Source organism: Phyllostomus discolor, chromosome 4 (genome assembly GCF_004126475.2).
Source record: "Phyllostomus discolor isolate MPI-MPIP mPhyDis1 chromosome 4, mPhyDis1.pri.v3, whole genome shotgun sequence".
NCBI classification, from domain to species: Eukaryota; Metazoa; Chordata; class Mammalia; order Chiroptera; family Phyllostomidae; genus Phyllostomus; species Phyllostomus discolor.
In genome coordinates this window covers 114,304,082-114,374,614 of record NC_040906.2, presented here as the reverse complement: position 1 = coordinate 114,374,614, position 70,533 = coordinate 114,304,082, and the positions used below count along the sequence as shown (strand labels likewise).

General features: G+C 45.5%; 2 protein-coding genes, 1 long non-coding RNA gene and 1 pseudogene across 6 annotated transcripts; all 4 read left to right on the top strand.

Annotated features, from left to right (window-relative positions):
- The first annotated feature begins 8,403 nt into the window (after window positions 1-8,403).
- On the top strand, window positions 8,404-9,468 carry LOC114494752 (annotated as a pseudogene).
- A 6,694-nt stretch (window positions 9,469-16,162) lies between these two features.
- TREML2 (triggering receptor expressed on myeloid cells like 2) lies at window positions 16,163-25,742 on the top strand. Its single transcript, XM_036024087.1, has 6 exons — window positions 16,163-16,604; window positions 18,462-18,783; window positions 22,029-22,440; window positions 23,433-23,539; window positions 23,838-24,021; window positions 24,730-25,742. Exons 1-6 carry the CDS (start codon window positions 16,404-16,406, stop codon window positions 24,929-24,931), a joined length of 1,428 nt encoding a protein of 475 aa, XP_035879980.1. The 5' UTR covers window positions 16,163-16,403; the 3' UTR covers window positions 24,932-25,742.
- A 3,790-nt stretch (window positions 25,743-29,532) lies between these two features.
- LOC118500195 lies at window positions 29,533-34,770 on the top strand. Its single transcript, XR_004902746.1, has 4 exons — window positions 29,533-29,941; window positions 31,233-31,348; window positions 33,978-34,033; window positions 34,346-34,770. It is a non-coding gene; the product is annotated as an uncharacterized LOC118500195 (long non-coding RNA).
- An 18,764-nt stretch (window positions 34,771-53,534) lies between these two features.
- On the top strand, window positions 53,535-65,478 carry LOC114494963 (triggering receptor expressed on myeloid cells 2). Of its 4 annotated transcripts, XM_036024084.1 has the most exons (9): window positions 53,535-53,719; window positions 55,245-55,595; window positions 56,973-57,045; window positions 57,751-57,944; window positions 61,204-61,524; window positions 63,388-63,490; window positions 63,891-63,976; window positions 64,509-64,561; window positions 64,917-65,478. In XM_036024084.1, the coding sequence occupies exons 1-9, from the start codon at window positions 53,680-53,682 to the stop codon at window positions 65,226-65,228; spliced, it is 1,533 nt and encodes a 510-aa protein (XP_035879977.1). In that variant the 5' UTR covers window positions 53,535-53,679; the 3' UTR covers window positions 65,229-65,478. The 4 variants fall into 4 exon arrangements, with proteins under 4 accessions (XP_035879977.1, XP_035879979.1, XP_035879978.1 ...); XM_028510190.2 differs by lacking the exons at window positions 53,535-53,719; window positions 55,245-55,595; window positions 56,973-57,045; window positions 57,751-57,944 and adding an exon at window positions 60,895-61,004; XM_036024086.1 differs by lacking the exons at window positions 61,204-61,524; window positions 63,388-63,490; window positions 63,891-63,976; window positions 64,509-64,561; window positions 64,917-65,478 and adding an exon at window positions 58,037-58,376 and having other exon boundaries at window positions 53,549-53,719.
- The last annotated feature ends 5,055 nt before the right edge of the window (window positions 65,479-70,533 follow it).

Here is a 70,533-nt window from a genome sequence, read left to right as displayed (position 1 = left end):
ATATCATTTTTGTTCATTTTAACTGGACTGTTTATCTCTCTGGAATATTTTAGAATTTTTTATTTGAAATTTTTATTATAATGTGTCTTTTTTTTAAGATTTTATTTATTTATTTTTAGAGAGGTAAGGGGGGGAGGGGGGGAGAGAGAGAGAGAGAGAGAGAGAGAGAGAGAGAGAGACATCAATGTGCGGTTGCTGGGGGTTATGGCCTGCAACCCAGGAATGTACCCTGGCTGGGAATCGAACCTGGGACACTATGGTTCCCAGTCCGTGCTCAATCCACTGAGCTACACCAGCCAGGATAATGTGTCTTAATGTAGGGTATTTACTTATCCATTCTATTTGAAACTCTGAATGGATTCAATCTTATATATTTCTTTAAAAAAAATTTTTTTTTATTTTAATCATTGTTCAAGTACAGTTTTCTCCCCCCTACTCCCATTCCAATCTTATATATTTCTTTAAATTCTCCATATTGTCCCTTATCTCTCTGACAATATTACATTTATTTTAAATTATAGTTCTCTGATTACCTTTTATCGGACCATAAGACACAGCTCGGTTTTAGAGGAGGAAAATAGGAAAAAAATTTTGAAGCAAAAAGTGTGGTAAAGTATTTAATAACATAAATAACATAATATTTCATCAACATAAATGTAAACAGAACTCAACAGTGTCACTAACAGCGTCATTCCTCCCAATCTGGGGGGGCAGTGTGTCTTATAGTCCGAAAAATATGGTAGTTCTTTCTAAAAGATTGTTACATTTCTTTCTCTGAAATGGCTTTGTTTAACTTGTCATTTTGTTTCATAGCACATGGTAATTTTTCTTGTGCTATCTTTTATTCCATTTTTTAAAAGAAAATATTTTACTTATTTACTTTTAGAGAGGGGAAGTGTGGGAGGAAGAGAGGGAAACATCAGTGTGTGACTGCCTCTCAAGCACCCCCTACTGGGGACCTGGCCCATAACCCAGGTATGTTCCCTGACTGGAAATCAAACTGGTGACCGTTTGGTTCGCAGGCCAGCACTCAGTCCACTGAATCACATCAGTCAGGGATATTCCCTTTGTCTCTGAAGGTTAGTGAATCACTATAAATTCTGCTGAAGGCAGCAGCCTCAGAGGTGAAGAGGTGATGGGTTTTTAGAAACAGTCCAAATGTGTAAGATACATTTTGTTTATCACAAAGAGCCATCTTCTTCAGTGGGTTTATTTAACAAATGGAACAGGTTTAACTATTTGGAAAAAAATTATATTTTATCCTCTCTTCACACAGTAATCTAAAATAAATTTTTAAATGAATTAAAGGGATGAATGTTAAACAAGAAAATATAAAAGAACTAAAAGAAAGAATTGTATGAAATAAATATGAGGTTATTCAGACTTTAAATTTCTTTTTGTGTTAGTTTTGTTAAGTTGTATGTTTCAATTAATTTGTCCATTTTGTCTAAGTTGTCGAATTAATAGGCATTAAGAGCGTCATAATATTACATTCTTTTAATATCTGAAAAGATCTGTAGAAATGTCCCTTTATAATTTCTGTTTTCTTTTTCTTCATCAGTCTAGCTAATGTTTAACAAATGTATTAATTTTTTCTTTTTTATCTTTAATATATTTTATTGATTATGCTAATACAGTTGTCCCATTCCCCCCCTTTATTCCCCTCTGCTCTGCACACCCCCTTCCACCTGCATTCCCCGCTTTTAGTTCATGTCCATGGGTCATACCTATAAGTTCCTTGGATTCTATATTTCCTATACTATTCTTAACCTCCTCTTGTCTACTTTCTACCTACAATTTATGCTACTTATTCCCTGTACCTTTTCCCCTCCATCCCTCTCCTACTCCCCCACTGATAACTCTCCATGTGATCTCCATTTCTGTGATTCTGTTCCTGTTCTAGTTGTTTGCTTAGTTTGTTTTTGTTACTATTTTTTTTGGTTGGGGTTGGTTAGGTTTGGTTGTTGATAGTTGTGAGTTTGTTGTCATTTTACTGTTTATAGTTTTGATATTCTTTTCCTTAGATAAGTCCTTTTAACCTTTCATATAGTAAGGGCTTGGTGGTGATGAACTCCTTTAACTTGACCTTATCTGGGAAGCATTTTATCTGCCCTTCCATTCTAAATGATAGCTTTGTTGGATAGAATAATCTTGGATGTAGGTCCTTGCTTTTCATGACTTGGAATACTTCTTTCTAGTCCCTTCTTGCCTGCAAGGTTTCTTTGGACAAATCAACTGATAGTCTTATGGGCACTCTTTTGTAACTGTCTCCTTATCTCTTGCTGCTTCTAGGATTCTCTCTTTCATTCTAATCTTGGCTAATGTAATTATGATGTGCCTTGGTGTGTTCCTCCTTGGGTCCAACTTCTTTGGGAATCTCTGAGCTTCCTGGACTTCCTGGAAGTCTATTTCCTTTGCCAGATTGGGAAAGTTCTCCATTATTTTTTCAAATAAGTTTTTGATTTCTTGCTCTTCCTCTTCTCCTTCTGGCACCCCTCTGATTCGGATGTTGGAATGTTTAAAGTTGTTTTGGAGGTTCCTAAGCCTCTCCTCATTTTTTTGAATTCTTATTTCTTCATTCAGTCCTGATTGCATATTTTTCTTCCTTCTGCTCCAAACCATTGATTTGCATCCTGGTTGCCTTCCCTTCACTGTTGGTTTTCTTTATTTCACTTTGCATAATCTTCACTTTTTCCTCTGTTTTGTGACGTACTCAACTAGTTCTGTGAGCTTCCTGATTACCAGTGTTTTGAACTGTGCATCTGATAGGTTGGCTATCTCTTCATCACTTAGTTGTATTTTTTTCTGGAGCTTTAATCTGTTCTTTCATTTGGGCCATTTTCTTTTTCTTTCTTTCTTCTTTCTTTCTTTCTTTCTTTCTTTCTTTCTTTCTTTCTTTCTTTCTTTCTTTCTTTCTTTCTTTCTTTCTTTCTTCTTTTCTTTCTTTCTTCTTTCTTTCTTTCTTTCTTTCTTTCTTTCTTTGTCTCAGCATGCCTGCGAAGTAGTAAGGGGCAGAGCCCTAGGTGTTTTGCCAGGCGGGGCAATCCAGGTCTCTGTGTTGTGATGCTATCAGTGGTGGAGGGGTCTGGGAGGTAACAGTGCTGCTTGCTCCACTCTCTGCAGGTTTTCAGTCACTTTCCCCACTATCCACAAGCAAATTGGGCCCTTTGGTGCTGATTCCCGCGTGGGTGGGCTTGTTACATTCTAGGACCCTGTGGGTCTCTCCAACAAACTCTCCTGTGAGGTGGGAGTTTCTCCTGACACCACAACCCTCACAGGTCTTTTCAGTCAGAGGTTTTGAGGCTTTACTTTCCTGCGCTGGGACCCTGGGTTGTGCAGTCTGTCTTGCTCCCCAGTTGTTTCTCCTGATTTATCTGCACACAAATGTGGGAACCCCTGGTCCACAATACACTGCCTTGCTGGGTCTGCCATCTGCTTCCTTGCCTTGAGTTCTCTCCGCCCAGTTGCCCATCTCCATCCCTCCTACTGGTCTGAATGAATGTTTCTTCTTTAACTCCTTGGTTGTTGGACTTCCACACAGTTCAATTTTCTGTCAGTTTTGGTTGTTTTTTGTTTTTAAATTTGTTGTTGTCCTTCTTTTGGTTGTGCGAGGAGGCACCTACGTCTCCATCTTGGTCACAAACAAATTAATTTTTTGAGTACCTTTAGCTTCATGAGTTTTCTGTATTACTTGTCTTCTATTTCATTGGTTTCCACTCATTTTTATTTCCTTTTTTACATACTTTCCTTTAAATTTTGTTCTTCTTTTCAAGCTTCTTAATGGGAAAGCTTAGAGTACTGATTTTAAACCTTTCTATTCCCTACCCAGCTTTAATGAGATATAATTAACATATAACATTGAGGGGTTCAAGGTGTACAACATGCTGATCTCACTTATATATTGCAATATGACTACTACCAAGGCATTAGCTAACACCTCCATCCCATCACACACAGCCATTTCTTTTTGTGATGAGAACATTTAAGATCTATGTTCTTACCAACTTTCATATGTAACACGGTATTATTAGCTTTAGTAATCATGCTGTATATTAGATACCTAGAACTTCTTAATCTTATAACTGAAAGTTTGTACCTTTTGACCAGTATCTGCCCCTGGTAACCATCATTCTGTTACTTGAGTTGGCATTTTTTTAGCCCTCACCCAAGGATATATTTATTGATTTTAGAGAGAGAGGAAGGGAGAGAGAGAGAGATGGATGTGGGAGAGAAATATCAATCAGTTGCCTCTGGTACTTGCCCAGAGAGGGGCTGAACTCACAACCTAGGTTGTGCCTGAACCAGTAATCCAACCCACAACCTTTTGGTGTATGGGAAGATGCTCCAACTATGGAGAAACCTGGCCAAGTTGTGAGTTTCACTTTTTAAAATTTTATATATAAGTGATATCATATAGTATTTGTCTTTCTCTTTCTGACTTATTTCACTTTGCATACTACCCTAAAGGAGACCTTTCTACTTTTCTAATATAAGTATTTTAACCTTATATTTCTGTAGGAGGACAGCTTTATCTAGACCCTGAAACTTTTCATATGATGTTTTTTAAGTTCAAAATATATTTTAATTTCTCCCATGATTTCTTCTTTGATCCATGGGCTTATTGGAAATAAATGCCTTGATTAGTTCCCAGCGATTTAAATATTTAGATATTATATTACTTTTGATTTGTAATTTAATTCCATTGTGGTCATAGAACACACTCTAATTCCTGCAATATTTTTCAATTTATTGAGTTGTATAGTGTGATCCAGCTTATATTATAAAATATGTCCTTGAAAAGAATGTGTATTTTGCAGTTATTAAGTGCATAAATGTCAATTAAGTCAACCTGACTGATAGTTTTATTTAAATATTTTATATCTTTACTGAGTTTTATTTTGGTCTATGTGTTTTGCCCATTATCAATAAAGGAGAGTTAAGCAATTCCAACTATGCTTATGGATTTTTTATCCTAGCAGGAAGAGGTTGTAAACCAAGAATTATGTAGTTAGCAAAATTATTCCTCTAAAATGAAGGCAAAATTAGAAGAGAGATGAGGGAACTCTGTGTAGCAGACTTGCCCTGTAAAAAACACTAAAGGGAATCTGTTTGGTTGAAATGAAAGGACACCAAACAGCAGCTCGAATCCACATGAAGAAATAAAGAACACTAGAAAGGTCACACATAAGTAAATATACAAGGCAGTCTAATGTGTTATTTTGTTTATAACTCTTCCCCTGATTACAAGGCAACTGCATACAGTGATAACTACAAAACTGTGTTGATGGGCTTATAGTGTTTAAAGATCTAGTTTGCATGGCAGTAATAGCAAAAAAAATGAGTGGGAAAGGGAATGAAGCTATAGTGGAACAAAAATTCTTAAGATGCAAAATGAAATCCCCAGGACAACCATTAAAAATTATTTTTAATAATGAGAAAAAACAATAAGGGCATTAAAATGGCACATAATAAATATCTACTTAACACAAGAGAAAGCAGTAATGGAAGAACACAAGAACAAAAGCTACATAAGACAGAAAAGAAATAGCAAAATGGAAGACACAGACCCTAATTTATCAGTACTTACATTAAATGTATTAAACACGCCAATCAAAAAACAGAGACTGGAAGAATAGGAAAAAGAACATGAACCGACTATACAATATTTACAAGAAACATGTTTCAGAAGCAAAGACATGAACAGGTTGAACGTAAAGGATGGGAGAAATATATAGTGCAAACAGTAATCAAAGGACAGCTGGTGTGGCTGTATCAAATATTGCAAATAAATTGCAATATAAAAGTTGTTATTAAAAACAAAGAAAAATACTTCATAATGATAAAAGGGTCAATCCATCAGGAATATATATACAAATATATATTATATTTGTATAAATTATATAAATTACAAACATATAGACACCTAACAACAGCATCCCAAGTTACACAAAGCAAAAATTAACAGAGATGAAAGGGGAAATAGACTAACAATATTAATTAGAGACATCATACCTCACTTTTAATAACTGATAGAATGCCTAGGCAGAAGATCAACAATGAAATGGAACACTTGAACAACATTATAAGCTACCTAGACCTAACCATCACCTATGAAATACTCCCCTGCCAAAATGGCAGAATGCAAACTCCTTTCAAGTGCATGTGGCACTGGACAGCTCATATACTAGGCCATGAAACAAGCCTCAATAAATTTAAAAAGGTTTGAAATCACACAAAATATGTTCTCTAACCACAGCAGAATTAAATTAGAAATCAACAACAATATTACAATTTGGAAATTTATAAATATGTGGAAATTAAACAACACATACTTAAATAACCAATGGGCCAAAGAAGAACTTATTTTGAGATGGATTCAAACAAAAATACATCATACTAAAATTGTAGAGTGCAGCTAAATCAGTATTTAGAAAGAAGTTTCAAGCTGAAAAGCCTATATTCTAAAAAGAAGAAAGATCTCAAATCAATTACTTAACTTTCCATTTTCAGCAACTAAAAAAGGAAGTGGAAACTAAACTCAAATGAAGCAGAAGGAAGGAAATAATACAGCTTAGATAGAGAGTAAAGGAAGTTGAAAATAATAATAGAAAAACAATAGAGAACATTAATGAAATCAAAAGTTTATTCTTTAGAAAGCTCAACTAAATTAACAAGGTATAGCTAGACTAGTCAAGAAAAAAATAGAAAAATCAAATTACTACAATCGAGAATGAAGGAGAGGTGGGCACTACTATAGACCTTAGAGAAATATAAAGGATTATAAGGGAATACCATGAAAAACCACATGCTAAGAAATTATCTAATTTAGATGAAATGGACAACTTCACAGAAAGACACAAACTACTGAAAGTGACCCAAGAAAGAGAAAATCTGAATAGACCTATACCAATAAAGAGATTGAGTCAGTAATAAAAAACTTCCTGTAAAGAAAATCTCAGGCCTTGATATCTTCACTGGTGAATTCTATCAAATATTAAAGAACAATTAATATAAAACATTTAAAAATTCCTCCAAAATAATAGAGGGGAACATATTCCAACTCATTGTATGAGTCCACTGTACCCTGATAACAAACCAGACAAAGACATCACAACAATAAGAACATTACAGACCAATAACTGCTATGAACATACATGCAGAAATCATCAACAAAACACTAGTAAACTAAAACCAGCAAAAATACAAAAAGGGTTATACACCATGTTAATGGGATTTATCCTAGGTATCCAGGGTTGATTTAACAAATGAAAATCAATCAATGTAACACACCATACATATAGAATAAAGGAGAAAAACCACAGGATCATCTCAAGACATACAAAAACAGAATTTGAAAAAAATCCAACATCTTATCAAGATAAACAAAAACACTTAACAAACAAGAAATAGAAAGGAACTTTTTTAACCTAATAAAGGACATCTATGAAAATTCTACAACTAACATGTTTAATGATGAAAGATGGAGAGCTTTACCCTTGAGATCAGAAACAAGACAAGGATGTAAAGTCTTGCCCCTTCTATCCAACACTGTATTGCAGGTTCTAGCTAGGGCAATTAGGCAAGACAAAGAAATAAAAATTATTTAGATTACAAAAGAAGTAAAACTATCTATTAGCAGATGATATGGTCTTCTATACAGAAGATCCTGAAGAATACCCAAAAACTATTTTTAAAAAATATTAAAATGAATAAATTCATCAAGATGGAAAAATATAGGTCAATATACACAAATCAAATTGTTTTTCTATACACTAGCACTGAACAATCTGAAAATAAAATGAAGAAAATAATTTTACTTACATTAGTATGAGAAGGAATAAAATACTTAGGAATAAAATTGACAATAGAATGTGCAAGACTTGTACACTGAAAACTATAAAAGATTATTGAAAGAAATTAAAAATCTAAATAAATGGATATCTCATTTATGGATTAAAACACTTAATATTGTTAACATGATAATACTTTTCAAATTGACCTACTTATTCCACACAATCCCTATCAAAATCCTAAGTTGTTCTTTTCAGCAATTGACAAATTGATCCTAAAATTCATGTGGAAATGCAAGGGACCTGGAACAGCCAAAACAATCTTGAAAAAGCACAATAAAGTTGGAGAACTCACGCTTCCTGATTTCAGGGAATATTACAAAAGTATAGTAATCAAAACAGTGTGGTACTGGCTTACATGCAGATCAAAGGACTAGAATTGAGAGTCTAGATTTTTGACAATGGTGTCAAAACAATTCAATGGGGAAAGAATTGTCATTTCAACAAATGATTTGAACAAATTGAAACAGCTAAGTATTCACATGCAAAAGAAAGAAGTTGGGCCTTTCTGCCTCTGATAAGCATCATTGAAGTCCCCTCTCCTGCAGTTGTCATGTTGAAGTCAGAGCCTCCCAAAGAGCTGAACAGCTACGGAATCTCTTTATTGGAGGTCCGAGCTTTGAAACAACAGATGAGGGTCTGAAGAGCAATTTTGAGCAACAGGAAATGCTCACAGACTGTGTGGTGATGAGAGATCCAAACACCAAGTGCTCCAGAGGCTTGGGTTTGTCACACATGCCACTGTGGAGGAGGTGGATGCAGGCAGGGATGCCTTGAAGGCAAGGCCACACGAGGTGGATGGAAGAGTTGTGGAACCAAAGAGGGCTGTCTCTAGAGAAGATTCTCAAGACTGGGTGCCCAGTTCACTGTGAAAAAGATTTTTGTTGGTGGCATTAAAGAAGACACTGAAGAACATCATCTAAGAGATTATTCTGAACTCTATGGGAAAATTGAAGGGATTGAAATCATAACTGACCGAGGCAATGGCAAAAAGAGAGGCTTCGTTTTTGACATTTGATGACCATGATTCCGTAGACAAGAGTGTCACTCAGATATACCCTACTGTGAATGGCCACAACTGTGGAGTAAGGGAAGCCCTATCTAAACAAGAGATGGCTAGTGCTTCATCCAGCCAAAGAGGTCGACGTGGTTCTGGAAACTTCGGAGGTGGTTGTGGAGGTGGTTTTGGTGGGAATGACAACTTTGGTCATGGAGGGAACTTCAGCGGTCGAGGTGGCTTTGGTGGCAGCTGTGGTGGTGGATATGGTGGCAGTGGGGATGATTATAATGGATTTGGTAATGATGGAAACAATTTTGGAGGTGGCAGAAGCTACAATGATTTTGGCAATTACAACAATCAGTCTTCAAATTTTGGACCCATGAAAGGAGGAAACTTTGGAGGCAGAAGCTCTGGCCCCTATGGTGGTGGAGGCCAATACTTTGTCAAACTATGAAACCAAGGTGACTATGGCAGTTCCAGCAGCAGCAGCAGTTGCTGCTGCTTATGGCAGTGGCAGAAGGTTTTAATTATTGCTAGGAAACAAAGCTTAGCAGGAGAGAAGAGCCAGAGAAGTGACAGGGAAGCTACAGGTTACAACAGATTTGTGAACTCAGCCAAGCACAGTAGTGGCAGGGCCTAGTTGCTACAAAGAAGACATGTTTTAGACAATACTCATGTGAATACTCATGGGCAAAAGACTTGAGGACTATATTTGTGACTAATTGTATAACAGGTTATGGTATTTTTCAGACTATAAGATGCACTCCCCCCACCACCAAATCTGGGAAGAATAATGGTTGTTAATGCTGTTGTTGAGTTCTGTTTACATTTACACTGGTGAAATATTATGTTATTTATGTTATTAAATATTTTACCACATTTTTTGCTTCAAAAAGCTTTTTTCCTATTCTCCTCCTCTAAAACCTAGGTATGTCTTATGGTCTGAAAATATGGTATTTTAGTTTCTGTTCTGTGGAAAGTGTAAAGCATTCCAACGAAAGATTTTTAATGTATATCTTTATTTGCACCCCTGCTGTTGATTGCTGAATGTAATAGTCTGATCATGATGCTGAATAAATGTGTCTTTAAAAAAATAAAGAAGTTGGATTCATATCTCATCATACATAAAAAATCAACTCAAAATTGATCACAGACTTAAATAAAAGAGCTAAAACTACGAAATTTTTAGAAGAAAACATAGAGTTAATCTTTATGACCTTGGGTTAGGCAGTGGTTTTCAAAAATGACACCAACAGTATGAGTGACAAAATAGATAAACTGGACTTCATTGAAATTAAAAACTCTTGTGCTGAAAAAGAATACCAACGTGAAAATGAAAAAACAATCCACAGAATTGGAGAATATATTTGCAAATCATATATTTCATATCTATAATATGTAAAGAATTCTTTCAGTTCAATAATAAAAATACAAATAGTTTCTGTTTCCAGAACAGATGGTGTAGACTCACTCTTCCCTGTTTCTCTCCTCTAAACACAACTAAAAGTCCTGTAATTAGTCAACAGATAAAAATAGGTGGATTCTAAGAGCAGGGTGGAGGAGGCAGCTGACCAGAGACCTCAAGACTTGTGACAAAACAACATGGTTGATTCCCTGAGTTTTCGTTTCATCCCCTGTTTCCCTGGGCTGGGTGTTGGGGAGGACTGTGTGGTCTGATGCACTAGCAGCAGCGATAGCAGCACGGCCGGGGCCATCCCAAACCGGCCTCTGCAGCGAGGGCACTGACAGACATTCCCCTGTGCCCTCGGTGGCAGTAACGACACAGCCCTTCGAAACCATTGTGTGTTCTTCCACTACAGTGGAATTAAATTAGAAATCAATAGCAGAAGGAAATTTGGGGACTAAAACTACAATAACCAAAATAAAAAGCTTTTTGGATGAACTCCATAGAAGATGAGGATGACAGGATCGAATTAGTAAATTTGGCAGATCAATAGAATTTTTCCAATCTGAACAACAGAGAAAAAAACAGGCTGAAATAAATTAGCAGAGCCTCAGGGATCTACATTTATACCATGTATATCATCAGAGTTCCAGAAGGAGGGAAGGAAGAGTGTGGGACTGAAACGGTATTTGAAGAAATAATGATTTAAAACTGCCCTAACTTGGCAAAAGATATAAACCTCCAGATTCCGGAAGCTGAATGAGCTCCAACTAGGAATAGATTCAAAGAAACATACACCAAGACATATCACAAGTAAATTTCTGAAAATTACAGACAAAGAAAAAAGCCTTAAAAACAGACAGGAATAATGCATTACCAATTTGAATATAGAGACAGACCTTCTCATCTTGAAACCATGGAGGTCACAATGAAATGGCACATTTTTCAAGTGCTGCAAAGGCAAATAACCCAATTCAACATTGGACAAAGGATTTGAATACACATTTATCCAAAGAAGATATACAAATGGCAAACAAACACATGAAAAGATGCTCAACATCATCAGTCATTAGGTAAATACAAATCAAAACCACAACGAGATAATATTGTACTTCATAGCATCAAAAATACAGACAAGTGACAAGTGTCAGAGAGACTGTAGAGAACACTCACACATTGCTGGTGCGTGTGTCAAATGGTACACTCGTGTTGGAAAACTTTTTGACAGTTCCTCAAAATGGTAAGTATGGAATTACCATATGATCAAGCAATTCTATTCCTGGTTACATACCGAAGAGAAATAAAAACATATGTCCACACATAAACTTGTATTTGAATATATGTAGTGGCATTGCTCATAGTAGCCAGACAATGTAAACAAATAAGATATGTATCAACCAATGAAAGGATAAACAAAGTGTGTTTCTGTACAATGGGATATTATTCAGCTATGTGAAGGAATGAAGTCCTGATGTAACTTGTTGCAGCAAGTACCACTACAACATGCACAAATCTTGAAAACACTATGCTAAATGGACCGAATACTATATGATTATGTTTCTCTGAAATGCCCAGGAAAAGAATCTATGATGACACAGAGTACATCAGTGGTTGTCTGGGGCTGCAGCGGGAGAAGAGGAGGAATGGGGAGTGTGATAAACTGAAAAATGGTTTCCCAAAGATCCCCATGTCCTAATCCCTGGAACCATTCAATATTATTCTGTATTAGTTTCAGATGTACAGCAAAGTGGTTAGACCATCATGTACTTTACAGAGTAGCCCCCCTATACTCTGAGTACCCACCTGGCTCTGCATATGTAGTTATCAGGAGATTACTGACTATATTCCTTGTGCTGTAATTTACATCTCTGTGGCTATTCTATAACTACCAGTCTGTACTGCTTAATCCCTTTACCTTTTCCACCCAGCCCCCCAACCTTCTCCCCAACAACTGTCAGTCCGTTCTCTGCATCTATGAGTCTGTTTCTATTTTGTTCATTTCTTTTGTCCTTTAGATTCCACATGTAAGTGAAGTAAAAAAATGGGTCTTTGCAGATGAGATTAAGTTAAGGATTCTGAGATGGGGAGGTTATCCTGGATTATGGGCCTGGGCACTAAATGCAATCCCACGTTTCCTCATAAGACAAAGGCTAAGGGAGATGTGAATGCACAGAGGAGAAGGTGATGTGAAGATGGAGCAGAAAGACTTTGGAGATGCTGGCCTTGAAGACTGCAGTGACAAAGGCACAAGCCATGGAGTGTTAGCACCCACCGCCATAAGCTGGAAGAGGCATGGATTCTTCCCCAGAGTCACGGGAGGAACCGCAGCCCTGCCAACCTTCATCCTGGCCCAGCGATACTATTTCAAACTTCTGGCCTCCAGAACCGTGAAAAAATAAGTTGGTGTTGTTTTAAACCCCTCACTGTGTAGTAACAGGAAACCAGTCCAGGGTTTGACTGCTGATGGACGTGGGGATATGGAGTTCCACGTTGGAGTGGAGAAAATGTTGTAGATTTGGGTTTTGGTTGTACAACTCAGTGATTATGCTAAACACCACTGAATCGTGCAGTTTAAATGAGTCAGTTTTATATTATGTGAATCATATCTCAGTAAGACTGTTAAATAAATCTTTGTGACTTTGGGTTAAGCAAAGATTTCTTAGATGTGACATGAAAAGTATGAGCCAAAAAATGGTATATTGCACTATATCAAAATTAAAAACCTTTGCTTCTGAAATATACTACTAATAAGAGGACAGACAACAGATTGGGAAAAATATTTGTAATGCACATATTTAATGAAAGAATACACCAGAATAGCCCTGGCCAGTGGCTTAGGTGGAGGGAGAGTCATCCCGCACACCAAAGGGTTGCAGGCCCCATCCCAGCTGGGGCACGTGTGGGAGACAACTGATCAACATTGCTCTTGAATCGGTGTTTCTCTCTTTCCCTCCCTCCCTTTTTCTCTAAAATCAATAAAAAACATATCCTTGGGTGAGGATTAAAAGAAAAAAAGGAATACATCAAGATATATAAAGAGCACAAACTTCAATAATAAGAAAACAAAAATGAGAAGATTTGAACAGACGCTATCTTAGAGAAGATATATTGATGGCAAATAAGCACAATAAAAGATGTCCGGTCTTCTTAGAGAAATGAAAAATAAAGCCACACTGATTACGACCACACACCTACTAGAATGGGGGTGGTCAACACCTGACAACATCAAAGTGCTACCAAGAATAGGGACCAAGTGGAGCATCGCTGGGAGAAGTGCAGAATGGTGCAGCCACACTGGGAAACAACGAGTCAGTTTTTGAAAAATTAAATGTGATCTTGCCATGTAACCCAGAAATCTCACCCTAGGTGTTTACCCAGTGAAACGTAAACTTATGTTCATACAAAAACCTGTGTACAAATATTTGTAGTGGTTTTATCTGAAATAACCCAAACTGGACACCAACCTGAATGACAGGTTCAGCTGGGATGTGGGTAAACAAGCTGTGGTACGTCCATACAACGGGATCCTACTTTGCAATAGAGAGGAACAAACTACTAAAATACCCAACACACATCTCAAATGCATTACACTAAGTGAAAGAAGCCATACTGTATCATTACATTTTTGTAATATCTAGAAAAGGCAAAACTAAAGATGGGAAAGAGAACAGATCACCGTTTGCTGGGGACTGAGGGTGGAGTGAGGGGGTGGCTGACATGGGATGCGAGGAAGCTTTAGAGGTAACGGAATGTTTCTACATGTTGATTGTGGCGGTGGTTACAAATCCCTATGGGTGTGTGAAATCCCCAGAACTTCCCACTGAAAAGAACGAATTTTATTCTGTGTAAATCAGGTTTTAATTCTTTAAATGGAAACACAGGGTTAAAAGTAGGTTGATAGTTGCTTGTATGGAAAATAATATAATAATTAATAAATAATAATACAATAATAAACTGTGTTTTGCATATTTACAAATGTAAGCCTACTTTTGCCCCACCCTGTAGAAACAGAAGAACAGTATGCTGTATTAAATTATTTTGTTAAAAAAGCCTAACATATACACATTTTTAGAGATTTTGATAAATTCTTCCAAATTTCCTTCAAGGAACACTGACTCCAGTTTATACCACCTTGGTCAGAGGAATGAGAGGGTTTGGGTTTTCAGACCCTCATTGACACCCTGTGACAGAGAGGGTGCTTCTAGGTCACTTTCCACAATGCCTCACTCAATGTGGGCACACTCCAAGGCTTTTTTTAAAAAGCATTTTATTTATTACTTTTAGGGAGAGAGAAAGGGAGGGAGAGAATCAGTGTGTGGTTGCCTCTCACACACCCCCTACTGGGGACCTGGCCTACAACCCAGGCATGTGCCTTGAATGGGAATTGAACTAGTGACCCTTTGGTTCACAGACTGGCACTTAATCCACTGAGCCACACCAGCCAGGTCACATGCCAGGGCTTTAAAAGCAATGCTGATTCCAGGTATGTGGAGTCCCTGCCACTCCAACCCAACTCCTGAAGTCATTCACTGTGCTGATGGAGGAAAGGAGGATGGAAGATACCATGTGTGTTGGGGGGCAAGATGGCCTCCGAACTCGGGATCTGAGGACTGGGGCGGCAGAGTGTTGAAAAAGGGAGGGTGGATGAAGAAAGCAGGATAGGTCTTTCTGGGAGCTGAGAGGTCCTGGAGTGACAACTGGATCTCATTCCTCTACCCCCAAGCCTAGCACACCTGTGGCATATTAGATTGTAAGAATGGACAAATTATATCAGATTGAGGAACAAATAAACGAGTAAGTTAAGAGACTAAACATTTTGGGTCAGCAAAGATAAAACTTCCTTGGTTTGGGACTTTGAGATTCAAACTCAGTTTAAGACTGTGGCCATGCGAACATGAGGACTTCTTACTGAGTCCCACCAGGGCAGAGGAGAAAGTTGGCATAGGTGAATAGGGGGAGCACACGTCGTCGGGGGCTCCACTAGGTCCCCACACCTCAAAGGAGCCAATGACACAGCTCCTGGCTGTCAGTAGTGCATCCTGATTCTCAGCTCTGGGGACTATGTGAAGGGTGGGGTCTTGGACCAAATGCTGGGTCATTTTAGCTGGAGCCCAGCGGCTGTATAGGCGAGATAGGGTTGAGCGAGAGGAAGTCGAGTGGGCTTGCCTGGGTGCTGGCTGGGGGCCAGAGCTGGGGGAAGAAGGGGCTGGGGGTGTGGTTTCTGGGGAAGAGGTGGGGGAGGGGAGGATCTGGTCTTGCTTCAGGAAGCCTGTAAGAGGCAGCAGGAGTCTCCTGAGAGCTGGTGGGTGAGTAGGCAGGTCAGTAGCACAGGTAGTGAGAAGGATAGAGCTAGGGAGGCACGTTAGCAGCAAAAAGGAGAGACAGTTTGTGTGTGTGTGTGTGTGTGTGTGTGTTGTGTGTGAGTTTGTCTCTGTGTGTGAATGTGTGTGCACGTGCCTCCACGTGTGAAAGCACAGAAGCCCCTCCCTGAACCCAAACCTTATGCTCTAAGTTTGACAATTTGTATCTTTTTTCCCTATCACCCTAACTGACAGAAATAAGATTGTGTTTGAGCATGTAGGGGGTTGTTTGTAAGTGTGAGCAGGACTGACAGTTCTGACCAGCCAGGAGTCTGTGTGTGTGTGTGTGTGTGTGTGTGTAAGGGTGAGAGAGAGCCAGAACGAATGCATTCGGTAAAGGATGAATGAATGAATGAGTGAGTGAGTGAATGAATGTGAGTTTTTAAGAAACTCCTTTGAATGTGTGTTTGTGAAAAATGTATTATCCAAGATGCCTCTCCCTGGGCACAAAGCCCCTACGTGGGATGTCTAATCCCAGAGCATTCCAGGGAAGTCTGTACCTGAGGTTCTAGAATCTTCACACCAGCACCTAGATGGAGCCCTGTCTCAGAACAGGAGGCACACTTTTTGGACCACTTTCCAGGAGAGAATCTAGACAGCGTGGGAAGTCTTCAGACCCCGTGAACCCTCCCTGGGCTGCGGGGCCCAGACTGGGTGGAGCAGCCACACCTGCCTGAAGTTTCGAGGAAGAGGGCGGAAGCAGTACCGGGCACCGCCCTCCCATAGGGTCTGCGGGCTCCTGCGGTCTGCCGTTCACAGTGGGTCCCGTGACTTTCTCACTTCCCTAAATGGGCAACTTCACTTTTACAAGTTCAGATTCTCCCCTGGCAGACCCAAGGGGTCCAGACTGCACGAGCTTGAGGCCCCGACCTTGGATCTGGGGGGCGTCCTGGCCCCCTGCTGGCCTGCGACTGTCCCAGCTGGATGGAGCCATGGCCCCCACGTTGTACTGCTGCTCTTCCTCCTCTGGCTCCAGGGCTGCGTTTCAGGTGAGCAGTGGGTGGGCTGGCTGGGGGGCGGGCGGGGGCGTATGGCCTTTTCCTGGACCCTCCCAACGGGCTATTTCTTGCCCAATGATCTTGTTTAATATTTTGTGGAGTTGGAGGAGGGGGAGGAGGAGCTTGGGTTGGCCTAAGCAGCTCCTTACCAGGGACCAATGAGAAGCTTCCATCCTAATACCTGGCCCCAGGCAAAGCTCCCCGAGGTCTCACAGAGCTCTGGACCTTCTCTGTGTGGCTTCCTCATGACCTCTGACAAGGGACGCTCGAGTTCCTCACACAAAGAACCTCTTCCCTTGACCTCTGTCAGGAAGGCCCGTTTATTGTTACAGGAATCATTGCATCATGTGTGCGTGCTTTGAACTTGCTTTTTCTCAGAAGGCGGATGCCACTACCCGCTGTTCAGAGTGGAAGCAATCCCTGAGGTCCTCTCCAAACCCACAGACACGAATGTTCTTCAAAGGGGGAGGGGGTCACCCAATCCTGCCTCCTTCGCTGCCATAGCAACCAAGTTACCACTTCCTGATCAGTTCTGGGCATGGTGGGGGTTGGCAAAACGTACTCCTCACCACCTGTGAGGGGCTAGGTAGTGGATGGGAATGAACACAGTACCCCAGAGACCCTTTTCCAAGGTCACCCCACTCCCGCACCTCTCCCAGATATACCCCTCTCTGTGCCAGGGCAGAAGAATGTCTCCTGTCCTGCGCCATCCTGGGGTCCCCCCAAACCTCCCATCCTCCAAATAACTGAGCTGGATCATCCTATTTAGTTTGCGTGGGACAAAGTGATGCTCACTCAGAGAGGGTGTTTCCCTACTCCAAGCCTCAACTACAGTGGCAGCTGGGTTGGAAACTGAGGCAGATCTCTTAGGTGCCAGGCCCTTAGTTATCAGCTCTGGGCTCTAGTACAGAAGTCTGGAGCTACCTGCATTTGGGAAAAGGAAGTATGCATTGAGCACCTACTATATTCAAGGCACTGTACTGGGGTATAGTTCTCATAGCCAACCTGATCTGTTCATGTGGTAGAATCAGAGTTTGAACCTGTGTTTATTTAGACTCCAAAATGTGTGCTCTGTTCTGTCCTACGGGGGAGTAACTTGTGTGTACTGCTTGTTTGTGGAAGACTCTAGTGTGTGAGGGAGCAAGTGCTGAGCTCATGGCAGGCAGAGGGGTCGAGGGACCCCCACCTCTCTCTCTCCCCTGTCCCCTGATTCAACCACCCCGACCTAGTTCTACTCTCTCCCTGCCAGACTGTGGATCATAAAGTGCACAGACCACATCCATCTTACTCCTAGGCATAAAATGCAACGTGTTGGAAATGAACAGTGGATAATTGTAGAATTCTTTGGCTTGCACTCTGATGAAAGTTTCTGTGCACTTTGGGGCATATTCAACCTATGGGTTTTAAGTAGCTAGGATATTTTAAAATTAAACACTACCTAAATGAGCCAATGCAACTTGCTATTTAAAATATATATATATATGGTGAGGTCAGATCTTCTTATCCATTAGGTTGTTGTGCTCTGGAATGTCATAGCTTAAAGACCTGTGTTTGCCTTTGTGTGTCTGTCTTATTGAGGTCAAGTCCTGGATCTTGCCCATGAGACTCTGAAGATGGGGCTTGTCATGTTCCCATCAGATTAGAAAATGCCATTAAGAAAGGGGCCTGCCTCTCCCCCCTCAAACTGGGGCAGCATCCCTCTGAGTAGGGCTGTTTCTCCCTCAGACTGTGAATCTCATGCCACAGGGTGATATCCACCTCCTCTCCATTCACCATGAGTTTCAAGTTTCAAGATGTCACCTTCTTCCTCTCTTGCCAGACCTTGCTCAACATGGCATGTCTCCACAGGTGCTCCTGCGAGAACGTGTACTCCAAAGTGCAGCATTACGAAGGGGAGACCCTGTCTGTGCAGTGCTCCTACAAGAGCCCGCAAAAAACATGTGGAGGGCAAGGTTTGGTGCAAAATCCGGAAGAAGAAGTGTGAGCCTGGGTTTACCCGGGTCTGGGTGCAGGGGCCGCGCTACTTGCTTGCAGGACGATGCCCAGGCCAAGGTGGTCAACATCACCATGGTGGCCCTCAGGCGCCAGGACTCAGGCCGCTACTGGTGCATGCGCAACAGCTCCGGAACCCTTTACCCTCTGATGGGCTTCCAGCTGGAAGTGTCTCCAGGTGAGCAGGCCTGCTGGGGCACTGGGATGGTGGGGGGTGTCCTTCCTGCCCTGCACTCCACAAACATCGCATATACTGAGAATAATAATCCTTCAGTGGGCATGTTGCACAGTGGGGCTTTCACAGGCTGCTTCATGAACATTATTGTCACCACTTTGTAGATGAAGAAAATGAGGTCTAAAACCACCTATGTGCCTCTGACCTTGTCCAAGATAACAGAGCTAGCAAGCAGCAACAGTGAGATTTGAACTCAGGACTCTCTGCTTTGTTTTCTTCAGTCTTCTGTTTAATATATGTACATTGAGCCCCGATTAAGTGCCAGCCACTATTCTAGACCCTGAGGATACAGTGATGAGCAAAAACAGACACAGTTCTGCCTTAGGGGAGATGACGGGCAACAGCAGATCATCAGACAATAACTGCAGATGACAACTGATGTTCTTCAGCAAATAAAACAGTGCAATAGACTAGAAAGTAACTCAGTGGCGGGGGGAGTTGCTGAAGTGCCAGGGTTCAGAGAAGGCCTCCTTGAGCAGATGTCATCAAGCAAAGTCCTAAGTGATGAGAGCTTTCTAGCTCTGTTGAAATGTAGGTAGTTCAAAGTTCATTCCAGGTGGGGAGAAATGCATGTGCAAGGGCCCTGTGGTGAGGAGCTAGGGTTGTATAAAACAGGCCTGTGTGGCTGTCCATACTGAGTGTGGGGCAGAACAATAGGAGATGAGGTTGGAGAGTCAAACAGTAGCCCTAAAGTCCACGATAAAGGAGTTTGAGGTTTTATCCTAAGTATAATAGTTATTGTAGAGCTTACTGGGATATGTTCTGACTTATCTTTAAGACATTAATGGCTGCTGTGTAGAGGATCATGGAGGGGTAAGCGAATGGGCAGAGAAAAACTGTGGGCATCCTGGTTGGAAATGACAGTGTCTTGGAATAGGATGTGGTCCCTGGAGGTGGAAAAAAGTGGAGGGGCTCCAATTTATGATGGTCAGAATCCTGCCCTCCCTGTACGTCTTTGAAGTTAGACTGGATTTGCTCATGTGGGAGGTGAGCAAAAGCAAAACATCAAGGATGACCTCAAAGTGTGCCATTTCATCAGCAAGGCGGATGGTGGTACTATGGACTGGGTAGGGTAGATCTGACAGAGGAGACATTTTGGAGGAGAAAAATGAAGAGTTCTATTTTATCATGTTACCTTTAAGATACCTCCTAGAGCCTCACATGAAGAAAGGAAGCAGGCAGTTGATGTATCATCCTGAAGCTCAGGTGAGAGATCAGAGTTGGGGATATATTGAAAGTATCTCTATAAGACAGTTTAAAGTCAAGGGTATTACAGAAATCTGTAGAGACAGAAAGTAGATTAATGAATGCTTAGGGCTGAGGGGTAATGGCAACGGGTGAGGAGTTTCTTCTGAGATGATGAAAGTATTCTAACTTTGACTGTGGCGATGGCGATGTGACTCTGTGAGTTTACTAAAAATCATTTAATTTGACACTGCAAATGGGTATGTTATCAGAGATGTAAATTATATCTTGATAAAGTTCTTAAGAATTCAAGAAGATATAAGCTCTCCGTTGAGTGTAGAAAAAGAAGAGAGGGCCAAGAACCTAGCCCCAAGGTCCTCCTGTGCTCATGGATAGGAAAGGGTGAATGGCCAGCGAAAGAGCCTGGGAAAAGGAGCCAATGGTTCTGAAGTTCATTACCCATTCTTCTCTGTTCCCCCAACGCAACTGCATCCCCCGTCTTCTGTTGGGTCTGGACGAGGCCAACTGTTCTCTCTAAGATGCGGAGCTCAATCTCCTTCCTCCACTCTCCACCTCTAATTTAGTCCCAGGGAAGTGGTTGAAACCAGTTTACTGAAGTTTTAACTTGTAGGGACACAAACATGAATTTGGCATTGTACACTCCCATTGTCCAATCTCACTTTGCATCTCTTAATGACAATTTGGGCAGATTCCAAATTTGCAGACCATTTCATTTACTAGAAGATAAAAAATCATCAGCCCAATTAAAACCTAGAATCATCTAGCAATATATGCTCTGTTTTACTCCTCCTTGAAGACCAGGTTTCATGGCCCAAGCCACCTGAAATGGCAAAGAGGAGTAGCCCGCTGCCTAACTCCTTCCCCTTCATCACTGGAGGCGGGGAAGTGGGTTTCTCTTAGTCATCTTTTCCTTGTTTCCCCCTCACCCCAACTCCTTGGTGTACTGGGGCAGGAATGAAGGTTGTGTGGCTTCACTGACCCTTGTTAGATTCTCTTTGTGTTGGGTGTCACTTCTTTTCTGCCCAGCCCTGTGAGGTCCTCTATGAAGAGGGTGTCTAAATGGCTCTCCCAAGGTGCCTATATGTGAGCTCTTTGAAGAGTCCTTTGGTCCTGCCCACTGCTCAGTAGGATGATGATGTGGGAGATCTGGCTCCAGGTCAGCCCCATGCCCACCCTCAGCAATGCCACTTGTTCTGGGTTTTCCTTGCCCCAGAAAAAAGGGCTCCTTCCATGGTGACCCCTGGCCCTCAGGAATGGATCCTTGCCATGCACAGTCGAGGGATGCAGCAGCCTTCTCCAACCCCCTGCCATCTCTCTCCGGTTTCCTTGTTCCCAGCAGAGAAAGACCCAACACTGCCCCCTAGATTGGACCTCAGAATTACAACTCCTTATCCTTGACCTTCCAAACAGCAGCCTTCTTTTCAGAAAATGGAGTGGTAAAGGTCTGGGCTGATGGATGAGAGTAGGAGGGCTGGTATCTCTTAGAAACCCCCCGAGGAAGGTGTCTGACCCTGCTGCTTGTGGAATTCTTTGGAATCTAGGCCCTTGATGCTTCTTTGTCCTCATCTCTGGACCCTCGTCATTAATTATGGAGTAACTGGAAAAACCTCACTCCAGCATCACAGTAGAGAAATCTCTTTGACCCACAGAAATGAGGAGGGTCCAGAAATGACAAAAAAGTTGGGGATGGGGCCCAACTCTTTGGCCCAACTCTGGACCCAGGAGGCCTGGTGGGCAAGGCTAAAGAAATTGTGAAGGTCTCTTCCTTCTTTAACTGTGCCTACTTCTTCTTCCTGACATCACCCTCTGAACAAATGCACACCTGGTCCCTCAGCAGAGCAGAATTGTAGGTCTCAGTTCAGGAGGGGAGACGAGGACAGGCCCCACCCCAGCCTCCAGACAGCCAGGTGGGTTGCCAGGATCTGTTCCCAGCACCGAGGCCCCTAACTCACTGTAATGTTCCTCCCTCTCTGGTCCCTCAGTCCCCACAATGGAAAGAAATACTCCTCTTACACAGCTGGCCAACATCCTCAAGGGTAAAATTGTCGTCTCAACCGGCCGAGCCCCCACCTCAGGCTCTGATGCCTCTTTCACCACCAGTATGAGGATGTTCACACCTGGAGTCCTCACCTTGGACAGACTTTTGCCCTCCACTGCCTCAGAGACCATCCGACTGAGCTCCGTGGCAGGCTACAGCTTCACCAGCCCCTCCACCCTGGGGCCCAGAAGGGCCAAGGGGCTCCAGACTGTGACTGCACCTCCTGGCAATGCCAGAACCTCCTCAGCTGGCCCCGTGTCCATCTCCACTAAGGCCGGCCACCTGCGCACCAGATCGCCCACCACGAGAACATGCCACACCAGCAGATCTCTCCTCAACAAATTATCCCCCATCAGGTACCCATGGGTCTGGGGGCTGAATGACATTTTACCAGGCAGGCAACGGTTCTCAGTGCCTCAAGATGCAAATGTATAGCAGACCTTCCCCTTTCGCCCACCCCTTCCCGTAAGGGCAGGGGAGGGGTCAGCACAAGGGTTTGTGGATGGAGAGGAGAGGGTAGGGACAAGACAGGGTGGTGGCCTGGAAAATGGGGAATGGAGGATGTTTTATTTTGGGTTCTGCCAGAAGCAGGCTCTGAGACCAAGATTCACATCATATTTGGAACACAGGGAGAGCATGGAGAAGGGAGACAGGGAGAGGAAGGAAGGCAGCTGATAGAGTGCTTAACCCAGGCACTGCCACTGCGGGTGGTGAGAACGCAGCCCCAATGGGGAACTGGGGGCTCCAGTGTCAAGCAACCACCTGAATGGCAAGAGAGCTGGGGTATTTATATACCCACTCCTGTTGTTCATCGGTAGAGGGCCACCAGCCATGTGTGGCCAGTGACAAAAGAAAGTCCTCAGGCCAAAAAAAAAAAAAAAAAGAAGAAGAAGAAGAAACACACACACACACACACACACACATGAATGGAGGTGCTGACATCAGGTACACATGGAAGTGATACAGGCAAGGGATACAGGCAGGACACCTACAGCATCTGTTACAGAGGACCAAGGTGCTAAGGGACATCCTCTATCACTGTGACAGAATAAGGACTTTTATCTTTTCTGTCACAAATGGGGGTCTCTTAGAGTCTGGGTCTTCAACAATGAGCAGATTTGGGGGAATAGAGGAGGGGTGCTCCCCTCCGTCTGTCAACGTCCTCCCCTGAGCTCTGAGTGCCTCACTTCCTTCTCCCACAGCTGAGTCCTCAAGAAAGAGACCATCGCTCCCTGCGGGGCCATCAGGGTTTCCCCTCTTCTGAGTCCTCACGTGTGGTGTGCAGAAAGACGTGGGTCGAGGTGGGGGAACCTGGTGCTCACCTCCCCACTCTGTCCCGCCTTCTCAGGCACCAGGACTCCAACCCCATTGTGCTCGTGGGGGTGCTGGCCTTCCTCTTGGTGTCTGTGACGGTGATCGTGGCCTATGGGCTCTGGAAGAAGAGACACATGGGAAGTGAGTAGAGTCCGTCCTCCCAGGCTCCTGAGGGCACAGCCCTGGGGGCTTGACACACTTTCCACAGCGCCTGAGTGTGGATGGTCCCCAGGCGGTATATCCTCACCTGTGTCCAGCCAGGAGGACTGTGAGGCACCCAGGTGAGGGAGGAGGGTGGGCAGGCAAGTGCAGCATTACCCTGGGGCTGACCTGGTGGGCAGTGGAGGCATGGCCAGGAGACGGGCTGCACTAGCCCAGGAGTGCAGGGCATGGTGAGTAGGAGCCCACCCTTCTTCAACTCTCTCCCTGGTCCTCACAGGCTACAGCATGTGCAGGGACCCTGTTCGACCCTGGAGGGATCCACCTGGAAGACCGGAGCCTCCTTGGAAGCCTGCTTGGTTTAAGGCCACTTACAGAGTGGGGGAGCTTCTCCCAGAGGGACCCCAGGAGGCTGTAAGAGGAGTGCAGATGAGGACCTGTCTGGATTGGAGCCAGGTTGGGGGGTGAGGATGTATGCAATGCTGGGCTCAAGCCTTCCCTAACCAGAGGCTGCACTTCACCTGCTCAGTTCCCCTGGGCTGCCAGGAGCCTGGGGAGAGGCCCAGAGTGGTGGGCACCATGCAGCAAGTCCCAGGGGAGGCCACTGAGGGGATTCTGCTTAGAGCCACAGCTGACAGGGGCCCAACTGGGTGGTGCTGTTTATAGACAGAGCCTCAGCTCCCATCGGCTCAGAACCCCTGCTGTCAGGCTGAGGGGAGGGCGAGTGGGGTGGGGTGGAGAGCTGTCCTCTCTCCACCAGGACCCTATGTCCTCAGCTTCCTTCTGCTCCCCTCAAGCTTCCCCATGAACTTAAGGAAGAGTTTCAGAGGCAGCCGGTGTTCCAACGGCTGGCCCTGGAGGAGAAGGAACAGTGAATAAGAACTGGGGGTCCCCATAGGCATCAGCAGCAGGGGATCTCAGAGCTGTCCAAGCCTGCATCCCCTGAGTCATGTGTCCCTCTGACCCACTTCTGATAATGCCCTGCCCTGACTTTGGCTGCTTGTCCCTCAAGTCCTGGGAGCCAGCAGAGCCTGCCCTCTCACTGCTGCCACCTGCTGGCCAGATCCTCCTGTTACAGCTGTGATGGACAGCTGAGAGCCCCCTCCTCAGCAGCAGGACCAGCCTGTCCCCAGACTGGGGTTCAGAGGCTGAACTCAGGCTGTCTCTTCCAGTTCCTACACCTGGACTCCAGGTCTGAGCTCTTGCAGGAGACTGAGGGACCTCCAGGTTCCACTGAACAGGGGACTGCAGCTCAGAGAAAAGGGGATTGGCACCCCCCAACTTCAGAGTCTGGTTTTCTCCTGGGAAGAGAGGAGCCACTGTGACACAGCAGACAACTCAGAGCCGAAGACAGCCTGGAGGGCTGCCTGGTAGGGGTGGGGTGAGGTTGGGCAGATAGAGCCCAGGAACCTGGGCTCAATTGCCTGAGTCGTCTGCCCCTGCCTCACAGGCTCCTGAGCTCAGACTTGGCGTCTTCTACAGGGAAAGCTGGAGAATATGGGCTGCATTCATCCCCCGAAGAGTGGGGGGCCACCAGCCTGGAGTAACTGAGAAAGCACCTGGGGATAATTGTGGCATCTCTACTCTCTGCCCTGGGTCAGGGACCTCCCAAGTGGGATAGCATGTGCTAGAGGCAGGAGACGCAGCCAGAGCCTTAGTGGGGCCACTCCAAGATGATTTGGGGAGAGAGGAGGGGACAGGGGGTATTCCTATGGGACCTTAGGGAGGAGGCACCTCTTCCCCATGTCCATGAGAGGGCACTAGCAGGCAGACTCAGATTGAGGAACTGCCTGGCCCGTGTCTGGTACACATGTGTGTGCACACGTGCACACACACACACACACACTGACATCTGTCCTCCCTATCAGGAAGGTGTGGCCACCACCTGGCAGTAACTGGGAGCAGGTTTAACTCACCTGAAGGAAAATGGGTCCCTGAGAGCTCAGCTCCATCTTGATCCTTCAACCAGCATGACTGCCCTGCTTCCCGTGTGAGTGGGGCGCCCCTGGGAGAGCGCTGCAGAGGGCTGAGACCGGGACCCAGGGGGCCTGGGCTGCCCGCTGCTCCTGTGTGACCCTGTGCAAGCCACTACCCCTGGTGGGCCTCATTTTTCCTCTCCTGTGAAAGAGGACACTAATTCCTACCTCGAGACTTTTCAGAATAAAATAAAAGAATGTGAACTTTAGACGACTGAGTGCCTGGTGACTGCTGGTCTTCAAATTCCTTTTAAGTTAAAACGTTGTGTCATATTCTTCATTTTTAGAGAACTGCTATGGGCTTGGTGGCCTCTTCGGACTCTAGGCTTTTGGGACATTTCTCCCCAAATCCTAGGATTTCATTTCCTTCTTTCTCTTCTCACCCTTGTCCCCAGAGCTCTAGGGGGACCCAGATCCTAGCAGGGAGGTGCAGGGAGGGTGGAGGGTTTCAGACAGGTCAAGGCTGACACTGCCTTTGGTGGGTGAGACAACCAAGCTTCCTGAGCAACAGGCCGAGCGAGAATCGGAGCTCGCCTGTGAAGGATGTCCTGTCGTGACGAAGGGAAAGAACAAAGAAAACCCAGCACCCTGGGATATTTGAGCTGAGGAGTGGCAGGTGGACCTGATACCTTCCACTATGAGGCCAGCAAACAAGCCTGAGCTTCACAGTTCTCCGAATGGCTCCAAACTGGTTTTCACTTCTTATCAAATTGAGTTGGTAGACGGTCAGCTGGGCCATCCCGCTTTTCCTTCAGAGCTGATAGACTTCTTGCCCCAGTGCTGGAAGCAGTCTCCTCTCAAAGGCAGACCCCCCAGCCCCCTGGCAGCCCACCGCCCCTGACCACGATGCGAGGGACTAAGGTCCTGGCACTCCCTGCCATCCGGGTAAGTCCCAAAGGGCGGCCTGTCTTCAGAAGTGCCTCCAAGGGTGGCCTGAGCTTCCTGTTGCCCAAGGGCTGCTTTCTGTCCTTGTCTTCCCCAGGCTGGTCCCTGGCACTTTCAACCCCCTGTGCTAATCTCCCCCTCGGGGGTCCGCTCCCTTCAAACCCAACCTGCCACACTGCATGCTTACAAGGTTTTCTCTTCACTTTGTTGTTTGACTCTTAACTATAAGCAACCCGTGACAATTATTTTTCTGTATCTCATCTATTGACAAATTCTTTTCTTCTTTATTTTAATTTTTATTTTTCAATTACAGGTTACTTTCAGTGTTATTCTGTATTGGTTTCAGGTGTACAGCACAGTGGTTAGACAATCACATACTTTACATAGTGACTCCCCCTGTACCCCAATATTTCCAGTACCTACCCGGTACTATAATAGCTATTACAGTATTATTGACTATATTCCCTATCAGCCACAGGGATGCAAAGCACAAATTATTTTTAAGTGCTCTCGACTAGTGTGGTCTTTCAACAAATGCTTATGGAGCAATGATGACGGCAGGCTGGGAGCTGGGGACACAGGGGCAGGGGCTCCCTTTCTCTACCCTCCTCCTCCTCGCCTCCTGCACCCACCTCCCCCTCTCCCCCACGGTCTGCTTTGCTCTCTCCCATCCTTGCCGGGGGCCTTCCCTGCATCTCCAGCTCTGGCAATGACTCTCCATCTCCTTCTATTGTTCCCCTGCAGTCCTCACAGGACTTTCCAATTCCCAGCAGGCCTGGGCAGGAAGCCTCTGACCGCTGGGGATGCTCAGAGGGTCCCCTGACTCTGTCACCCACCTTCAGCCCCTCCTTTTCTCTGGTGGGGAGGAGAAAGCTGAGGCCGGGAAGGAAGTGGTAGGTTACAGGAGAGAAGGAGGGAGGAGAAAAGGATCCTTATTTCACCATGGTTTCCTTCTGGGCTTTCACAAATCACCCCACTCCGGGGAGAGGGAGACAGCCTGACAGTGTTGGTCTCGAGAGAGCCTCCACCCAGGCCCAGATACAGCACGGGAGGGGGCGGGTCTCACCCACAGGCCAAGGTCTCTCCCTCTTCTCAGGCCCCCACTTCCCCACCGGAGGCCTGTGCCTTCCTCAGCTCTTCTTCCCAGACAGCCTGGGGTGGCAGCACCGAATCCCACCCAGCTCTGTCTCCCCCTCCCAAGGGGCTTCCCTGCTCCCACCCCAGCTCAAGAAGAGGGCCATGGCCTGGGAGGCCACACAGCTGCTGCCACTTGTCCTGCTGGTGCTCCTGGCCTCAGGTGAGGGGCAGAGGGAACAGGGCAAGAGGAGGAGGGACGGCTAGGTGCAGTGGGCATGAAGGGGCTAGGCAGAGGAAAGGGGCTGGGGCTAGTGCCTGGGGGCACATTCTGAGTGTGGACACAGAGAAGACTTCCCAAGGAGGGAGGTCCCATCTCACAGCTCTGTGCTGGTAGCTGGGGGCTCCCTGACCTGAGGGTTTATTCTCAGGCTCCTTGGAACAGCAGCCAGAATTGCTGCAGAAACTGGAGGGTGAGACCATCTCTGTGAGATGCTTGTACCGAGCCCAGAAACGTTTGAAGATGAAAGTCTGGTGCAGAAGAATGTCAGTGTCTGTTTGTACCATACTAGTCGCCCACCCCAGTCTCAGGACAGTGTCTTGGAAGCCTCGATATTTCATCCAGGATAACCCCAGATCGGACAACTTCGTGGTCACCATGACTAAGCTCAGGATGGAGGACTCGGGGTTCTATGTGTGTGGAACCTACGAATCTTCCAGGATCATTTTTCTGAGAACCATCCATCTGGTGGTGTCTCAGGGTGAGTTCTTTCCCTTCTCATGTGTGCTTCTCAGGTTCCCTGAGTCATAAGATACTAGTGCTGGGAAGGGCCCTAAAAGTCATCTCCTTCAACCCTCTTGTATCTGAACACTGGGACCCCTTGCCCAGGGTCACTAGCTGGTAAGGGCAGAACCACTGGAACTCAGAGCTGCTGGTTTCCAGTCAGTTCTTCCTTCTCCAACACACACATTTCTCTGAGAATTTTTGTTGTTCCTAATGGGGCTCCTCCACTGATTTGTAATGATCATCAAACTTCCCCAGGCCTGAGCAAGGCTGGCTTATTGGTCCATTCCAGGGCATTTCTACTCCCGACCCCCAACCTTCTCTCAAAGGGCTGTGCTGGGGTCACAGGTAGCTAGTTGGGGGTCAAGAAATGTGGACAGACCAGAGACAGCGACAGTGATACAGACATGAGACTTCAGGGGTGAAGCTGGGTGGTGTAGTGGCTGATGGCTCAGAAGGTCTGGGCCTTTACCTGGGACCTGCCCCTACCCTAAAGCTTGAAAGTCCTTAAGCCTCAGAGTAGGAAGCTTGAGGTTACCCCTAACCGTGAGGCCCTTGGGTATGCCTCCTAAATACGTCAGAGTTGCAAAGCTCCCCTGCATTCCTCTGTGATAGTCAGGGGTGAAAGCACCTCCTCAGACCCCCGTCCTGAGGCTGCCCAGCCTGCCCTGCCGTTTGGTCAGCTGGATGCCTGTTGGACCAGATCAGCTGTTCCGTCAGTCTCTGCCCCACACTGGGCTCATTGCCCGTTCCATGTAGGGCATGGGGCTAGGCTCTGGAAGGAGACTCAAAAACCTGAGACCCCATCCTATGCTGGATGTCCAGCCTGCAAGACAGATGTGTAAAGGGTTATGATGCAGCATGGCAGGTGGCATAACAGAGCATGGTGGAGTGGGGCCCAGTGAAGGGAGGGCCCAGGTTGCTGGTGGAGGCCAGGGATATGGATTCTCCCAGAGAGCTTCCCAGAGGAGGTGACACTACATGGGCCTGGTTGGATGAGCAGGAATTAGTCCAGGGGAGACAAGAAGGGTTGGGAGGGAGGTGGGAGGTATTACAGGTTGAAAGTGCATGACATGTTAAAAAACAAAATTAACAGAGACTATAGATCAGGGGTCCCCAGTGCTCTGGCCATGGACTAGGAACAGGGCCGCACAGCAGGAGGTGAGCAGCTGGGTGAGCAAGGGAAGCCTGGCTCCTGTTGCATTACTGCCTGAGCTCCGTCCCCTGTCTTCCCCTCCCCACACCTGCAGCCCTCCCCCTGCCCTCTCTCTACCCTGTCCGTGGAAAAGTTGTCTTTCACGAAACCTGTCCCTGGCGCCAAAAATGTTGGGGACTGCCACTGTAGAATATATCCCATACACAGATGACAGTGTGACACCTCATCTAAGCCACTTTCCCTGAGCGGCACTTCACTGTGAAGGAAACCCAGTACAACTCAGTGCAACACCTCCATGCATTTGCAGGACACAGGGTGCTTGGTCCAGGGCCATGTGTGGGCCCCTGCCACCCAGGGTTGGGGGCTAGAAGGGGGATACCTGGACTGTGGGACAAACAGATAGGAGTGCCCCCCTCACTGTCATCTCTCACAGCTTCAACCCCATCCACCACCAGCAGCACCACGAGGACCACAGCCTGGACTTCTGCCACCAGCCCTGTCAGTGACAGGTACTGTCACCCCCTCCCCTGTCCTCTTAGACCTCCATTTCCTCCCATCCATGCTCAGCTGTGTCAAATGCTTCCAACTGCATGTTCCCACGGACACTTGGCTCTCAGGGGTGAGACAGGAGTCAGTCAGCTCACTTCAGGTCATTTTACCTCTGAGCCTCAGTTTTCTCATCTGCAAAATGGAGCCAATAATTTTATTTAATTTATTTTTTTTTCACCTTTGGCACTATCAACATTTGGGGCTGAGTAATTCTTTGTTGCGAGGGGCTGTCCTGTGCACGGTAGGATACCAGCAGCATCGCCAGCCCCTACCCACTACACAGCAACAGCATACACCTTCCCCAGGCACCCAGTGGTGGCAACCAAAACATCCGCAGAGTCGCCAGGGTTGCCTTGGGGGACACGAAGGGCCCAGTGCCAGGCCTCCTTCTTTTTCCTTTTCTCCACTCCCAACCCGTCTCCTCCTTGCCAGGGAGCTATCCCAGAGCCCCAGGGCCTCGGCAAAGGGCTCACTCTGTCGTCGCTACAGCCGGTGGCCTGATTTCTTTACCTCCGCTGACGGTTCCCAGGCCTCAAGCCCTGAGACTGGCCTGATAGCTGTTCCTCTTCCTGCCTCAGTCCTCGGCGGCCCTCGCTCCACACTCTGTCACAGTGAATCCTGGGCTCCCGCAAACCACAGTTCCTTGTCTGAGGCATTATACCAGAAACCAAGAGGTGCTGGTCAGTGGAGCTGAGTGGTCGGTGTCCCTAGAGCTGCTGCCTTGATCCCATGACCCCTGGCACCCCAGGCACCTTCCCTAGGTGCCTGCTATGTTGTAAGGAAGTCTACTTTTGGTTTTTCCTTTGACTTAAGACAAGACCTATGAAAATACGTTTGTTATGTACAGAGCTGTTTGTCGGATGACAGCAGGATTTTCCAAGAGCTAACTGCATCTCACAGGGAGGGGCTGAGGGTGAGGAGCTGGGACCAAGAATAATTAAGGGGAGGACGCAGGAGAGGTGAGCACAGACCCCGAAACAGGGGCCCAGAAGGCCAGTTAGGGAGCAGCAAACAGTCAGTGCAAAACTGGAGGAGACGTCATCCACGTCCCTGCTTTAGAGAGGAAGCAGGACCAGAGTCGGAATGGCTCGGTGAGACTGCATGGACTCCAGGGCAGACACCTTGGCCCCCAGCTGCGCCCTGGTCAGCTCAGTGGGAGCATCTGTGTGACGGCTGCCATGGGGGAGGGGTGGTTTCCCCCGAAGATGTTTGGCTCTGACTTTCCTTACCTGACTGGTCCCTTTTCCAAAGCCCCCCAGGCCACTGGGGTGTCATCTTCAGTGCGACAGTGGCCCTCCTGCTGCTGCTGGTGCTCATCCTCCTCATGATCCTGTTCCTCTGCAAAGCCCTGGGAAGAGCCAGGACAGGTAAATCTGCTGCAGGCTCGGGGCAGACCGCCGGGAGCTCAGCCTGGGCGAGGTGCTCGTGAGCCATGGGGCAGACTCTTCCTGCCCGGTTGCCTACAAGGAAACCAGGCCCGCGAGGCCAGTGCCAATTTGCCTAAAACTAGGTATTCTAGTGTTCATTTGGAATCATATATTTTGTCATCTTTTTACAGTTAAGGACTTTAAAGCAAACTTATGTAAATACCTTTCTGGTTCATGGTATTGTTTTTTTAATTGTTGCTGTCATGTTTAGATACCATTTTTCTAAAAGCACTTGAAGGGCTTTTTGATCTTCCAAGTTCTAAGTGTTTAGCATCAGTCACAGGTAAATTCTGTGGTAGTTTGTGCGAGACGATCAGATTGATGCCTTTGGATGGTTCCACCTCTTTTTTGTTGGTTGGTGTGTTCAGCACGTGGTGCTGTGTGTTCATTTGTCACACACCCAGTGACGTGTCCGTTGACACGAGATTGACAAGCGGGCCAGAGTAACATTGGCCCTCATTGCTTTTGGTTTGTCAAGCTATAAAAGTACTAAAGTAGTAACGGATTGTAAAATTTTTCAAAATGTGTAAAGTCTACTTAGTAGGTCACAGTAATGTTTTTATAAAACAAAATAGAAAAGCCTTGCACATTGGAAGAATAATTTTTCATTGAGCTGTAACTCTAGGGGATGTGTGTATGTGGTAAAAAAATAAAATGTTTTTCTTTGTGGTTCCTGGTCTAAAAAATTTAAAAGACACTATTATATAGTATAAATTCATCAGCAAATAGATTATGCTTAAACATGATGTTTAAATTTGGGAATTTGGTGACCTAACCTCGATTAGGTTTACTGGTTTGATGCAATTAAACACAGGCAGCCAGTTTCATTTGCTCCTTAGAACTAATGTCCACTTTCTGGACACTAACCTGTGCTGGCCACCTGGGCTCTCTCTGGGTGGAAGGTGTTTCCCAGCCAAGCCCAGCTTCTCCCCAATCAGGGTCCCTTCTACCAGGCCAGGACTTCTGGCCCCACCCAGCATTTCCATGACAGCAGCAGAGAGAGGCCCCTCCTCTAAACCTGACTGTTTTTCCGCAGGTAAGGACAAATCCCACCACACCTATGACACTCCCGTGTGTGAGAATGAGACTGTTTATAGGAAAGGTGCCTCCCCAAGACAGAGGGAATCTCAGCTTTCCTGGGTAACTTTGTTTTCATTATTGTCATTCCTCTTTTTAATTTCCTGGCTTCTCTTTACTCATCATTTCTATTTACTCTTAACCTGGACTCACTTGCGACTTGTCGAGTCCCTAAATGCCTCATCTATGTGTTCTTCTCCCATTTTTCCCCAATTCAAACCCTTCAGAGAGAGGGAGAAACTAACTGACCAATCTTTTGACCTTTCCCTCTGTGGGAGACAGCTTTTAACGCCAACTCCTCTGGGGGATCCGACAGCCTATGGCTCAGGCACCCTTGGTCCATTCGGCTGTGGGGAAGGCGTCTCACAGTAGAAAACATGGCTTCCAAGGGTGCTCTGTCTTCACGAGCTGGGGACTGGGCTGTTTCCTTTGGGAAGATCTGAGTCTCTTAAAGTCACAGAATCACAGAAGTGGGAGGATCTAAATCCATGTGGTCTAACCCTCTGTAAACGACCTTCCTACCAAGTGCTCTTTAGCTCAAAGCTACTCAAACTTGAGCACGCACAAAAGTCTCCTGGAGAGCTTGTTACAACAGTTTCCTGGGCTCTGGCCCCAGGGACTGTGCAGTTTTAACACTTTCCTGCCTCCCCCCACCCCCACTGCACAATGTGATGCTTGCCCTCAGACAGCACTCTGTGTAGCCTCTCTTCTTAAGTATGTTTGGTGATGGTGCCCCTGCTGCCTTCTGCCATCCCCAGAGGTTCTGCAGGACCCACACCCTGTCCCGCACCTATCCCTGTCCCTGTCCTTGGCCCAGCTCCAGCACCCAGGGGGCCACTGACCATGCCCAGGTGTGATCTGTACAATGGACATCTGTCTGTCTTTGATTCCCAGGGCTCCGACCAGCAGATGGGCTCTGGCGAGGACCCTGGGGGCATCCACTATGCCTCACTTTCCCACCTGAACTACTTCAGCCCCGAGGACTCCATCTATGTCAACACCCACGCCAGGCCGAAGCCCACACCTGACCCATTTCTGGCTGTGGAATATTCCAGCATTGCTAAAAACAGACCCCAGCACTCCAAGTCAGCTGCCCTGGAGGAGGAGCCCAGGATCTGAAAGCAGAAGTCACTTCACAGCAAGCACCCGTGTGAGGCACAGGGCTGCTCCCCCAGTGATGGGGTGACTTCTTGTGGCTGAGATGGTCCCATACCAGCAAGGGTCATTCTTTCCTGTGAAGGAGATGAGGAAGGGGGAGCAAAAGAAGGAGAATCCCTACCAATCCAGAGGGGAGAAGCTTTGAGTCTAAGGGTTGTGATGGGCAAGCTGTGGGGATCATGAGGGGGTTTCTGGAGACATGCCCACTCCCCTCCACAGGGTCTGGGAGGAGAGTGACTAAGACTAAGTCCATTTAGACAGGCTCTGGGACCCAGTACCTCTGACTAACCCAATCTTTGCCCCCCTCTCTGACTCTCACTTCCTTCCTGACCAGGGGCTATGAAATCCTTCTGATGGATTATGCAAGTTCCTCTGTTGGTGACTAACCCGGTGAGAGTCCCCTTCCTTCACTGTCCTCTCAGAGTCTCAAAGCCAGGCCGGGAAGTTCTGTCTCTGCTACCCCAGGCCCTCTTCTTCTTGGCCTGATTCTAATCCATCCTCATGAATGACCCTGCCAGGACGTTGGCAGTGCCTGCTGTTCAGGGGTCCCTCTAATCCTTGTCCTTGCCAGGCAGGGTGGGATGGCGGGGTGGGGGGGGGGGCGGGCTTGTTCCTACTGTAGTCCACAGAGCTCCAGCAGAACAGGCTTGGGCTCCTCTGCCTTCCACAGAAGCCACGATCTCTCTGCCAATTGTGTCTCAGTCAAACAGCTGTTGAGAGAGGCTTCCTGCCTTCTTGAAGTACATGTTCACAGGGCCTTTCTGGAGCCAGGGCCCCCAAAGGGTGACTCTGAACCCTGGGAACTACAGGCCACCTGGGCAGAAGGGTTGTGTCCTGCCACATTATGGGGAAGACGGCTTGGAGTTACAGATCCATCACTTCTCGAAGGTGACATTAAAGGTCATAGAATCCAACTGCCAGTGGAAGGCCAGAACCCCTCTCTGAAACTCCAGTGTGTCCTGTGCTCTCTGCTGCCATCTCTCCGAGGACTGGGAACTCACCGCCTTCTGCTCGGGTGGCTTGTTTGTGACTGTTTCCGTTAGGGAGTACCTTGCTTGCCTTCGGTCCTGATGGGACCTCTGCTCACAGGATGGAACCTGAGGCTCAGGTGTGTCATGGCCAAAAAGGGACAGAAGGGTGGGAGAGAAGGGGCCTGCAGTTTGAGGCCTGCAGGCTGGTGTGGGAGGATGAGGTCTTCTTCTTCCTGGAGGAAGGTGGCTTAAGTGCCTGTCACTTGTGACGTCTCTGCTGACATCACCCACCTCCCAGGTTCCCAGTACTGAGGATGTGGTTCCTCGCTAGTCTGTGGTTCCATGGAACTGTGATCATGCAGACCTGCAGGGCCAGGCACAGGGATGAGGGAGGTGGGGAGCAAGGAGAGCACAGGATACTCTCAGAATCACCTCAGCTTCTCAGGTCTCAGTGCTGCCCTTCCTGCCTGAGTCCTTCTCCTGCAGCCCAGATCTGACTGCTTAGAGGCAAGCCATTGCTGTGCCCTGGCCTCCCACCTGACCTGACCTTGCTTTGGGAGGTCATTGACATTGATGTGTACCCCACTGACCTCTGGTCCTTCACAGCTCCAAGCTCCTGGCTGTGCCTCTGCTCTTGGTCTCTATTTTAGGTTACAGACCCATTGAGAAAACCCCTCTTCTCATGGTCTCCCTGACTTGGGCTTCTTGCTGGCATTGCTCTGCCTGAAGCATTATAACCCATCTAGGGGTCAGGATCCTCACAAACTACCAAAACTCAAAGGATGTGCTCAGACTAGAGCTCCTGTGTTTACATTCATTAGACAACTATTACTGGGGCTTGTTGAGTGCCAGGCACTGCCCAGGATTGGGGATACAGACATTAATTCTCATAAACCAATATTTATGGAGTCCTTCATATGGGTCACATTCCTCCACATGCATTAATGACTTGAACATCCCTCTAAAGCACAGGTGGCAAACAAAGGCCCATGGGCTGAATCCAGCCCTCCACCTTGTTGTACCTGGCCTGACACCTTGTTTCTACCCAGCAACAGCACCGAGCTCCTTGATCCCTAGTTAAGGAGTAGTTACATTTATACAGTCCTAAAATTACATTTAGCCATTTGATGGCAACCATGTGAGGCTGATGTGGCCCCTGGTGAAAATGAGTTTGACACCCCTGCTCTAAGATAAGTACTTTCTCCCATTTTACAGATGGAGAAACTGAGGCACAAACCATAAAGGGCAACTGTAATGTATTCGACTATGTTAATATGAAAAACCTGAGTACAAAAGAAGACATCAGAAATAAAGAGAAGGGTGAGCTGCAGACAGGGAGACAGCACTGGCAACGCATATAGCTGATAAAGAGTTAGCAGCCAGAATTTATAAGTCAATTAAAAGGCCAAGCCATTTTTAGTTGGCAAATTATGGGTAAAAATTTCACAAATAAGAACATTTAAAAATCATATGCACATAAATAATGTTCAGTTTCACCAGTGTTCAAAGGCATTCAAATCTCAACTAAATACATTCATACCCAGCATACTGGCAAGGGACTTCAAATATGTCTGTAATGTTTTATTTAAACATATATATAGTGGTAGCCAAAAGTAGGTTACAGTTGTTCATATGGAAAGTAATACAATAACAAATAAACAATAATACAAGAATAAACTCTTCCGCTATTCACAACTGTAAACCTACTTTTGCCCACCCGTTTGCAAAGTTAGATAAGCTCAAATTTTCTAATTCTGAGAATCTGTGATAATAGCCACAGAAAAAAAATCTAGTTCCGTGAATGAATTTAGGCACTTCAAATGGCATCTTCTTTTATAAAAATGAATGTAACACCACTGGGTTTTGGTCACACCAGAGATCCCTGTGACAGAGGAGATGACAAGAGCACTGAAACACGGCCCTGCTGTACGTGCTGCTGTTGAGTACGTTGCTGTCAAATTCCACCGAGTGCAACGTAAGAGACAACATAAGCCTTTCATTTCCTAGATCTGAACTACTTTTTCCTCTTTTTCTTTTCTTCATTTTCAAATATAGCGAAATATTTAGATTGACAAAGTTGGCTGATAGGTGCGAGAGTTAGGTACACGATTCTCTATACTTTTCTGAATGTTTAATGTATTTCTGAATTTAAAAAAAATAGCTTTTGCGAAAGGCCAAGCAAGAGCTGATGTGGAAATAGCCTAGGGTGCTGGCTTAGAGAGGAGGGCTGGGGGTACCACTCATCTTGAGGAGAGAGCTAGAGCAGGGAGGGGAGCAGAGGACTGGGGATGGATGTGGGGGGCAGAGAAAGGGAGTGTCATGGCCCCCTCCTGACACTGGTGAGTGAAAGGGAGGTGAAGTGAGAAGGTGAGTGAGAGGGAGCAACTGAGGAACACACAGAGATGTATATAGCCAGTCTGGCTAGGAGACGGCCAGTGACAGGGGCCTTTAGAAGAGACAGCCAGTTTGGGGAAGAAGTTAGAAGATAGTGAGTTTAGATTTAGAAGTATTTAGAATAGTGGGACAGCTAAATCTAGAGATGAGAGTCGAGTTGAAAAGAGAGATCAGGAGTTAGGGTCACTTGCTGACCCAGAGAAACGTGGTCAGAAGAACTCTGACTCTTGGGATATAGTTTTGTTTAGGTGATGAGAGAAAGACAAGGATTCAAGGAAAAAGAGAAGAAGCAACTGTAGAAGTGGGAGAAATACTACTTCAGCATACATCAGTCAGGGTAAGCTGACTGCTGTACAAAAAAACAAACCTGTGAAAAGCTTATTTCTCACTCCTGTCACAGTGCAGCCAGGCTGGTGAGGAAGTTCTGCTCCACATGGGCACTCGGATTCAGGTTCTTTTCAGCTAGTTCTGCTCTAGGATCTCGAAGCTGTCTGCTGGATCCTGGGCATCTAGGCAGCAAATCTGAGGAGAGGAAAGAGCCTGGGCGATTGCACAGGAGGCCTTATGAGCCAGGCTTGGAAGGGGCAAAAGTAATTTCTTCCAGAACTCAGTCACCTGGTCACCTTTAACAGCAAGAGAGGCTGGACAATATAGTCTAGCTGTTTTCTCAGGAGGAAATAGTTTGGTGAACAACTACTTAGTCTCTTCCAAGAGTCAAGGCATAGTGAAAGAAAAGTTCCTAATGTAAATTGTAAATCTTAAGGCAGCTCCCAAGGATTCAGAAATTTGGCTGTCTTCTCTTTCCTAACTTCTACCACCTCTTCTCCTGCTTGACCTTCTTTGTCCCTCAAATCCTTACTGGATTTCTCAGAACAAGCCCCTTGGTCCACCTGCTGCAGCTGTCACATGTGTAACCAAGACACAAGCTGTACTTCATGACACTCTTGTCTTTTGAAGAGTTTCATTTGAGGACATCTAGGCTGCAACCAACAGCGAGTCATCAGAATAATCTGAAACTACTCTGTTCCTTAAGGAAATACACACAGGAGCACATTTTCAAGTCCACATTTACCTTGCTGTCAATACCTGATGGCTACCTTCTCACATCTCCCCGTCAAGTTTCACCTTGAGATTGTTTTCCTGGCTCTTCAATCCTTTGCCCACCTGCTGGTGGTTTTGGGTGTCTGCACCAATGTCGTGTCCCTTTGGACCCAAAACTTAGAGATCAATAAGTTTGGCCTGAGGTTGGAGAAAGTATGGATCCTCCGTATCTCTCTGGTTCCTAATATTTTAGTCTTGTCTTTCAGGAGTTGAGATGTTTGAGTTTGTGGGCATAGTTTGGAGATGTGGGGCAGGCGACTGACTACAGGTGGGTTCTGCTACATGACAATGGCCTTGGAACACAAGAGCAGGGAATCACAAGCTGAAACTTACTACAGCTTTTGAAGTATTTAGATTCAATTCCCAAATGCTCCACAAACCATTAGCATTTTTAAGAGACACTAGTAAGTGTCATGTGAAAATAAGCCATGCTAGTAATCTATTTTCTCCAAATATGTGAATATAAAGAAAAATAAGTTATGGTTATCACAATTTGCAAGAGTCAACTCTTAGAAACTCTCTTAATATCCACTTATAGGAGGCTGATTAAATAGATTATGCTATATCCACACCAAGGAATATTATATAGACATTATAAAAAAGAAGTTAAACTATATCTGTTGATATGGAAAGATGATCCAGATATATTAAGTGACAAAATGCAAGCCACAAAATAATATGTCTAGCATAAGCTCATTTGTGTTTGTGTCTCTGTGTGTGACCACTGGAAAAGGATTAGATGAGCATACACCAAAATATTACCAGTGATTGTCTCTGGGGAATGGGATTGGAAGAGTAGAAGAAGATTCCACTCAGATCTAATTTCCACCTTGTACCAGCCTGGATATGTTATTTCATTTCTCTGGATCTTAGTTACCTGGAGCAATAATATTACTTATCTTGTAGGTAATGCTGTAACACAGTTAAAGTGTTTAGAACAAGGTCTAGCACATAGTGAGCACTCAATAAATGCTTGTGTATTTTTTAGTGGTTGATTTATGGACAACTTTCTCCTTGTTAGAGTAAATTATTATATATTTTTCACATAAAAATAAATTCAATATAGTTTTTAAAAGATGTTTTAAATGTTGAACCCACTATATGTAGTTATTCTTATAACAGACATAGTCTCCCCTTCAAGTTGTGCCCCACCTCAGTGTGGCAGGTGGTGCTGGGGAAAATTGCCCACGGTTGGAAGGTGTGATGTTCTAACTGCGGAGTAACTGTTGATAACAATAACATATGTCGTCTACTTAATAAAGTCTGTTATAGCTTGCATTTTATCATTTCAACACTAGATCTGTAAGGACCTATATTTTGTACCCAATAACTTGCCTCTAGGACTATTTTTGTCTTCTCTAATCTAGCCACAAATAATGACCCCAGAGCTCCAGGCGACGTCTCGAAGTTTCAAAGGTTTTCATGGTCAGAGGATGTTAGAAAGGGCTGACCTGAATGCACGTTAGTTTCAGAATTTCTTACTTGAATGATCTCTGATTGTCCCACGTGCTCAGGGTGCGGGAGAGGGGGGTGGGGGGGGGGGTGGAACCACTGTGGCCTCCTCAGTGAAGAGCCTTACCGGGAAACAGCGCCACCTAGTGGGGCCCTCTCAGTGCTGGAGTAGTAATCAGCCCCTTCCTGCAGAAACTTTTCTTTCTCTTCAGACAGGCTGCAATTCTCTAACAATCTTCTTTCATTTTTAAGGCATTATGTTCCCAACCATGATAAAACCAACCTTCACTGTGCAAATTCTGGGGTCAAAGCCTGGATCCCCATTTCTGCCTGGAGGGACATCCTGACTTCTCAACTTATACTCATATTAGATGCCCAAATGTGCCTTTTTGACTGAGGCGGCCAGATATGTCCCAAACAATCTCTGATGACTCATTTGATGGCCTCCCTTTACCCCCAAAACCTACAGCACTGACTTCCTAGAATTTAGGTGCTGCGGACTTATCATAACAAGAAACTGCCCTCCAACAACAAAGAGGCAGTGCCTCTTCTGCTTATTGTACTTTCCCAGAACCTTGCGTGGTGCCTGGCACATGGTGAGTGCTTGGAAAATACATGTAGAATAAATGACTGCGCCCCTGGAAAGAGTGCTTATGGCTTTCCTGTTCCCTTCTAGAAGAGTAAGAAGAATGCCAAAAGGAGAGGTTCACTGTAGGCCAAGTTCCTTCCAGGAATAGATAGATGCACACAAAAGGGTTCACTTGCCAATCATTTTTAACAGAGTTCTTTACAGAGCAGCCGGCAAAGATAAGGGAACCAGTGGGGGGTGCTGATGCATAAATACAGGGAGCTGCTGACACCCCAGGCTTGAACAAAGAGGGAGAGAGAACAGTGTTACTGTAGCTGTGGGAAAGGGGCCACCTGCAGGAGCTGTGGCTGCAGAGGAAAGCAGCCACTGTCTGAGCTCTCGCCAATATCCCCCTGTGGTGAGACGGAGCTGGAAGCCCACGGGCCTTGGAGAACAGAGTAGCCATTCTCCTAGGGACAGAGCAGGAATGATCAGGGAAAGCATGGGTCGGGGTGGACGGCAGTGGAGGATGACCAAGCACAGTGGTCTAGGATGTCACAGGCAGCAGAAAAGCCAAGAGGAGGAAGGCTGGAAGGAGGCCACTGTGACTTCTCAGACTCAAAGGAGCAGTTGAGTGTGAATAGCAAAGCTGTCCCTAAAAAGTAAAACAAACAAACAACTTAAAAAAACATGATAAAGAAAGGTCAGCAACTGAAGGGGACATGCAGGCAACTGCAGGGTTTTCAGAACAGGATAGACTGTGCCCACGTGAATATAGAGGGAAAGGCGCTGGGCAGGGGGAAGTGTTTGAAGAGGACAAGAGAGGCTGTAGGTGAGAAAGTCCCTGGGGGTTGTTGAGAGAGAGAGAGAGAGAGAGAGAGAGAGAGAGAGAGAGAGAGGGAGAGAGAGAGAGAGAGAGAGAGAGAGAGAGAGAGAGAATCATCTTGGAAAAGGAAATGGAATTTGGGGATGAAGATGAGCAGGAGGAAGAAAGATTTTTGAGAAAAATGTATTAAAGAGGGAAAAAATAATACTAGCTACTTTTTTTGAACACTTAACAATGCACAATAACTTTAAATACCCAGAGAATGGAACCAGACTAGAGAGTTAAGACACCTCCCCAAGGCCACATAGCTGGTAATTAACAGAGCTAGGTTTGAGCACAGACTTGTAATAGCCCACAGTCTGTGTGCTTAACCCCTACTCTGTAGTTCCAGTTTCTGTCTCACCTGGCCTTCCAGTACCCACAATTTGACCCCAGGTTAGACATTTCCACTGACCTCAGCCAGAATGTGGACCAGTCCTGATCCAATCAGGCAGCAAGTGAGAGTCCCTGTGCTTGTGGCTGAGCCCTAGTTGCCTAGGATGACTTGTACAGCATTCAGTGCCTGGGTCCTTACTCCCATCACTCACCTCCTGAGACATGCCCTGCCATGAAAAGAGGAGTCATTGGCCGTGGACAAGGGCTGAAACCTTCAATTAGAAAACATAAGATGCTAAGAATGGGGGAATTGTCATAGCTGGGAGTGCCAGAGAGTGAGGGTACAAATATAAGGAGAGAGATGGGAGAGGGCCAAGTTTGTGAAAGGTCAGAGGTGAGGTTGGGGCTTGAAGGCAGGGGTCTGGATCCAGGAAAGTTAGATCAAGTAAAACCAAGACAAGACCAAAGGGAGAACTGGGGAAGGGAAGTCTGCAGTGGCTGCTTATCAGAAAATGACATTTGTGGGCTCTGATGTTTGAGGTTGGTGGCCAAAGGTCGGTGGGCACCACCAGTTATTCTCTCAAGCCCACTTCTCAGGGAGGGCTGGTAGGGGCTTTCCTAGGCTGGGCTGATGGGGTGCCCTGTTAGTTTGAGTGGTTCCCACGGCATCTGTTGCAACTGCACCCCTCTGGGAGGCCAGTTCAGGCCTGAGTGCTGGCCATGGTGCTGACCAGACTCTCATACTTCTCTAGCTGCTCAGGTTGGCAGACTGCGAATGAGAGGATGATGGAGGATCTGGAAGAAGGTGAAGATTCTCACATATATTCTTAGGGAAGAAGGAGGAGGTGGATAGAAGTGTGTGTTTGAGCAGGGTGACAATTTCGAACAGCTGCTATAGGGAGTCTACTAGACAACCTGCAGGCATTCTGAAAGGCAGCTGTGAAGTTTCAGCCAGCGTTAGACATCTGGAGTAGTTTGTGTGTCCGGTCATGCTGCTGGTTCTGTGGCTTCCTCAGCAATGGTCAATATCATATCTAGGGATACTGGATCTCCAAGAGACCTGAGTTGCTGACCGCAGTGACTAGCACATTCATGGTGGTTAAATGCATTCATTGGTGAATGATAATGTTCAGATATAATGACAGAGGGGAAGAGATCACATGCCCAAATGTGAGGTGGCAGGTGTCTTGGAACTCAGATTTAGCAAAGAGAAAGGAAGGACCCTGTGCTTGGGAGTGGGTGGAGCATAAGTGTTCTTGTGCTCAGATAAGAGGATCTAGTTGTAGCTTGAACTACATTAGCACAAGCTAGAAGATGAGAACATTTGATACGCATGTGCTGGGAGGAATTAGTAAAGATTTCTTGGTGCCTGGCCTTTGACATAAGGTTTGAAGGAACAAAAAGGACCCTTTCTTCAGGTAGAAATGAAGTGAGAAGGGGTCAGAATGGAGCGTAAATGGTCCAGAAAGTAAGATAAAGATTCATGGGACTTTTCAGTTCTGTTTCTCTTTAAGATTTAGACAGCTAGACACATTTAAAATAGCAGCAAAGTCATGAAATACTGAGGTGGAACTGCAACAAAATATGTGTAAGATTTGTATAGTGAAAACTATAGGACAATGGTGAGAGAAACCATAGAACAAACAAATAAATGAAGAGCTAACCTGTGTACTTGGATTGGAAGACTCAGTAGTGTTAAGATGTCTAGTCCATCCCCCCAGCTGAGCTATAGATCCAATGTAATCCCAAACAAAAGCCCAACAGGCTCTCTTTTTTTGGTGGGAGTTGGGGGTGGGAGGGAGAAAATGACAAACTAGTTCTAAAATTTACATGGTAAAGCAAAGTAACTAGGATAGTCAAAACCATTTTGAAAAAGAATAGAACAGTTGGATTGCCATACCACTTGATTTAAAGACTTGTCATTGAACCACAGTGAGTAGTCAAGATGGTGAGATGTCTGTGAGAAGAAAGACACATAAATCAATGGAACAGAATGGACAATCAACAAACAGATCTACCTGTCAATCGATTTGCAACAAAGATGGTAAGGCAATTTAAGGGAGAAAGGATAGTCTTCTCAACAAATGATGCTGGTAAATTGGATATCTGTAGGCAAACAAAACAAAACAAAAAACAAAAAAAGTCCCCACAAATCATATTTTGTACCACATGCAAAATTAACTTGAAATGGATCATAGACCAAAATGTAAAACCTAAAACTATAAAACTTCTAACACAAAACATAGGAGAAAATCTTTGTGACTTTCAGGTAGGCAAACTTTTCTTAATAGAACACCAAAAGCACAAATTATTAACAAAAAATCAATAAATTGAACTTTGTCAGCATTAACTCTTCTACCATTTGGAAGACACTGTTGAGCAAAGGATCAAACAAACTAGAGACTGGAAAAATACTTGCAAATCACATATATGATAAAGGACTCATATTCAGAATATATCAAGAATTCTCATAACAAAATAATAATGATAATAATAAGCCATTAAAATGGACAAAAGATTTGAACTTTGTCAGAAGAGATATACAAGTGGCAAAGAAACAATGAAGGATATTCAACATCATTAGGCATTAGGAAAATACAAATTAAAGCCATAATGAGATATCATCATAAGCCTATTAAAATGACTGAAAAAGAAAGCTGATAATATCAAGTCTTGACAAGGATGCAAAAATGGTGCAATCACTTTGCAAAAACAGTGCATCAGCTTCTACAAAGTTAAACATACACTTACCACGTGATCTAGCACCCCCACTGGCTAGATCTTACCTGAGGGAAATGAAAACATATGTCCACACCAAATATAAGTACATAAATGTGTACAGTTGTTTATTCATAATTGCTCAAACTGGAAACAACTCAAACGTTCATCAGGCGATGAGTGGATAAAGCGCCTGTGGTTCAGCCGCACAATGGAATACTACTCAACAATAAAAAGAAGTGAATCACTGAGAAGTGCGACTTTGTGCATGTTGAATGCACCATGATATGTGAAAAAAGCCAGACTCAAAGGATACCTGTCATATCATTTCATGTATACAACATTCTAGAAGGGCAGGATGCTCTTGGAACAAAAGTCAGATCAGTAGCTGCCAGGGCCTGGATCGGCTAAAAGGAGTGTGACGGAATGTTTCTTGGCTGATGGAAATGTTCTATATTTTGATTATGGTGGTTGATATGTAGATGTAAGAGTTTGTCAGAATTCATAGAACTGGACACCCTAATGGGGTGAATTTTTTATATTAAATTATATGCCACTAATCCCAACTTTAAAGACCATAGAAGGATCTTATGCAGTGATCTTCAGTTGGCCTCAGATCTGCATTCCCCAGGCCCCAGGTTGAGACTGGGCAGGTGGCTCTGTAAGTGAAGGATGATCTTATGTTCATCATTAACTACCCATCTCCATGCACATTCCCTGCCCATATGGTATACGCATAGTAAGTGTGGATAAATAAGTGAATGAAAGAAAAAGTCAGAGTGCTTGCAGGAAACCAAAGTAGGCCCTGGTGATCTGCAGGCTGCAGTGGTCTCTCCCAGCCTGTCCTGCTACTTCTGCCAGCCCAGCTCAATTTCTTGCCCCTGGGAATTGCTTTGGCTTCCCAACCCCATGTTGACTCACGTGGCCATTTCACACCTTTGTGCCTTTGCACATACAGGTCCTTGTGCCTGGATCACCCTTCATAGGACCTGCACCTGTGGAAAAAGCACCTCTCACCCCCAGATCTCCAGGAAATGTCATGTCTGCCCTGACCAATGTGTTTCAGTTGATTAGGCATTATTCCACAAAGGGAAGGGTCACTGTTCATTTGCCAGTCAAGGCAGATGCCTAAGCTGTGGGTTCGATCCCTGGTTGGGGCTTGTACAAGAGACAACCTATTGATGTTTCTCTTCTTCTCTTTCTCCCTCCCTCCCCCTCTCTGAAAGAGTGAGAGAGAGAGAGAGAGAGAGAGAGAGAGAGAGAGAGAGAGAGAAAGCGTCAAGTCCTGTCTTGTTCCATAGGATGATGGGGAGTTGAAGGTGTGTGTGTGTACAATATAATGGTCATGTGAGCATGTGCTCACAGGAGGTGCCCAGCTGGGCAAAGGAGGCTAAACTTGGGCAGGAGGTTCCAGGGGGCAGAGAAAGTTCTCCCTCTCTCAGACAGCTCATTATTTCTTTCCCCTGCTCACTAGGATACAGTACTAGTTATTTATTTATTTATTATTTTTAATTTTATTTTAATCATTGTTCAAGTACAGTTTTCTTCCACTTACTCCCATTCCAGCCCACCCACCCAACCCTCCCCTCTTCCCCCCCATTACCCCCACCCCTAGTTTTTGTCCATGTGTCCTCCAAATTTGTTCCTGTAAACCCTGCCCATTCCCCCCTGAAATGTCAGTCTGTCCCCTATTTCAGTGTCTTTGGTTATATTTTGCTTGTTTCGTTGTTTTGCTGTTTAGGTTCCTGTTAAAGGTGATATCATGTGGTATTTGTCTTTCACCGCCTGGCTTGTTTCGCTTAGCATAATGCTTTCCAGCTCCATCCATGCTGTTGCAAAGGGTAGGAGCTCCTTCTTTCTGCTGCATAGAATTCCATTGTGTATATGTACCATAGTTTTTTGATCCATTCATTTACTGATGGGCATCTAGGTTGCTTCCAGCACGTAGCTATTGTAAATTGTGCTGCTATGAACATCAGGGTGCAAATGTTCTTTTGTATTGGTGTTTCAGTGTTCTTAGGATATAGTCCCAGCAGTGGAATCGCAGGGTCAAGAGGCAGATCCATTTTTAGTTTTCTCAGGAAGTTCCATACTGCTTTCCATAGTGGTTGTACCAGTCTGCAGTCCCACCAACAGTGCATTAGGGTCCCCTTTTCTCCACAACCTCTCCAACACTTGTTGTTTGTTGCTTTGTTTATGATGGCCATTCTGACTGGTGTGAAGTGGTATCTCATTGTGGTTTTACTCTGCATCTCTCTGATGGCTAGCGATATTGAGCATCATTTCATGTGTCTTTGGATTTTCTGTATGTCCTCCTTGGAGAAGTGTCTGCTCAAGTCCTTTGCCCATTTTTTAATTGGGTTACTTGTCTTCTTAGAGTGGAGTCATGTAAGTTTTTTATATATTTTGGAGATTAAACCCTTGTCTGAGGTATCATTGGCAAATATGTTTTCCCATACAGTTGGTTCTCTTTTTATTTTGATACTGTTTTCTTTAGCTGTGCAAAAGCGTTTTATTTTGATGAGGTCCCATTTGTTTATTCTTTCCTTTATGTCCCTTGCTCTAGGGGACATGTCAGTAAAAAAGTTTCTGTGTGAAATATCTGAGATTTTCCTACCTACGTTCTCTTCTAGGACTTTAATGGTGTCACAGTTTATATTTAAGTCTTTTATCCACCTTGAATCTATTTTTGTATAAGGTGTAAGTTGGTGCTCGAGTTTCATTTTTTTGCATGTAGCTGTCCAGTTCTCTCAACACCATTTGTTGAAGAGGGTATTTTTATTCCATTTTATGTTGCTGCTTCCTTTGTCAAATATTAATTGACTGTAGAGACTTGGGTTTATTTCTGGGCTCTCTGTTCTGTTCCATTGGTCCATGTGCCTGTTTTTATGCCAGTACCAGGCAGTTTTGATTCCAGTGGCCTTGTAGTATAGTTTAGTGTCAGGTATTGTGATCCCTCCTACTTTACTCTTCTTTCTCAAAATTGCAGCAGCTATTCAGGGTTGTTTATGGTTCCATATAAATTGTTGAAGTGTTTGGTCTATGTCTGTGAAATATGCCATTGGTACTTTAATAGGAATTGCATTGAATGTGTAAATTGCTTTTGGTAGTATGGACATTTTGATGATATTAATTCTTCCAATCCATGAACACGGTATATGTTTCCATTTGTTTGTGTCTTCCTTGATTTCTCTCCTCAGTGTTATGTAGTTTTCTGAATACAGGTCTTTTATCTCTTTGGTTAGGTTTATTCCTAGGTATTTTATTTTTCTTTTTGCTATTTCAAATGGGATTTTTTTCTTGATCTCTGCTTCTGCTGTTTCACTGTTGGTGTATAGAAATGCCTTTGATTTCTGGATATTGACTTTGTATCCCGCTGTTTTGCCAAATTCATTTATTAGGTCAAGCAGTTTTTTGGTGGAGTCTATAGGATTTTCTATGTACACTATCATGTCATCTGCAAACAGTGACAGTTTTGTTTCCTCTTTTCCGATTTGGATTCCTTTTATTTCTTTTTCTTGTCTGACTGCTGTGGCTAAAACTTCCAGTACTATATTGAATAGCAGTGGTGAAAGTGGACAGCCTTGTCTTGTTCCTGTTCTTAGTGGAAAAGATTTTAATTTTTGCCCATTGAGTATAATGTTGGCTGTAGGTTTCTCATATATGGCCTTTATTATGTTGAGGAATGCTCCCTCTATTCCCACTTTGCTGAGTGTTTTTATCATAAATGGGTGCTGTACCTTATCAAATGCTTTTTCTGCATCTATTGATATGATCATGTGGTTTTTGTCTTTGCTTTTGTTTATGTGATGTATTACATTTACTGATTTGTGAATATTGTACCATCCTTGCATACCTGGAATGAATCCCACTTGGTCATGGTATATGATCTTCTTAATGTACTGTTGGATGTGGTTTGCCAGTATCTTGTTGAGGATTTTAGCGTCAATGTTCATCAGCGATATTGGCCTGTAGTTTTCTTTCTTTGTTGTGTCTTTATCTGGTTTTGGAATTAAGATGATGTTGGCCTCATAAAAAGAGTTTGGGAGTCTTCCATCTTTTTGGATTTTTTGAAATAGTCTGTGAAGGATAGGTATTAGCTCTTCCTTAAATGCTTTGTAGAATTCTCCTGTGAAACCATCTGGTCCAGGGCTTTTGTGTGTTGGGAGTTTTTTTATTACTGCTTCAATTTCTTTTGCTGTTATTGGCTTGTTCAGGCTTTCTGCTTCTTTTTATTGAGTTTTGAAAGATTATATTTTTCTAGAAATTTGTCCATTTCATCTAGGTTTTCAAATTTCTTGGCATACAGTTCTTAATAGTAATTTCTTACAATCCTTTGTATTTCTGTTGCATCTGTTGTAATCTCTCCTCTTTCATTTTTGATTGTGTTTATTTGGGTTTTCTCTCTTTTTTTTCTTGATGAGTCTGCTTAAATGCTTGTCGATTTTGTTTATCTTTTCAAAGAACCAACTCTTGAATTCATTGATCTTTAGGATTGTGCTTTTAGTCTCTATGTTATTTAATTCTGCTCTGATCTTGGTTATTTCCTTCCTTCTGCTTGCTCTGGGCTGTCTTTGTTGTTGTTCCTCGAGTTCTTGTAGATGTAGGGTTAGGTTGTTTGTTTGAAATGTTTCTAACTTTTTTAGGTGGGCCTGTATCGCTATGAAATTCCCTCTCAGGACTGCCTTGGCTGTGTCCCATAAGTTTTGGGTTGTTGTGAGTTCGTTTTCATTTGTTTCCAGAAACCTTTTGATTTCTTCCCTAATATCATTCTTGACCCATTCATTGTTTAATAGCATGCTATTTAATCTCCATGAATTTGAGTGTTTTGGGTTTTTTTCCTTCAGGTTGGTTTCTAGTTTCAGTCCCTTGTGATCCGAGAAAATGCTTGGTATGATTTCATTTTTTTTTTTAAATTGTTGAGGCTTGTTTTGTGTCCTATCATGTGGTCAATCTTTGAAAATGTTCCATGTACATTTGAAAAAAATGTGTATTTAGCTTCTTTGGGATGGAGGGTTCTGTAAATATCAGTAAAGACCATTTCATCTAGGGCATTGTTCAATGCCACAATATCTTTATTGATATTTTGTTTGGAAGATCTGTCCATTTTTGATAGTGGGTGTTAAAATCCCCCACAATAATTGTGTTGCTGTCCATATCTTTCTTGAAGTCCTCTAAGATTTTCTTTATGTATTTGGGTGCTCCTATGTTGGGTGCATATATATTTACAATATTTATGTCTTCTTGGTGAATTCTTCCCTTGAGTATTATGAAATGACCTTCTGGGTCTCTCTTTATGGTCCTTCTTTGGAAGTCTAGTTTGTCAATATGAGTATTGCTACCCGGCTTTTTTTCCCTGTCCATTTGCTTGGAAAATTTGTTTCCAGCCCTTCACTTTCAGCCTGTGCAGATCTTTTATCCTGAGGTGGGTCTCTTGTAGGCAGCATATGTGTGGGTCATGTTTTCTTATCCATTCAGCTATTCTATGTCTTTTGATTGGAGCATTTAATCCATTTACATTTAAGGTTATTATTGATAGGTACTTATTCATTGCCTTTTATGTACGTGTGTTCCTCTCTCACTCTCTCTTTTCTTTTCTTTCCTTAAAGCAGTCCCTTTAGCATCTCTTGCAGAGCTGGTTTAGTGGAGGTGTATTCTTTTAGACTTCTTTTGTCTGAGAAGCTTCTTATTTGGCCTTCTATCTTGATTGAGAGCCTTGCTGGGTAAAGTAGCCTTGGTTGCAGACCTGTGATTCTCATTACTTGGATTATTTCTTGCCATTCTCTTCTGGCTTGGGGTGTTTCCATTGAGAAGTCAGCTGTTAGCCTTATTGGGGCTCCCTTGTATGTTACTTCCTGTTTCTCCCTTGCTGCCTTTAAGATTCTCTCTTTGTCTTGAAATTTTGCCATTTTATTTATGATGTGTCTTGAGGTGGGCCTCTTTGGGTTCCTCTTGATTGGGACTCTCTGTGTTTCCTGGATTTGTGTGACTTTTTCTCTCATCAAATTAGGGAAGTTTTCCATCATTACTTTTTCAAATAGGTTTTCTATCCCTTGTTCTTCTTCTTCTCCTTCTGGTATCCCTATTATACGGATATTATTATGTTTCATATTGTCTTGCATTTCTCTTAATCCCTCTTCATTTTTTCTGAGCCTCTTTTCCTTTTCGTGTTCTTTCTGGGTGTTTTCTTCTACTTTGTCCTCTAGCTCGCTGATCCGATCTTCTGCTTCATCGATCCTGCTTTTCATTCCTTCTACTGTGTTCTTCAGTTCAGAAATTGTATTCTTCATTTCCTCTTGGCCCTTGTTGAGAGTTTCTATTTCCTTTTTTATGCTGATGTAGTTTTCATTGAGTTCATTGTAGCTTCCCTGTAGTTTCTGGTAGCTCATTGTGAGCTCATTGAGCTTCCTGACAATCATTTCTTTGAACTCAATATCTGATAGTTGAATTGCCTCTATTTCATTTAGCATTCTTTCTGAGGCTTCCTCCTTTCCTTTCATTTGGGGATTATTTCTTTGTCTTCCCATTGTTTGTGAGACTCTTCTTGTTTGCCTCAGCTTCTTATATTGATCTGTTCTGGCTCTCTGGGTTTATGTTGTGAACTTCTTTAGTAGAAGAGCAGTGAGTTTCAGTGGTGCTGTTTCCTTGATCTCCCAAGCTCACTGGTCTTGGGCTGTCGTTTAAGTTGGCTTTGTGTTTGCCTTTGGGTTTTGGTTGTTGTTGAGTCCTTCTTTGGTGGTTCCTTCCCACCAGCTGGTTAAATGAGGGTCACTCTGTCCACCACCTCCTGTATTTTGTTGTGCTGGTGAAGGTAGGTTGTGTTGAAGCTGGTTCTTCTGTGTGTATAAAGTTTAAAGAATTCTTGTTCAGTTGTTTGTATTGGGTACTGTCTCTACTGTTTAGTTGTATTTCCAGATAGGTTCTGGATTGAGGTTTGTGTGGTTACTACTCCCTCCTTCACCTTCTTCTGTTGTTATCTGTTAGTGGTTCCTTTGTTGTTGGGTTTCCTCTTCCAGTGGGTATCCTGGTGTTCACCTCCTCCACCTATTCTTTTTTGTCATCAGTTGGAGGGGGAAGGCAAAATGGTTTAAGACAGCAACAGAGAATTCTCTGCTATTTACAGTAGTAGCAAGTAGGGAAGAGATAGGAGATCCTTTGACTATGTATAGTGTTAACCATGATCTTCCACCCAGCTAGCTGATTTTTAGAAAGGATGGAAAGAAGATAAGACTCTTGTTGGGGAAGGAAGGATTGTGAGTTGGATCTATAAAGCAGGGAGGTTGTGGGAGGTCAGATTCTGGGGTAAGGTGAGAGTAAAGGATAGTAAATAGGTGTAGTGTGTGAGAGAATAGAGTTAACCACTACAGTAATAGAGTTCAGGAAACTTTGAAATGGGCTAAGATCTGGGGGGGTGGGTGTTGTGAAGTAATTACAATTGCATGGAACAGCAGTTATTTACATTAATATTATGGCAACATTCATATGACAGAGTCTATGAGATCTAGGTAACAAGAATAGGGAACACAGAACATCGAGTAGTGTGCTAATGGGACACAGGTGAGTTAAAGGACAGTAGATTAGTAATACAGTATAGAAAGAGATATCAGGGGAAAGCTGTCAGGTCATACAATATATCCAGCCTAGCAAAGCAGACTATATGAAAAGAAGAAGGATATAAAAATACTATTAAAAAAAAGATGTAGGAATACTGGAAAAATAATAATAATAGAAATATGCAATAACTTGCAGGTCCTCTGTAGTAGCAGAGTGACATTTATCTCACTGTCCCAGCTGTTGTGATGCCCCTTCTTTGGGTTCAACTTTGGTCTTTTCACAGATCCAGGATTTTGTCTCACTTGTAGGTATTTAGAAAAAAATTTAAAAAAGTAAAAAATAGAAAAGGCAGACGAAGGAAGGGAGAAGAGATAAAATTGGAGGACAGGAAGGAGGAAGTAATAAAACAAGAAATCAGGTAAGAGAGGAAAAAGAAATCAAAAGAGAATAAAAGCAATAAAAATTAAAAAATTAAAAATTGTTAAAAAAATAGAATCAAATTAAAAAGCCTCTTGATTTCAAAGTGGCCAAACCGGTTTTTCTGCTCTTGCTGATTGAGGCAGGCTGAAGGATGATTTGTTTGGCTTTTCTTCCTTGGCCAGTGGAGTTCCAACTGGCTCCTCAGCCTTGCGCCCTAGGGATCAGGTCTTTCCCCAGGGTTACTATTGTGGGTTGGGGTGCAGGGATGCTCTCCCTGCAGGCGTGCCTGTGCGCCCGTGCGCCAGCGCGCTCACGGCTGGGTAGCAGGGAAGCTTGAGCCACTGATCACTTTAGGAGAATTCCCCAAACAGTGTCTGTGTCTATTCACTCCTTCCTCTTGAGAAATTCCTCCCGTTCAAGCCTGCCGCTCCCCACAGTGGCCTAGCTTCTCCCACCGTGGCCTGGCTTCTCCCACCGCCAAATGCTCCAGCCAGACCAGTGACCGTGGGGGTCCGGGTCCGCTGCGCAACCCAGCCCCTCCGGTGTCCACCGCCTCCAAAGGTGCTCACAGCCCCCGTGTGTTTGCCAGCACCTGGATTCCTCCCAGAGCTGCTCAGACCTTGTTTGGCTGGGGAGGGAGCAGTTGACCTGGCTCTCTCCCAAGGACCCTATGGCAAACCCAGCAGCGGGCCCCGGGCCTGGGGCTGCAGCCCAGGGACCACAGGCTGGTCCTGGGACCCTACCTTGTTGCAGCACTACCCTTAGGGTCCGTTCTTTGGTCTTTCGGTTCTGCCACAATCCTTGGTCCTCTATTTTCAAAAATGCTGAAGAATGTTGATTGCTTGCCTCTCTACTCCATAGATCGGTCAGGATTTTCTCCCCTGAGCAGAGGAAAGCCGAATCTGCTCCTTCCTACTCCGACGCCATCTTAGATCCCCCCAGTACTAGTTAATTTTGTTGAGTGCTTATTGTGTGTCAGGTTCTGTTCTAAAGCACTTTGCCTGTAGAAATCTGTGTTATCCTCCCAATAACCTTATATACTCTTCTTATTCCCATTTGACAGAGATAGGAACTGAGACACAGAGAGACTATGGATGTGTGACTGCACACACAGGAGGTGAGTCAGAAGGGACTTGAAGTCCTAAAGTCAGCTCCAGAGCTGTGTTTTTTTACCACTGACACACTACAAGGATGCCAGCCCAGAGGGTGAGGGTTCTGGCTTCTTCCAAGAAGAGAAACTGTCCTCCATCCCCTGTTAGGCTTGAACCAGAGAATGGCAGGCAGTGCCACTGGGGGAGGGTGTGAGCACGGTGGTGAGGGCAGTGATCCCTGTAGGCTCTGCAGCCTGCAGCCCTGACCAGCTCCAGCCCTGTGGGGTCACCCTGGGGGGTGCATGGATGAAGGGCTGGCCTCTCTGAGGTCTGAGATCCTCAGCCTCCTGCTTCAAGACTGCAGTGGCTGGCTCCTCCTCTCCTCTCCTCCCCTACCCTGCAACCCCTCCCTGAATCATAAAGCCAGACCCTGGTCCGACTGTTGCTCAATCCCCAGGAGCTGGTTCAGCGCCTGATGTCCTGACCCTCTCCTTTCTGCAATTCAAGGGAAAGACAAGATCTTGCACAAGGCACCCTGAATCTGCTCTCTGCAAGGGGAGGGTGACATGGAGCCTCTCTGGCTGCTCATCCTGCTCTCTGTCACAGGTAGGATCCCCTTGCTCTACTGCTGGTAGCTTCTTTCCTTCCCTTTCCTTGAGTATATGGCAGGTGGGTGGTTGGGCGGGGGAGTACTGAGCTGAAGGAGGGTGAAGTCCTTGCACATTCTGCACCCCTCCCTTTCCACCCACCCCATATCCTTCCTGTTCTTCCCTCCCTGGGACCAGGACCCACGTCAGACTCTTTATGCATGTGCAGGTATAAAGAGCTGGTGGATTCTGGTCACATGGAAAGGGAAGGAGTTCTGGTGGTGGCATTTCAAACACTAGTGATTAGCTGAGGGAAGTTTGGAGGGTACTGGTCAGAGCCCCAAAACTTAAGCACAAGACTAGCCCCAGAGGAGTGGCAGGAAGGAGGGAAGAAGGAACCCCACTGAGAATATGTGTTTTGGGTGCCCCCTCCCATGCTTGGAAGGTCCTTAACTCTGGAGAGGAGGTGAGGGGGCCAAATATTTCTGTTGCTGAGCTGGGAGAATTGACACCCCCGCCCCCCACATACAACTGCACCTTCTCAATGGGGAAAGGTGCCTTTGCTTCCCCAGAGCAAGACACAAACCTGGGTGAGAGGAGACCCTCTCAATGGAGCCTTGCTCTAGCAGCTACTCAGAGCTGGGGTGGGCTAGAGGAAGGTGGAGGTGTGGCCCACCTGGAGGCAGAGGGGTGGTGGGATGGCACGAGAAGCGGCCACTGCTCAACAGGTCTCTCTGGTTCCAAACAACAGGCCACTAGCTCCGCAATCTTATTTTTCAAGTTTCTGTCACCATACGGTAGACCACGGGGTGAATGGGGGAGGATCAGAAAAGAGGAAGTTGAGGCAGAGGGCTCTGGATGATTCCCTTGCAGCCCCTGCCCTGGAAGTAGACTGGTGCTCTAAGCCCATCTCCCCCACCCCAAAGAGGACCCCCAAAATAGCAGCCTCATGTCTCCCCCAAAATAGCTCTGAGACAAGTCCATCCTGAAAGGGGAACGAAGCCACAGAAATAGGGAAGCTGGAAGCTAAAGGTCAGAAAGAGCAGAATGCAAAGCCAGTACCAGCGTGGGCAGTGGTACCAGCGTGGGCAGCAGCAGGGGAATAAACAGAGCAGGCAAGCACGGGCTGCCCAGCCACGTGGACTAGCCCCAGGCGTGAGAGGGGCACTAGCTCTTCTCTCTTGAGGTGGAGTGGGGTGAGGGGATGTCTCATTTCCATGTGATAGGGAGAAAATGTATGGAATAAACTGGAGGGAACTTTGGAACCAGTGGCTTTTGGACAAAGGCCCAGAGAGGGTCAGTTACTTCTTCAATGATGTTCAGCAAGTACAATGATGATAGATCCAGACCCAGGACCCGGGGTTCATGGTTCCCAATTTTCCGTAATCACATTACGCCTGGACTGTGCCACCTCCTTCTAACTTCTAGAAGAACCTGAGCTCCTTAAGGGCAGGATTTCTGTCTCTTTTGTTCACTGTACATGGTAGGTGTTCAATAAATATTAGGCAAATGAATGAAAGAGTGAATGAATGTCTCCTCCCCAGTGTTGTCTCTGGCCCACAACACCACGGTGTTCCAGGGCATGACAGGCCAGTCCCTGTGGGTCTCCTGCCCCTACGACTCCTTGAAGCACTGGGGGAGACGCAAAGCCTGGTGCCGCCAGCTGGGTGAAGGGGACCAATGCCAGCGGGTGGTCAGCACCCACAGCTCATGGCTGCTGTCCTTTGTGAAGAGGCGGAACGGGAGCACGGCCATTGCAGACGACACCCTGGGTGGCACGCTTACCATTACACTGAAGAATCTTCAAGCTCACGATGCTGGCCTCTACCAGTGTCAGAGTCTCCGTGGCAGTGAGGCTGACACCCTCAGGAAAGTCCTAGTGGAGGTATTGGCCGGTGAGTGGGCAGCTGGTGGCACCCTGGCCTGCCCTTGGGCTGGATCTCATGTCTTTGGTGTCTGTGTATAGGACTTCCCTCTTGCCTTTCAGCAACCCTGGGAAAACCCATACTGTAGATCTTGTCCCGCACTGAGGGCCACAGTGGGTGGTTATGCAGGTTGCTCACTGCTCAGGGGGCCACAGTGCAACCCTGCCACCTCTGTCCAGACTGTGGTTCCTGAGGCAGAACTGCATCACCTGCAGGAAGGGGATTAGCACAGGAGCCATCTGAGCTAGCTGTGGTTCTGCTTCCCAAAACAGCTTTATCTCTTTGGCATCATTTGGGACGTGAACACCGTAGGTGGTCTTTGAGCTGTGGGAAGAGATTCATTTATTCCCTCACCCAACCACCCAATGCACCTACCAACATAAATTAAGCACTAACCAGGTACAGAAAAACAAGCCAAGAAAGGCGCACTGTCTTTGTTTCTGGGCCACAGAGTCCCTGCTTCTCCTCTCTGGGGCTTAATTCCCTATCCAGGAGCGGATCAGTCCTGCTGACTCCACAGGGCTCCTGTGAGGCACATGTGAGATGAGAGTTAAATGTGCTTGGGGGTGCAAGACAGCCCGGGCCCCTGAGCCTGCTGCTGAACTGCTTGGCATCTTTATTCCAGGCTTGACTGGATGAAACTGTGGGGAGGGGTATGCCCTCCCATGAGCTTTGCACAGGGGGCGCCCTCCAGGAAAGCATCTGCCTATGTCTCCAGAGAGAGATTGTGTCCTAGAGGAGAAGAAATCTGAGGTTACTGTCCTTTTTCTGACTCTCTTTTTTCCCACCTCCTCCTCACAATATGGCCCCTTATGGAAATGTAGCTCCAGGGTAGTATTCGTCTAAGGTGGGGAGTTTAGGAGGGACTGCCTGCCCTAGACCCCAAGCCCCACTTCCACCACCTTGCTAAGTGGAAAGAGGCATAAGGGGTGAGGACACACAGATTTTCAGCTCAGCCGACTCCCTTAGAGGGTGGCAGAAAAGAATCCATAGCTGGTGCAGACAGCTTGGCAGTTCGCTCAGGACTTCTGAACACATTCGTTAGTTGACCTGATCTTCCCAAAGACCCTGTGAGATGGGAGGATGGGAACCGCAGTCACTGAGCTCGTAGGGGGTGTTAGGCACTTGTACAAAGATGTTCCCACTGAATTTGTAAAGGTATTATTGAGGAGGTGTTCCTAATTGCCCTACTTTACAGGTGAGGAAACTGAGACTCAGAGAGGTTGACAACTTGATCCACACAGGGCCGGAGCCCACAGGCCTCCACCTGCTCAGAGAGGTTCTCCCTGCCTCGACAGGCAGCCTCAGGGTGAGGGCATCAAAGCTCAGCGACTCTGTCTCCCACAGACCCCCTTGATCACCAGGACCCCGGTGAGCTCTGGATCCCCAAGGATGCCCAGGTGGAGCACAGCATCTCCAGGTACAGTGACAGGCCTTTCCTAAATCTCTGGCAGACTGCCCTGCAGGTCCCGGGCATGGGGTTGATACTGCAGGTCCCAGAACTGCAAATTCCAAGGCAGTTAGAGCAGGAAAGGGCCTGGACTGATCTTATCTAAACACCCTTCCAAACAGCCAGTGCATGTTGGCATGACTGTGCCAGTTGCTAAAATGTTGAAATTCTTTCATAAACAGTTTGCAGCTTCAAGATTCCTGAATGGTCAGCCTTCAGCACCTCCCCTGGCAGCCCTAGGACATCCCCACGATTCAGCAACAATGGGCATTTTAGTGCTTTTGTGCAAAACTGGGGTCCCCGGATCTGTTCCTTTGATGGGGCCAGAATCCATTCTGATTGGTTCATGTCTGTGTATTGTATTAAACATTGTTAAACATGACCATGGGGCTCACATATTCTCCCCTCATGTGTGCACCCCCCTACTCCATTCTGTCATGTAAGGCAGAAACTGTTCAGCGAGGAAAGGTGGTGTGTTTAAATGCACTCAGCAGGCAACCCCCTGCCTAGAACTTAGGTTTCCTGAATACAGGCTTCCTAAGGCCCCAAAGCTCCATACCATGGATGGTGCTGGTGAGTGGGGGGTACCCTGAGCCGTGGGAAGATCCTGGTGTCTCTGTATCCTTCTCTGGGGCCACCTCGAGTCCTCCTGCATGCTCTTCTTATTTCTCTAAGGAGCCTCTCAGAAGAGGAGATCCCCCTTCCATACACTTCCATCCTTTTCCTCCTGGCCTGCATCTTTCTCATCAAACTTCTAGCAGCCAGTGCCCTCTGGGCTGCGGCCTGGCATGGGCAGAAATGGGAGACATCCCCAGCCAGGGGACCTGACTGCGGCCATGACCCAGGCCACCAGCTCCAGACTCTAACAGGTGAGTTTAGAGAGCACAGTGCGGCTGGGGGTGGATGGGGCAGAGGGGAGGTGGGGCTGAGAGGGGCAGTGTGTGTATTCAGTGTGTTGCAGGACTGAGAGACACCTGAGAGGAGAGGACCCCACGTGGGACAGCAGGCCCTGAGAGGTCTGCACACTTGCCCTTCAGCCACCAAGACTCCTGGCTCTGCTTTGGCAAATTGCCACTTTGCCTGTGCTCTGCTTCCCCTGGCCGCAGGTGTGTGTGTGTGCGCACGGGCGCGGCATGTGTGCCTTGGAGGTGGAAAGACCATCTACCCACTTCTAGACATTGGACATCAAATATTTTCACAAATAAATCTGAGACTGCATGTTTAACTGGATTGTTTTGGAGCATCATGAAGCTCTTCTCTTTTGCTTCAGTGCCAGGAGAATAAATTTTGATGAGCAAAAAGGTCGGGCTCATTGGAACCTAGGATCTCAGATAGTATGTCCCTCCATTCTCACAGGGTCCAAAGTAGCCAGTCTTTCTGTTCTTCTCTCTCCCTTTCCTAGATCTAATTACCAAGTCCTCTTCCTCCCTGGAATTTCTCTAGCAGCCAGTCTTCTTCTCCTCTCCTCTCTTCTCCTCTAATCTCTTCTCCTCTCCTCTCCCATCCCCTCCCCTGTCCTCTCTTCTCTTCTTCATGCCTCCTGTCCATAAATTCCCTAAGATTATGGCTGGTCTCCCTGACCTAGGCCTTCCTCCTCCCTTCCCACCCCCACACTGTAAGTCCATCCAATCCCCAGCTGATTCATCCTTCCTGGAACTTTGCTTTCATCATGTTACTTCCCTTCCAGAGGAATGACAAAACATGAGTTATAGAGGGTAACACAACAGAACCGGAAACTACTGATCAAAGTCCCTCATTGTACAGAAGGGAAACTGAGTCTCATAAGGGAAAGGATTTACCTAAAATCCCCAGTAGAGCCTGGAAATCCAAAGTGCACTTAGCATTCAAGGTGCCCTTCCCTCTAGCTCAGTCCTGCTCATTCACTCATTTATTCATTTAACAGATCTTTTCTGTGCCAGGACAATTCTAGGCATTGGAGACACAGAGAGAACAAAACAGGCAAAGATGCCTGCCCCTGCGGAGCCATGTTCTCATGGCAGATGGGCGGAAACAGGGAATAAGTCAGTCAGCTGGCCGGGCATATCGGGAGTACAGAAGGGATGGGGGTGATGGAATTCTAAAGGGCAGAGGTAGCACCTGAGAAGCACTTGGAGGGGTGTAGTAGTGAATCTCATCTCAGTCTTCAGTACACACCCCCAGCTCAGGCCACGAGTAGAGGGGAAACTGGACCGAGACTTCCTGGGGGGTGGGCTGCGGGGCAGCGGAGGAAAGGAGCTATTCTGCCTTGGGCCACGTGGCTGCTTGGCCTCTAACCTGGGTGTGGGCCTTGGGGTTTTGAATTCCTTAGGCAGCTCTGTGTTCCAGCCTCAAAGCCTCGCCCAGCCATGCCTCACCCACTCCCCAGTGAGGCTGCCTCTACATCCGAGCTGGCCTTCTGACTCAGGGGCACATGAAACTTCCTCTTTATGTCCCCAGGCAGGATAGTCTTCAAGACTGAGTGGAGCCTAAACTGAGTCTGGTTCCCCCTTCCTGCTGCCCACCCCCTCTGCACAATGCTGAAGGCTTTGCAGGGAGGCTCCCCAGGCCATGTGCCTGGTACTGGTGAGCCTTTCCTTGCCACTGGGATCCCCTGCCGTGAACGCTCTGGGGGGCACACTGGACAGAAGGGGGTTGGATACTTTGGTTTCAAGCTTCAGCTTTGCTTCCTGCTAAGAAACTTTAAGCTAATTCCTTAACAACTCAGAGCCTCACGGTCCTCTCCTATGAAAATCAAAATAAATATCCACCTGGCTCCAAAATAACATGGGTTGTAAACTGTAACTGAAAAATAAAATGAAAACAAAACAAAACAAAACAAAACAAAACAAGCCCACCTTCTCCAGGGAGGGAGGGAGGGAGGGGAAGGACGGGGCCAGTCTCTGGGCCAGGCCAACCCTATCTCTAGAGTCTCGGGCACGTTTGCAGCTCAGTCACCCTGGAGCAAAGCTTGGCCAGTGCCCTGTGTTCAGAAGGCCCCGACCAGGCAGAAATGTGAAAATATTTATAAAGAATTGTCTCCTTAACAGAGAGGGTAGTGTATTGTTAAAACAAAAATATGCTAATAAATAAAAAATGCTTGGAGGATAAGAAATCTTGTAAATTAAGAGCACAAAAAAAAATGTAAAAGACAATAATAGAAGGGATGGAAGGAAAAGATGCCAAAAATCAGAACAAAATGAACAAAAATGATGAAAAATAAGAGAGAAAGGATATGACAATGAGATGAATACATTAGGTTCCATATCTGACTATTAGGGAGTCTAGAAAAATGGTGGGCGGTGGGGGGCAAAGAAAGTGGAGGAGCAATTATCAAAGAAGTAATGCAGTTCCCAGAACTGAAAAATGTGGGTCCACAGTGAAAAGGTCCATCAAGCGCCCAGGGGAATAAACAAGGACAGGCCAGGTCCATCTTCAAGGGGGACTTCCTGTGGTGAGGCTGCACCATAGGAGGACAACCTGAAAGCTTAGGTGGGGACACATGTACAGATTTTAGAATCGGAATGGCCTTGGACCACCGGTAGGACACTACCTCCCTCCTCCACAGCTGTGCATCCTCAGAGTCTATATTTGGAAGACCCTGAAGATCACCTTTCCTCTTTCTCTAACGCCCTCCAGTTGCCTTGATCTTCCCACCTTATTCCTTAGCTGAGCCCCAGCCCTGCCTTTCTGTTCCCTGCTCTCAGGGTCAGTTTCTGAGCAATAAGCCACCCAGCGTTTGGAAGCACTCCTTGTCCCCACCCATGGAGGGCCCCACCAGCATCTGCCTCCCACTGCACGTCGCTGAGAGCCCCATGTGACTGTCTGAGGCAGATGTTTCCTGCCCCCAGGGGAATGCTGTGTCAGTGCCCAGGCGAGCCCCTGAGCTGCATCTCCCTGCCCAGCGATGGGTCCCAACCTGCTCCTTCTGCTGCTGCTCCTGGGACTCACAGGTAAGGTTCAGAAAGAGCAGTACTTTGGGCCCTGCCTACTCTGTTCCATGCCTAGAAATAATCAACATTATTGTGGTAACAATAACAAGTGTAGGGCCCAGAAGGTGGACCTCCAGGTCCCTGCGTCCCTATGCCAGTGGGTGGGCTGGGAGGTCCCCCCAGCTCCTGTCTAACACTCCCACATCCTTTTCTTCCCTAGGCCAGGGCTTGGCTGAGGAGCTGGAGGCATCTGTGGGGGGCTCCCTTCAGGTGCTCTGTTTCTATGGACTCCAGGACATCAAGGGCCAGAAGGTGTGGGGCCGGTTCTTGCCAGAGGGGTACCAGCCCTTGGTGTCTTCAGCAGTGGATCGCAGAGCACCAGAGCACAGCCGCACATTCCTCACCGACCTGGGGAGTGGCCTGCTCCAGGTGGAGATGATTGCCCTGAGGGAGGAGGATGCTGGGGATTACGGCTGTGTGGTGGAGGGGGACACTGGGCCCCAGACAGTGCACAGAGTGACTCTGAAAATCCTCCCTGCAGGTGAGATATCCTAGGCTGGCCACTGCTCCTCTGAACTGCCCTCCCCACTCCCACCTACTGCTCCTGGGTCCTGGAGTGGGGGCCCTGGGATAGAGGACTTGGGAGGAGACATCCTTTTGACAGCTCTGCAATAACGGAAACCAAACTGGTTGAGAAGTCTTAGATAAAACAACCAAATGCAGCCCCTTCCTCCCCCCAGCACAGCCTGGTCTACCCTAGGAAGGCAGAGCCTCTTCCCCACCCATGGCCTTGGCCTCCTCGTCCAACATTTCCAACATACTTGATGCTAAGTTTTTCCTTGGAAATGTTTTAAACAAAGTTTTAATTTGGGCACATCAACTTGAATTACTCTTTTATTATACCATCCAGTTTTTTATTCCTATAATAATGACTTCGATGACCTGAAAATTACTGAATTCATATCTTATTTCATTTTATAAGTCTTCACTGAGCATCTAGTATGTGTCTCACCTACAGACAGGTACATGCAATGCCTGAATTACTTCAACTCATTCTGTTTTAAAAGTGGGGAAAGTGTCATTATTATTTAAGCTAATATTCTCAAGCCTGATTACTAGTACAGAAAGTGCTTTAAAAAAATAGATTTCATTCACACAGGCTACAGTGACCTAATGTCTAAGCATTAATTTAGACAAAACTTGAAAGTATTAAAGTTATTTTTCCCAGAAAAATAGGATGTTATTAAAAAAATGTTCTGGAGGGGAAATGGTCAGCTAGCTGCTGAGGCACAGACTGCTAGTGACTTTCTCTTAGGGATGCTGACATTTTTTCATTTTCAGGTCTTTTCTCAGGTAATTTGTGCCCAGTCCCCAAATGCCAAATTAAGAAAGGCATTTCCCCCTGTCTGTTAATTAAGTGGATGGACTAAGTTGTTGTGAGAATCCTTCTTATCTGGAGTCCATGATTACTATTTTATGTTAAAAAGTACATTCCTGTTCATCTGAATCACCTTTGTCCTCCTCCTTCCTTGACACTCCAAGGTCTGGGAACTCCAGGTCATAACTCCTGCAAGTATGACAAGGGCACTGGGAGAGGGGCAGGGAGACAGGACCTACAATGGCAGGTGTGGGGCCCCGACAGCTGTAGATGATGCATGTTTGGTCAGGCAGGTGGAGCATAGTGTCCAGGGAGGATGTGGGGGGCAGGTAATGTGTAAGCTTTTAGCTTCAGGGAGGTCCAGTCGTGGCGGCTTAAAAGGTACCAGGAGAGCAGGACATATGCAGCAAGACTGGGGCCACAGCACCTCCATTTCCTGGTTTGGCATGGGGTGGGGAATAGGAATGGTGACTCTCCTAAGAAGAGGGTGAGACTGCCTTCCCGGAGAGACTAGGAATGGCCACGTTCCCAAGACAGATCTTCAGGTCCAGACGAACCAGCCCTAAGTCCCTCAGACTGAAGTTGAACACATTATAGGGATGACAGAAACTTTGTCACCAAACTGGGTCTCAGGATCTGGGCATTCCCTCAGCAAGGGTCAGTTGGCATGTATCACATTGGGGCTGACCCTGCAGTTCCTCAGATGCTGAGGGCAGAGCTCGGGGTGGGGCTCAGCCAGCCTGCAGGGGTCACATGGCGGCAGGTGTGTGAAGAGGCCTGGGTTTCTGTGGGAGGTGGTGGTAGAGGGGAAAGCAGACATATTCTCAGTCAGGTAAAGCATAAAGAATGCCATTCCCTGGCCCCCAGTATGAGAGGCCCCTAAGGAATACCCCAACACCCTTCCCTGTGTTTCTTACTGCAAACCTCTCCTTCCTCAGCTCTACTCCCCCATTGCTCAGACCTCAACAGGCCCTTAACCCTGCCCCCAGTGGGTATGTGCTCATTAAATATTTCCTTCTGACTCAGCTCCTGGCCTGAACAAAGAAGAGGTTGACAATTTGGCTGACGACCTTTCTTCAGGCTCTGTAGCCAGTGCCAGCCCTCTGGAACCCAGGCAGGATGAGAAGAGGTACAGACAAGAATGGTGTCTGGGCGGCTGTGACAACGGGTGTGGTGAAGATATGGCTTGTTTAGAGCCCCAGACTAAACCAAAGAGAAACCTTATGATTCCTTTCTTTCCTGGGGAACTTCTGCTCAGGCAGTTAGGCAGCGAGACAGACATACCTCTCTATCCCAGTTCAGCAATAGTCCTTTCATCCCACGGGGTCTTCAGTCAGGATACCCTGATAATGTATAATGTCTCTATTCTGCCCCGCCTGCACCTACCCTCCTCATTTCACTCCCCAAATCTCTTTCTCCCAACCATGGCTCCACAAGAAATGTACCCTGTCTAACCACTCCAGGATTCCTGGCTAGCAGCTCCCAAGTAGGTTGAGGGCCAAGCTCACCTGTCCCTTTGTGTCCCGCAGCAACCCCCTGATCTGGGGCTCTGCGCTCCTGCTGGGCTTACTGGTGGTGGCAGTGGTGCTGTTTGCTGTGTTGGCCAGAAAGAAAGGTAGGTAGTGGTCCATTCTCCTGGCCCCGCTGGGCCTGTCAGCCAGTCTTGCAGACAAGGCCAGGAATGTAGGTCCGCCCCCTACAGAGGGGCTTTTCTGGGCATTAGCAATTAGCTTGTCTGGGCATTAGCAATGTCTACATTCTAGGTCTGCCCCCAGGCCCTAGAATTCCTCCCATGGCTGAGGGGCAGAGGGAAGGAAGAAGATTCTGTGGCGTCAGGCCTGGGGAAAGACAGGAACTGGGAAGGGCGATGGAGTGGTATTATAGACAGGGGACTGGAAAGGTGAGGAGAGGTCTTCTGGAGCTAGGGTGAGCATCTGGGCAGGTTTGGACCAGAGCTGTGGAAGCAGTAAGTGGGTGGGGAGAGTCAGGTAGTCTGGGTAACACTGTGGAGTCCCAGGGGAGAGGTTCAGTGGTGGGAGTGGGGAAGGTGAGTCCAGACTTGAAAAGAGGAGTGGGTGAGGGGATGAGGGGATGGGCTTTGAGCCAGGACAAGAAGCAGACTGTGCTGCTATCCTCTGTCTTACCAGGGAACAGGCTTGGTTTCTGTGGCCAATCCGAGAGCAGTGGAGCTCCAGACATGGTAAGAGGCCTCTGTAGGCTCCCAGCCAATTTCCCCAGACCCTCTACCTGCCACGCTCACTGAGGGGTCCCACGCTGATGGGGTGGAGAAAGGACTGGGACTTAGTCGGGGTCCAAACCATCTCCCTAAATGCTATCAACTTAGTACTGATGGTTCCACCTTCCTACCTTGGTATCTACCTTACCAGATTTGGGAAAAAAACTTGGGGCTTAAAAATCTTCAAGAAGCCCTCTTGCCCACTGAGATATTCAGGATTTGAGAGAGAGATCCAGTGTGGTCCTGGGATTCGCCCCAAAGGGAACTGGGGCTGAGGAAGGTGCTCTCCCTTTCCCTGATTTGCCTGCTTTTGTAATAGGCACCCTCCTCAATGGTCCACATCGATGATTCTGGACTGGCTGTAGATGTGCCATCGAACGTACCATATGCGAGGCTTGACTCACCACCTTCCTTTGATGATACCACCTATACCAGCCTACCTCTTGAGCCCCCATCAAGGAAACCCCCATACCCAGCTCCATCCTCCTCATCCCCTCTGACTCCTGAGGTCTTGACCTGCTCCAATACTGTGACATATGCCACAGTCATCTTCCCTGGAGGGGACAAGAGTGGAGGGGGCTCTGGGGAGCCAGCCCAGGATCCTCCTAATAGCCAGACTCCACCCAGCTGAGCTGCTCACCACACTGTGTGCTCACAGAGACTGTCCTGGGCTTCTTTCTGTGCGTCCACCCAGCCAGTCCATGCCCTACGTCCTTAGTGTGTCAGAGCAACTGGGGATGTTAGGGCCTAATCTAATGTCTTGACTTTTCTAATCTTGAAAGTGACGATTGGGTGTGATTGAGGTGTCTTGGAGAAGTCTCCCATGTTGGTTCCTCTGCCATTACACCCCTGGGCTAAATAAATGTTAAATGATGATATATGAACTCTTGATGTTTGAGGGAAAGGGAAGGGCCCCAGTTTGACTATTTACATGGGCTGTGAACTGAACAGACTCCAGTCTGGATTTTGCACTGCATGAACTCCCCAGCCAGTGAAAAGAGGTTTCATTCCCTGTTCCAGACACTGCAATGCATTTTGACTCAAGGGTCACCAAGAAGGCTTCTTCAAAAGTATTTTCTGATTTTCTCATGATACCTGAAAGTATAGATTCATTTCCTTGAGTCTACAAATCTTTTCTGCTTTTGCTGTACACTTTGTAAACAAGTGACATCTTCTGTTATGATAGCATATCATGGGGAGATGGGAATAATGATTAAAGGAGACTCAGGATAGACCTGACCAGTGTGGGCATGATTCCGCAGAGTGAGAGGTCACTGCTTCCATTCCAGATCAGGGCACAAACCTGGGTTGTGGGTTCAGTCCCTGATCAAGTCACGTACAAGGAGCAACTGACTGTTTCTTGCATTGATATTTCTCTCCCTCTCTTTCTTCCTCCCTTCTCCTCTTTCTAAAAATAAATAAATACAATTAAAAAACAAACAAAGCAAACAAATAAGGAAACTCAGGATAGATGTGGTGTGAGAAAGGGGGCTGAAAAGAAATAGAAATAAGGACAGAAACACAAATATGCATCAATATTATCCTTTGGCAGGACAAAGGACTTTCAAACACCAGGAGATAAAAGACCTTTGCAAGCCCTGGCTGGCGTAGCTCAGTGGATTGAGCGCGGGCTGGGAACCAAAGTGTCCCAGGTTCGGTTCCCAGCCAGGGTACATTCCTGGGTTGCAGGCCAGAACCCCCAGCAACCGCACATTGGTGTTTCTCTCTCTCTCTCTCTCTCTCTCTCTCTGTCTCTATCTCCCTCCCTTCCTTCTCTAAAAATAAATAAATAAAATCTTAAAAAAAAAAAGACCTTTGCAGACATCAGTTATGCCAGAGCTGCCTCTCTCAACAGGGTGGCCATCTGGTAGCACTGTTCCTTTTGGCCAGAACTCTGGAGCTTGGGTAGAGCCCAGTGGAAAATGGGGGTGAGGGGATGGGGAATACATAATAAGGGTGTGGCCATGGTTAAGTTTAAATAAAAGGTAGTTCAGGCTGGGGGTGGGAGGGCCTTTAAGATTTCTGTGAGGATTTCTTTGGAAACAATCAATTTGAAGATACTTGCCCACATTGAGATGAGTGACCAAGGTGCTCAGGAATCTAGTTGTCTCACACTGATGGATAGCTAGGCATAAAGAGGTTTTCCCCATGTGGAAGGGCCTTAAGTTTGATCTAAGCGCCTCAGAAGAAGGGACAGGCAGAGGCTATGCCCTGGGCTCCAGCTGTATAAGCCTAGAGATGCTATTTTTAGGGAGCTATGGCAGGATGTTCTGGGCTTCCCTGATAGAGTCTCGGTCTGTGACAGAACCTAAATTTGCTTCTGTCCTTTGTGGAGGCAGCAGCTGACCTCATCAACTAAGTCCTCATTTTCCCTGACTAAGATGACCCAGGAGCTGCCTTGTAGGGAGGTGAGGGGATGGGGGAAGGGGAAGAATGAGGGGGACATGCAGAAAAAGGCCTAAAAAGAACTCTTTTGGGAAAAACTTAGCCTGGTCTAAATGTATTTTGTACTTTTCAGAACCTGAAAGAAATAAAAGTATATTTAGCAGTACAAAGGAAAGCACTAAGGAAGATAACCAATGGGCTGGGGGAGAAGAGGGAAGGAGGGAAGAGGAAGACCTCAATTCCATCATTGCTCATGGTAGGAAGTCAGTGAATACCAACTGAGGTCATAGTTATACATAACTCTTAAGGTGAAAATACTGACCTAAATTTTATTATAAGAAACACATGAAAACAAAGCAAAGAAAATTCAGGTGACATGGTGAGATGATTGCTTCACATTAGAACCCCTTGGAATTCAGCTAAAGAAGTTCCTAAAGGAAAATTCACACCCTTAACAACAAGAATTAAACATATTACTCAAATATCTAGTTGATTTTAAAGGAGAAAAATGATATAACTAATACATATATAAAATATGTATAAATAAAAGAGCTAATTCTTTGAAATAAAATTAAATAAAAAAGAGATTAAGTATTAGCTACCTTACTCAAGAAGAAGGATGAAATAAAAATGACAAGGGGAGCTTTCCTACTAAGATCAGGAACAAGACAAGGATGCCTGTTTTCACCACTCCTATTAAACATAGTATTGGAAGTCTTAGCCACAGCAATCAAACAAGAAAAAGAAATAAAAGGCATCTAAATTGGAAAAGAGGAAGTAAAACTGTCACTGTTTGCAGATGACATGATAGTATGTATAGAAAATCCTATAGACTCCACCAAAAAAACTACTTGACCTAATAAATAAATTTAGCAAAACAGTGGGATACAAAGTCAATATTCAGAAAACAAAGGCATTTTTGTACACCAACAATGAAATATCAAAAATAGAAATCAGGAAAAAAAATCCCACTTGATATAGCAACAACACAAATAAAGTACCTAGAAATAAACCTAACCAAGGAGGTAAAAGACCTATACTCATAAAACTATACAACGCTGAAGAAAGAAATCAAGAAAGACACAAACAAATGGAAGCATGTATACCATGCTCATTGGTTAAAAGAATTAACATCATCCAAATGGTCATACTACCCAAAGTGATTTATAGATTCAATGCAGTCCCTATTAAAGTACCAATGGCATATTTCACAGACATAGAACAAACATTTCAGAAATTTATATGGAACCATAAATGACCCCAAATAGCTGCAGCAATTTTGAGACAGAAGAACAAACTAGGAGGGATCACAATACCTGATATCAAACTGTATTACAAGATCACTGTAATCAAAACAGCCTGTTACTGGCATAAAAACAGACACATAGATCAATGGAACAGAACAGAAAGGCCAGCAATAAACTCAAGTCTCTATGATCAATTAATATTTGACAAAGGGGGAAGAAGCATAAAATGGAGTAAAAATAGCCATTTCAACAAATGGTGTTGGGAGATCTGGACAGCTACATGCAAAAAAATGAAACTCAATCACCAACTTACACCATACACAAAAATAAGTTCAAGGTAGATAAAAGACTTAAATATAAATCATGACACCATAAAAATCCTAGAAGAAAACATCGGCAGGAAAATCTCAGATATTCCATGCAGCAACATCTTCACCGATATATCCCCTAAAGCAAGGGACATAAAGGAAAGAATAAACAAATGGGACCTCATCAAATTAAAAATCTTCTGCATTGCTAAAGAAAACAGCATTAAAGTGAAAAGAAAACCAACTTTATGGGAAAACATATTTGCCAATAGTACCTCGGACAAGGGTTTGATCTCCAAAATATATAAAGAACTCACATGACTCCACTCCAGGAAGACAAAAAAACCCAATTAAAAAATGGGCAAAAGACTTGAACAGACACTTCTTCAAGGAGGACATACAGATGGCCCAGAGACACATGAAAAGATGCTCAGCATCACTAGCCATCAGAGAGATGCAAATTAAAACCACCATGAGATACCACTTCACACCAGTAAGAATGGCTGTCATAAACAAATCAACAAACAACAGGTGTTGAAGAGGATGTGGAGAAAAGGGATCCCTACTGCACTGTTGGTGGGAATGCAGACTGGTGCAGCCACTGTAGAAAACAGTATAGAATTTCCTCAGAAAACTAAAAATGGAACTGCCTTTTGATCCAGCAATTCCACTGCTGGGATTATATCCTAAGAGCCCTGAAACACCAATCCAAAAGAACCTACGCACCCCAATGTTTATAGCAGCACAATTTACAATAGCCAAGTGCTGGAAGCAACCTAAGTGCTTGTCAGTAAATGAGTGGATCAAAAAACTATGGTACATTTACACAATGAAATTCTATGCAACAGAGAGAAAGAAGGAGCTCTTATCCTTTGTGACAACATGAATGGAACTGGAGAGCATTATGCTAAGTGAAATAAGCCAGATGGTGAGGGTCAAATACCATATGATCTCACTTTTAGCTGGAACATAATCAACAAAAGAAAAAAGCAAACAAAATATAACTAGAGACACTGAAATTAAGAACAATCTAACAACAGCCAGAGGGGAGGGGGGAGGGGACAGTGGGAGGGTTTTCAGGAACTACTATAAAGCACACATGGATAAAACCAAGGGGGAGGGTGGAAGCAAGGGAGGGAGATGGGATTGGCTGGGGTGGTGGGAGAGTGGTGGTGGGGGAAATGCAGACAATTGTAATTGAACAACAATAAAGTAATTAAAAAGAAAAAAGCCAATCCAAAAATCTTAAAAAAAAATGACAAGGGGGATATAATCTCAGGTATAAAGGCAATGAAAAAATCATGAGTATTTTGTGCTGGTGGTGAAGTGGAAATGACTATAAAGGGGCCTAAAATAATTTTTTTGAGTGATTGAAATGTTCTCTATCATGATTATGGTGGTGGTTACATGGAAGTACACACTTGTAAAAACGCTTAGTAAAAATAGATGCATTCTACTGTATGTAAACTATATTTTGATAAAGTTGATATTAAAAATATTTGAAAGATCATTGGTAAATCATTAAAATAATCTTAAGAAAAAGCTCTTTAAAGTATTATACAAAACTCAGAAGTCCTAACATAGTTCATATATACATTAAAATAAATTAAGAACAGACTGATACCTTTTTTCCTGTGACAAAAATCACCATGAACAAAAGAAAAAACAGAAAGTGAAGGAAAATTCTGCAACTCATACAAAGGCAGGGAGTTGATTTCCCTAAACCTACAAATCAACTGAAAAACAAATAATAGAATATGGTAATAGGATATATACATATAGCTCACACAAAAGGAAAAAGAAACATAGTAAAGACATTTAACTTCATATAAGGGGAATACAAATTAGAAATACATTAAGAGTGATTTAAACAAAAATGTAAAAAATTCTAGCCCTGGCTGGCGTAGCTCAGTGGATTGAGCGCGGGCTGGGAACCAAAGTATCCCAGGTTCGATTCCCAGCCAGGGTACATTCCTGGGTTGCAGGCCATAACCCC

Coding starts and splice junctions, on each gene's coding strand:
- TREML2 (XM_036024087.1), top strand. CDS start 16,404: ATGGGCAACTTCACTTTTACAAGTTCAGATTCTCCCCTGGCAGACCCA. Junction 18,784..22,028: donor CCAGCTGGAAGTGTCTCCAG/GTGAGCAGGCCT, acceptor CTGGTCCCTCAG/TCCCCACAATGGAAAGAAAT. Junction 22,441..23,432: donor AACAAATTATCCCCCATCAG/GTACCCATGGGT, acceptor CCGCCTTCTCAG/GCACCAGGACTCCAACCCCA.
- LOC114494963 (XM_036024084.1), top strand. CDS start 53,680: ATGGAGCCTCTCTGGCTGCTCATCCTGCTCTCTGTCACAG. Junction 55,596..56,972: donor CCTAGTGGAGGTATTGGCCG/GTGAGTGGGCAG, acceptor TGTCTCCCACAG/ACCCCCTTGATCACCAGGAC. Junction 63,491..63,890: donor CCCAGGCAGGATGAGAAGAG/GTACAGACAAGA, acceptor TGTGTCCCGCAG/CAACCCCCTGATCTGGGGCT.